Raw genomic sequence first — 72,089 nt, forward strand, 5'->3', positions numbered from 1 at the left:
TATGATTGTTGGCCATTTGCATATCTTCTTTTGAGAATTATCTATCCATGTCTTTAGCCCGCTTTTTGATGAGATTTTTTTTGTTTCTTTTTCCTTACGGATTTGTTTGAGTTCATTGTAGATTCTGGATATTAGTCCTTTGTCAGATGTATAGATCGTGAAGATTTTCTCCCACTCTGGGGGTTGTCTGTTTACTCTCTGACTGTTCATTTTGCCATGAAGAAGCTCTTTAGTTTAATTAGACCCCAGCTATTAATCTTTGTTTTTATTGCATTTGCTTTTGGGTTCCTGGTCATGAAGTCTTTGCCTAAGCCAATATCTAGAAGGGTTTTTCCAATGTTATCTTCTAGAATTTTTAGTTTCAGGTCTTAGATTTAAGTCCTTAATCCATCCTGAGTTGATTTTTGCTTAAGGTGAGAGATGAGGATCCAGTTTCATTCTCCTACGTGTGGCTAGCCAATTATCCCAACACTATTTGTTGAAAAGGGTGTCCTTTCCCCACTTCATGTTTTTGTTTGCTTTGTTGAAGATCAGTTGGCTGTAAGTATTTGGGTTTATTTCTGGATTCTCTATTCTGTTCTATTGGTCTATGTGCTTATTTTTATACCAGTAACATGCTGTTTTGGTGACTATGGCCTTATAGTATAGTTTGAAATCAGGTAATGTGATGCCTCCAGATTTGTTCTTTTTGCTTAGCTTTGCTTTGGCTATACAGGTTCTTTTTTGGTTTCACATGAATTTTTAAATTGTTTTTTCTAATTCTGTGAAGAATGATGGTGGTATTCTGATGGGAATTGCAATAAATTTGTAGATTGCTTTTGGCAATATGGTTATTTTCACAATATTGATTCTGCCCGTCCATAAGTATGGGATGTGTTTTGTTTGTATTATCTATGATTTCTTTCAACAATGTTTTGTAGTTTTCCTTGTAGAGGTCTTTCACCTCCTTAGTTAAGTATATTGCCAAGTATTTTATCTTTTTTTTTTTTGCAGCTATTTTAAAAGAGGTTGAGTTCTTGATTTGATTCTCTGCTTGGCCACTGTTGGTGTATACAAGAGCTACTGATTTGTTTACATTAATTTTGTATCCTTACACTTTGCTGAATTCTTTAATCAGTTCTAGGAGCTTTCTGGAGGAGACTTTAAGGTTTTCTAGATAAGCAATCATATCATCAGCAAACAGTGACAGTTTGACTTCCTCTTTACCAATGTGGATGCTCTTTATTTCTTCCTCTTGTCTGATTGGTCTGGCTAGGACTTCCAGTACTATGTTGGAGTGGTGACAGTGGGCATCCTTGTCTTGTTCCAGTTCTCAGAGGGAATGCTTTCAAGTTTTCCCCATTCAGTATTATGTTGGCTGTGTGTTTGTCACAGATGGCTTTTATTACCTTGAGGTATTTCCCTTGTATGCGAATTTTGCTGAGAGTTTTAATCATAAAAGGATGCTGGATTTTGTTGAATGCTTTTTCTGCATCTATTGAGATGATCATGTGATTTTTGTTTTTAATTCTGTTTATGCAGTGTATCATATTGATTGACTTGTGAATGTTAAGCCAGCTCTTGCAGCAGGCTCTCTTAAAGGGAGAAAAACTTTATACCACATCCACCATGAGGGTTTACACAGATTTCCATTCCACCCCTGCACTTTCATATCTGTCCATAGAGCAGACTTATAAGTGTAACCACACACACAAACAGGTTGAGTACTCTTGGTATAAAATAGTACACATACAAACATATTTGTTTTGTTTTTTCAAGCCAGGGTCTCACTCTGTCACCCAGACTGGAATGTAGTGGCATGATCTCAGCTTACCACAGCCGCCGCCTCCCAGGCTCAAGGGATTCTCCCACCTCAGCCTCCCGAGAAGCTGGGATTACAAGCATGCACCACAACCACCTGGCTAACTTTTGTATTTTTAGTAGAGATGAGGTTTCACCATGTTGGCCAGGCTGGTCTTGAACTCCTGACCTCAAATGATCCGCCAGCCTCATCCTCCCAAAGTGCTGAGATTACAGGCATGAGCCACTAGTTCATGTATTTTAAATGAATAAGTCTAACTATCAAATCACTACAGATTTTGCATTTTCTTATATGTAGCAGTTTAATTTTTAAATATCAGCATTTGTAAAATACAGGTCAGGTGCAGTGGTTCATGCCTGTAATCCCAGCACTTTGGCAGGATGAGATGGGTGGATCACTTGAACTTAAGAGTTCAAGACCAGCCTGGCCAACATGGTGAAACCCTATCTCTACTAAAAATACAAAAATTATCCAGGCGTAGTGGTGGGCACCTGTAATTCCAGCTACTTGGGAGGCTGAAGAAGGAGAATTGTCTGACCCCGGGAGTCAGAGGTTGCAGTGAGTCAAGATCATGTCATTGCACTCCAGCCTAGAGACAGAGCAAGAATCTGTAAAATAAAAAAAATAGTAATAATAAAAATAAAAAAAATTGTAAGATACTTAAAATTACGTTGTAAAAAAATCACTGTCAAGTTAAAAATATAGGAAGAAAGACATTGTTTTTCACAAATTTAAGGTACAAATGAGCAAAACTTGTAAAAAATTATTAAACTAAATGTTGTCTAAGATCATTTCTGAAACCATGATTCCATGCAATATTATGCTCAACGATATTGCTACTATTCAGCTATAATTGTTTTAGCTAAAGAAATATTATGCTATAATGATAAGCTATTAGCAGAAAGCAAACTACCGTAAGGATATATCCATATATTTCTGAAAGGTAATACATTATATGTAGCAATTTTCCTGGTATAGCGTTGAAAGATCCTTTATGTTAAGAATTAAGAAAAACCCAAAGCTCGATTTGAGCACTCACGAGTAGCTTTCAGAAATTTTACAGACAACAAAAGGGATTTGAGAGCATTTCATTGTCTGAAATGTTATTAAGCAAAATTATACTTCCCTGTTCTTTGCCTTCTCTCTTTTTCCTAACACATCCCCCAGGAGGATCTGTAAATAAACATTCCAAACAAAAATTGTCATTCCATTGGAAACAGTAAATTCTTTTTCTTTTTTTTCATTCCCAGGGTTTGGGGTTAAAAAATATAATATATTTTTCTATTCCAAACTCTTAGATTGATTGGAAACTGTATACTATCAACTGTAATGAAAAATCTTTCCCCTTCTTCAACAAATGCCATGGTTTTTATTTTATTGCTTAATAAACTATGTTGTAATATGATATTTAAATGTTTGCTTATGAATATAAAATATTTATAAGTAACACATTTATGCAAAGCAGTTTCACAAATTATATGAGATGAATGCCTGTGTGTTTAATATAAATTATAATTTAGTTTCTTTGTGGTCTTAAGTGGCTAATACAGACTTAATAATTCAGACTGTTCAATTGTATATGTTGTATTTTTCCTCAAGTTTTATTACATATTTGTCAGTTAGAATTTCCTCATCTAATTTTCTGTTAATAAGGGGGTTTAAATTATACTGAAAGCTCACTAGCAAGGGAATTCAATGGGATGTTAGCAATATCCAATCATACATGTCCAGAGTTCTCTTCAATCATAAAACACATGAGATCTATAATTTCAGCACTGATGCATGACTGTAGAAATTCTAAGATTAAAAAGGCCCCAGGTACTATTGAGTTCATTATAGAAAGCTGACAGTGCTTCTTTCAGCAGATAAAAGAAATATAATTATGGCCCTGTCCAATAGACAGTTTATGTCTACTTTGAATGTTATAGGTGTGATGTTTGCTTTCAGATTTTTTTATAACCTGTCTTCTTACTAATTCTCTATAGCAACATAGTTCTCCAAATTAATCTTGTATTTCAGGCAACAGTATTTTCAAAAATCAATCACCTTAGCAAAATGTCTCTTTTTTTATTTCTTTATCACATAATAAATACGAACTACTCCCTTCAAAGTCTACTTAAGACTGATAGTAGAATTTCAAAGACTTACTCACTTTTGATTTTTATCAAAGTTGTAACTATGGTGCTCACTGGCTTTTGTATAAAATGCTGAGAAGAACAGAATTGAAAACTGTGAGAAATGCTGACTTTTATTTCTAGCGTTTATAGGGATTATTAAGAAAAATAATAATATAAGTTTTAATTGAATGCTTTCTTTTCTTTGAAGGAAGCAATGTCATTGAATCAAGAACTGAATGCCTGACAAGAAAACTCTAATCTGATAAGAATACCTTTCCCAAAGAAATTAGACTGTTTCAAAAAATGATACATACTTTTTAAATTCATTATGCCTCCCCTGGGCTATAAATACAATTAATGAAAGTATTCACCAGAGAAAATAAGTATTGAAAGTACTCACCTCCAAATTATTGAAAGCAATAGTGTATTGCCCTCATTAGAAAACATCTAAGTATGTGTTATTTTTTCCGTATTTTCACATTTTGCCATAATTAGATTAAACAGAACATATTAGTAATATCTGCATAGTAATTTAGATTTGCTTTCATTGACAGTAATAAAATAAAAGGAACTAAGTAAACACATCATCTTCAGGGTATAGACAAGAATGCTATATCCACAAAGTCAAACATCTACCCATGGAGTAGATTGTTTTACTATGAGTCATAGAACTGACTTTTTTGTGGAATTAAAGTAGATTCTTCAATTTTCAAACAAGTACATTATTAACCTAAAGAAGTCATGTATCCTCTTCAAAACCAAATGTTACACAAAATAATATGCAACTTTTAATACTTTTCATATGAAATATTAGGCAAGACATTACATAATTATGTTTTTACTTGGACCCATTTAACCTATAAGTTTTTAGAATTTCCACTATGGATTAATAACTAACCTAGAAGAAAGCACTGTGAAAATGTTAATTGTCCACCTCATCAAATAAAATGAGTCAATTTTGGCAGATACTAAGTAAGGTATTCCATCCATGAAAAGACTGATTTCAGGAGAGGCAAAGCTACTGGGGTATTCAAAAGAACATGATAGTAGGCAATGAGACACCTGGGAGTCATCATAGGTATGCCATCAACTCAACATTTTACCTCTCTAGGCCTCTGTTTCCTCCATCATCAAAAGGATGAGTTTAATAAACGAGCTTTAATAACATGCCATTCAAGCCACACAGTAGAACTCTTCAAATAGGTAGGTGCATAGTAGTCACTATCCTTGTTCTTTAGCAGATACTATACTAATAATTCAACATTCATCTATCTTCTTATTCTCAACCTCTCTGTGCCAACTCCTGTCTCTCTCCAAAAAATGTAGAGGACAGGAATATGGAAACCATCTGATAACTGGGAGAGTGATTTATATAAAGACTCTTAGGAAATACTTGGGTATTGGGTAGTGGGGACTCCCAACATATTAGAAAATCAAATATTTCAATTGCCTATCCCAGTTTTTTTCATAATAAATCTCTCATAGGGTAGGTAGCTTTTACTTCTAAGAAACACCTAACTTACATCTTCTGGTGACTGTATTAGCTGGTCTTGCACTGGAGAGGGAGACACTGACGTATAGCATGACAATACTCGTGTCTAGCACTTCTCTCTGCTTAAGCTGATTACTCCATCACAAACAAGAATTAAAGAAATAGGCAAAAATAATTCATAATTTGTCATGTAGGATCAATACAGAAAAAAATTTCGAGGCTACTGTGGGGAGGGTGTATCTATGTGTATGAGTAAGTGAGTTGCTTTATACAGTTAAATTTAAAAAGAAATAAAGAGGTCATATTATCTAGTGGCTAAAGTGGATTCTCTGAAACCAGAAGACCTGGCCTTGAATACTAGATCTGCCACTAACTGTGTAACATTGGCCAAGTAGTTTAGCTTCTTCATTCCTTAGCAAAGCTGCAATTTCATTTTTTACTGTGCCCAACAAATTATGTAGCCAGTCCTGAATGTTAGCTGTAATTTATATAACTCTATTACAGTAGAGTAATAAATTACAGCTAATATTTAGTCACCCCTACTGTACTTTTGCAATCACCCCTACTGTACTATTTATCCTTGAAGGTAGAAAATAAGTTTTGTTTATTCTACACCATAACAAAATAATTATTCCTTGGTGAGTCAACAGAATATAGCATGTTTTCTGAATTCCAATAACTTATAGAGCAAATCCCCATGATAAATCGAATTGAGATATGTCTTAATTGTGATTGGCACCCATCATGCACCTAATACCCATTCTCCAGTGGGGGAAGACTCAAGTTCTAATCTTCTGTGGGGAGGTAGAAACATAAAAGGAAAGATTACCCCAAAGAAATAACAGGTGATGTGTCTCAGGATATGGCAAGAGGATGTGGAAAAGCAGAAAGTAGTTTCTCTTTTCCAGTCTTTTCCTGCACCAAGGAATTGGAAGACTTCTAGAATCACTACTACTGTACTGGACGTCCCAGTCAATATCAGGACTCATAATCCTTCTCACTAATATTTCAAATAAGTCAGATAACTTCCACCAGGTAACACCAAAATACAACAGAGATTGGACTTTTCTCACGTCCATATTAATTTGAGGTCTTCCAGAACTTGAGATCATCAAGCTCATTCACTTCATTAATTTCAAAGTATGCCCATTCATTTAAATAATCTCACAACAATCTATTTTTGGACCCAGGTTATTGTATTTGGTAGGGATTTTGTGGCTGAAAAAAAAATAACTTTTAATTGAATGGCTTCTTTAAGTGTGTTTCACAGAACATGAATCCTGTGAAATATATTTTTTTCTTAAATAGTTAGTACATACTATTTTCCCTTACTTCATGAGTCTCACTACCAAACAACATAGTAAATATTGAAAATTCTTACAGAAAAGGAAGTTATTTAGCTGTGTTTAACCCCATATATTTTCAAGTTACACTTATTAGCATTCTCATACTGGTTTCTGCAGAAAATATCTAAGAGAAAGTTAAAATACTTTCAAAAGAGATGAGAACTCAAAGACAGGAACATCTGTGTGGCCTAGAAGAGTAAGAAAAATATTCAAGTTTAACATCTTGTATCTCTGTTATCACTTCAAATCCTTCACACAACAAGAAGTAATTTGCCATATTCTCTGAAACATCCATTTCAGCAACACATTCTTAAAATAGCTATTTTACTGACTATTTTATGAGAATATTGGAGCGAAAACATTTTCATCATATGTAACACAGTAAAAACTTAATAAAATTCCCTAATAGATATTTCTATTTCTCATTCTTTCCTACTAAATTCTTCTTCAACCTTGCCACTTAATTTCTTTTCCTTTTCCTACACAGAGCTTCCAAGAAACATCCACAACTGTGTTTCCTAAACTTACTTACCCTCTTCTACAAAATAATCGTTTACTAATTACACAGAAAGTAAATAGTAACCATCTATGTTTCTTCAAGCTTTGACTCCCTATGCGGACAGCTTATCAAAGCTCTTGCTTAGAAAGTCTCTTTGCTGCAAAAATCTATTACTAAGAAAATAAGATTCCCTTCATATTAAAAATATATATATATTTAAAGAAGAATTATCTGATATCTTAACCTAAGGATAAAAGGCAGAGCCTAAGCCATTTTTTATGGCGGTGTTGGGGAATAATTAAAAGGGGCAAGAGGCTGGGCGCTGTGGTTCACGCCTGTAATCCCAACACTTTGGGAGGCCCAGGCAGGCGGATCACGAGGTCGGGAGATCGACACCATCCTTGCTAACATGGTGAAACCTTGTCTCTACTAAAAATACAAAAAAAATTTAGCCAGGCATGGTGGAGGGCGCCTGTAGTCCCAGCTACTCAGGAGGCTGAGGCAGGAGAATGGTGTGAACCTGGGAGGTGGAGCTTGCAGTGAGCGGAGACCGTGCCACTGCACTCCAGCCTGGGAGACAGAGCAAGACCCTGTCTCAAAAAAAAAAAAAGGCGGGAGGCAAGAGTACTAATGACTATTTAATGTATGTACCTATGTAACAAACACTAAGGAAGCGTATGTCAGGCATTTTTCTAAATGCTTTACAAACATTAACTCATTTAAAATATAGGCTTGCAAATAGCAACTGCAATCCCAAAAGGCAGTAATCGGACCTCCTCATGTCTGCCTCTTTCTATCATGCAGTGTTTAAATTAGGATCCTCACCAGAGTGCTGCTGGGAAAGTCACTTACATTTCAGGCGACATCTTCCTAAACTCTGCCTTATTGGTCAACACTCCTCTGTAGCTCTTTAGTTACCCAAAAAACGTCTCATAGCTTAGCACTGGAGTGCCCAGAAGCTCCGTCCTTGGACTGAGTTTTTTCTCAGTTTATAATTACCCTCTTGGTAATTTCATTCCTTCACTTGGTTTCAAATATATCCATATGCTGATGACTTCCAACTTATGCCTCAAAAACAAACCGCTCCTCTGAGCCCCAATTTCTTTCAACTCAGTTTCCTTCTTGACATTGCCAATTAGATGAATAATAGACATTTCTAATTTAATGGTTCCAAAACTGAACTCTTAATCATTCTCCTAAACCCATGCCTTCCACAGACTTTCCCATCTCAGCAATGACAACTCCATCCTGTCGTTTACTGTATTAGTTTGTTTTCACCCTGCTGATACAGACATACCCAAGACTGGGAAATTTACAAAAAAAAAAAGAGGTTCATTGTACTTACAGTTCCATGTGGCTGGGGAGGCCTCACAATCATGCCTGTCTCACATGATGGCAGACAAGAGAAGAAACCTTGTGTGGGGGAACTCCCCTTTCTAAAATCATCAGATCTCATGAGACGTATTACTCTCATGAGAATAGCATAGGAAAAACACGCTCCCATGATTCAATTGCCTCCCACTGAGTCTCTCCCACAACATGTGGGAATTGTGGGAACTACAATTCAAGATGAGATTTGGGTGGGGACACAGCCAAACCATAACATTCCATCCCTGGCCCCTCCAAATATCATGTCCTCACATTTCAAAACAAAGCATGCCTTCCCAATAGTCCCCCAAAGTCTTAACTCACTTCAGCATTAACTTGAAAGTCACAGTCAAAGTCTCTCATCCAAGATAAGGCAAGTCCCTTCTGCCTATGAGCCTGTAAAATTAAAAGCAAGTTAGTTACTTCCTAGATAAAATGGGGTACAGGCATTGGGGAAATATGGCCGTTCCAAATGGGAGAAATTGGCCACAACAAAGGGGCTACAAGCCCCATGCAAATCTGAAATCCAGTGCGGCAGTCAAATCTTAAATTTCCCAAATGATCTCCTTTGGCTCCAGGTCTCACATCCAGGTCACACTGATGCAAAAGGTGGATTCCCATGGTATTAAGCAGCTCTGCCCCTGTGGCTTTGCACAGTACAGCCTCCCTCCCAGCTGCTTTCAAGGGCTGGCATTGAGTATCTGCAGCTTTTCCAGGTGCACAATGCAAGCTGTCAGCAGCTGTACCATCCTGGGTTCTGGGGTATGGTGGCCCTCTTCTCACAGCTCCACTAGGCAGTGCCCCAGTAGGGACTCTGTGTGGAGACTCCAGCCCCACATTTCCCTTCTGTGCTGCCCAAGCAGAGGTTCTCCATGAGGGCCCCACCCCTGCAGCAAACTTCTGCCTGGACCTCCAGGAGTTTCCCTACATCTTCTGAAATCTAGGCAGAGATTCCCAAACCCCCATTCTTGACTTCTGTGCACTCGCAGGCTCAACACCATGTGGAAGCTGCCAAGGCTTGAGGCTTGCATCCTCTGAAGCCAGGGTCCACCCTCTACTTTGGCCCCTTTCAGCCATGGCTGGAGTGGCTGGGACACCGGGCACCAAGTCTCTAGGCAGCACACAACATGGGGACCCTGGGCCCAGCCTGCCAACCACTTTTTCCCTCTAGGCCTCTGGGCCTGTGATGGGAGGGGCTGCAGTGAAGACCTCTGACATTTCCTGGAGACATTATCTCCATAGTCTTGGTGATTAACATTGGACTCCTCGTTACTTGTGCAAATTTCTGCAGTTGGCTTGAATTTCTCCTCAGAAAATGGGATTTTCTTTTCTATCACATTGTCAGGCTGCAAATTTTTCAAACTTTTATGCTCTGCTTACCTTATAAAACTAATACCTTTAAGAACACCCAAGTCACTTCTTGAACACTTTGCTGCTTAGATATTTCTTCTGCCAGATACCCTAAATCATCTCTCTCAGTTCAAGGTACCACAAATGTCTAGGGCAGGAGCAAAATGTCACCAGTCTTTTTGCTAAAACATAACAAGAGTCACCTTTGCTCCAGTTCCCAACAAGTTCCTCATCTCCATCTGAGATGACCTAAGCCTGGGCCTTATTGTTCATGTCACTATCAGCATTTTTGTTAAAGCTATTCAATAAGTCTCTAGGAAGTTACAAACTTTCCAACTTTTTTCTGTCTTCTTTTGAGCCCTCCAAACTATTCTGACCTCTGCCTCTTACCCAGTTCCAAAGTCGCTTCTAAATTTTCAGGTATCTTTCCAGGTGAACAATGCACCTGGAAAAGCTGCAGATACTACTGGTGCCAATTTACTGTATTCATCCATTTTCACACTGCTGATAAAGACATATGGAAGACTGGAAAATTTACAAAAAAAAAAAAAAAAAAAAAAAGAGGTTTATTGGGCTTACAGTTCCATGTGGCTGGGGAGGCCTCACAATCATGGTGGAAGATGAAAGGCAGTTCTCACATGACGGCAGACAAGAGAAGAAAGCTTGTGTGGTTAAACTCCCCTTTTTAAAACCATTAGATCTTGTAAGACATATTCCCTATTGTGAGAATAGCATGGAAAAGACCCACCCCCATGATTCAATTTCCTCCCACTGGGTCTCTCCCACAACACATGGGAGTTGTGGGAGTTAAAATTCAAGATGAGATTTTGGTAGTGGCACAGCCAAACCATATCAGTTGCTCAGGCCAAAAATCTTGGAGTCATCCTTGACTCCTCTCTTTTTTAACACTCCTCACTTCATCCACCCTCTAATCAATTATCTTGGTCCATGCTACCACCATCTCTCACCTGGATTATTGCAATAGCTTCCCAAGTGCTCTTCTGCCCTTCATCCTTGTTTCCCTTCAATTTATTATCAAAGTAGCATCCAAAGGGATCTTTTAAAAATATAAGTCACATGTCATTTCTCACTCAAAACAAAAACCAAAGCTCCTATTATCTGAACTTGTCTTCTATTACTCTTACTTTTGCTCATGCTGCATTGGCCTCCTCTAGTTCCTCAGACCCACAAGGCATACTTCTGCCTCAGGACTGCAGCACTGGCTGTTTTCTCTGCCTAAAATACTCCTCCTTCAGATATTTGCAAGCTCAATTTCTGTCCTTCATTTGTCTCTTCTCAAATATCAGCTTCTCAATGAGACGTGACAGCTCTGACATCCCCATCTCTCTTACTCACCCCATAATACAGTTTAACCCATGATTTAATTTACTAATTCATTGTTTTTATTGTCCATCATTCTCTACCAAAATGCAAACTCTTTAAGAGCAAGGCTTTTTGGTTACTGAGTATCTTTTGAATTTGTATCAATAAAATCAAAAATGTCGGTTGTTACATTTCCTATTGATATGGCTTGGTTGTGTTCCCACTAAAATATCAACTTGAATTGTATCTCCCAGAATTCCCACGTGTTGTGGCAGAGATCCAGGGGAGGTAATTGAATCGTAGGGGCCCATCTTTCCCATGCTATTCTCATGATAGTGGATAAGTCTCATGAGGTTTGATGGGCTTATCAGGGCTTTCTACTTTTGCTTCTTCCTAATTTTTCTCTTGCCACTGCCATGTAAGAAGTGCCTTTCACCTCCCACCATAATTCTGAGGCCTTCCCAGCCTTGTGGAACTGTAAGTCAAATTAAACCTCTTTTTGTACTAAGTTTCAGGTATGTCTTTATCAGCAGCATGAAAATGAACTAATACAGTAAATTGGCACCAGTAGAGTGGAGCATAGCTAAAAAGATACCTAAAAATGTGGAAGTGACTTTGTAACAGGGTAACAGCCAGAGGTTGGACTAGTTTGGAGGGCTTAAAAGAAGACAGGAAAATGTGAGACAGTTTGGAACTTTCTGGAGACTTGAATGGCTTTGCCCAAAATGCTGATAGTGATATGGACAATAAGGTCCAGGCTGAGGTGGCCGTAAATGGATATGATGAACTTTTTGGGAAATGGAGTAAAGGTGACTCTTGTTATGTTTTACCAAAAGACTGGTGGCATTTTGCCCCTGCCCTAGATATTTGTGGAACTTTGGACTTGAGAAAGATGATTTAGGGTATCTGGCAGAAGAAATTTCTAAAATGCAAAGCATTCAAGAGGTAACTTGGGTGCTGGTAAAGGCTTTCAGTTTTATAAGGGAAGCAGAGTATAAAGTCTGGAAAATTTGCAGCCTGATAATGCTATAGAAAAGAAAAACCCATTTTCTGAGGAGAAATTGAAGCCAGCTGCAGAAATTGGCGTAAGTAGCAAGAAGCCTAATGTTAATCCCCAAGACCCTAGGTAAAATGTCCTTAGGCCATGTGAGAGACCTTCCTGGCAGCCCCTCTCATCACAGATCTAGAGGCTCAGGAGGAAAAAATGGTTTTGTGGTCCAGGCCCAGGGTCCCATGCTATTTGCAGCCTAGGGACTTGATGCTCTGTGTCCCAGCCACTCCAGCCATGGCTGAAATATGCCAATATACAGCTCAGGCCATGGCTTCAGAGGGTGGAACCCCCAATCCTTGGCAGCTTCCACATGGTGTTGAGCTTGAAGATGCACAGAAGTCAATAATTGAGGTTTGGGAACCTCTGCCTAGATTTCAAAAGATGTAGGGAAACACCTGGATGCCCGGGTAAGTTTTTTTGCAGGGGTGGTGCCCTCATAGGAAACCTCTACTAGGGCAGTGCAGAAGGGAAATACAGGGTCAGAGCCCCCACACAGAGTCCCTACTGGGGCACTGCCTAGTGGATCACTGAGAAGAGGACCACTGTCCTCCAGACTCCAGAATAGTAGCTGGGAGGGAGGCTGTACCCTGCAAAGCCACAGGGACAGAGCTGCCCAAGACCACAGAAACCCACCTTTTGCATCAGCATGACCTAGATGTGAGACCTGGATTCAAATGAGATTATTTTGGAGCTTTAATATTTGACTGTCCTGCTGGATTTTGGACTTGCATAGGCCCTGTAACCCCTTGGTTTTGGCCTACTTCTCCCATTTGGAATGGCTGTATTTACCCAATACCTGTACCCCCATTGTATCTAGGAAGTAACTAGCTTGCTGTTGCTTTTACAGGCTCATAGGCAGAAGGGACTTGCCTTGTATCAGATGAGAATTTGGACTGTGGACTTTTGGGTTAATGCTGAAATAAGACTTTGGGGGACTGTTGGGAAGGCATGATTGGTTTTGAAATGTGAGGACATGATATTTGGAGGGGCCAGAGGTGGAATGATATGATTTGGCTGTGTCCCTACCAAAATCTCAGTTTGAATTCTATCTCTGAGAATTCCCACGTGTTATTGGAGGGACCCAGGGGGAGGTAATTGAATCATGTGGCCCGGTCTTTCCTGTGCTATTCTCGTGATAGTGAATAAGTCTCATGAGATCTGATGGGTTTTTCAGGGGTTTCTGCTTTTGCTTCTTCCTCACTTTTCTCTTGCTGCCACCATGTAAGAAGTGCCTTTCACCTCCCATAATAATTCTGAGGCTTTCCCAGCCATGTGGAACTGTAAGTCCAACTAAACCTCTTTTTGTTCCCAGTTTTGGTATGTCTTTATCAGCAGTGTGAAAATGAATTAATACACCTATGCTTTCAATACCACCTTCAATGGAATAGTGACAGAGAGAAGAGAGGGACACCTTGTCCAACACTTTGAACCAGATATAGGATAGTCATTTACACGGCAACCTGCTTTTTATGAGAGAAACAAAAATTCTCAAAGAAATTATCTCTTCAAAATCAGTTTATAAACTGCATTTCTTTTTGTTTCTTTTAAACAGATTAATTATTCAAACACAGAGAAAAAAATATCTTTCATGTTTCCTCCACAATCCAGAGGTCAAACTTCAATTGCTTTTATTACTTGTACAAATGTTTAATTTCATAGCACCAAATTTGTCATTATGTACACAATTTACAATAATAATGACAGCTTAAGTCATGTGAGATTTCAGTCTGTACTTAAAAACTCTTATGCTTAAAGGGCATAATACTTGTCTCTTAAATTTTAGGACTAACAAGTTCATTTCTGAATCAATGTACTAGAGTCATTGAGTAATACTATCCTTCTCAGAGTCTAAAATTTGAAAGTCAACCAGTAGTAATGATAATGGATGATAAAACTAAACCCACAATTTTCTCTATGATAGATCCACTGAGTGTGTGCAGTTGAGCCCAATCATGCAAGCATTCAGTACATTACAGGTGACAAAGTACTCGAATTAAAACTACTTCAATCAAAATGATAAAATAGTTTTGTATATTCAAAAGTCAGTTTCTCTGAAGGACCATTAAGGTTAATGGAAACAATATTTTAACATTAAAGAATAATATCTATGAGTTTTGGAAATATACTTTTGATAAGCTGTACCTCAAGAGCCTTATGAAATAAAATGAGAAAATAAATAATATAAGGTATAATTATATAAATGATGTAAGTAAGTGGAATGCCACTACACGGTGAATATACGTAAGTCATTAATTCACCAAACCAACTATGAGAGAAAGCAATTAAGGAAATCAAATAATGAAAAGTATATTTTCAGATTAGATTTGAAAAGCAAAATAACAAGTTGACAAGATGTTCTTAGACCTTCCTGGAGTCAACACAGAAATCCTTGTGCATCTACAGGTGGACACATGAATGGCAGAGTCTTTATATGCTCAGAAAATAAATGTAGGAATATTCAGATCTCTGTAACTTAAGACAAAATAGGATATCTCACCTAAAGACTTTAGTAAACCTCAAATTTGTTTCAATCTTATCTTTTTCGTTTTCCTCAACTGCTTTTTTCTTAGCTTGTTCTTTCAGTTTCCCTATGATGTGTAACATTTCTAATATTTCAATCTCTTGCTCACTAAACTGCTTTTTTCTTCTTCCTTCCTACTTTTATTATTTTCCTATCTTAAATTCTTCTTCAAGTTGTCAAAGTATAGTATCAAGTGACAAAAATGTTAAAGTACTACATTTTAATATTGGTTTTAAAATATTTATTTGTTAACAAAATCACATGAAATGATATCAGTTTTGCATTATTAGTCAATTTAATTATTAATAATTGTGTCTTTGCTAAGATAACCCTAGATACAGATAAAATAACTCTGCATATCTTGTATTTTCTGTCAGAAAAACAACATACCTTAAGAATCATATTGTTCAAAATCCCAAGGTTTCAGATAATAAGTACTATTGGCGTTATTGGTAAATAACCCAAATAAATTCCCAGTTGATATGCCTTCCTTCTGATTACATTTTGGAGAGCAGTTAATTCTTCAAAGAAGGAAACTTAAAGAGACATTGTGTGTGTAATGGAAATGTGATGTAGATGAGTTTCTGCTTACAAAATAATCAATAACTACAATGTAAAATCAACACTCAATCCTTGTAAGACCACGGTATGAAAATTTCTACTTTCCTTCAAAAAGGGTTTGTAAATGATTTTAAAAGAAGGAACAGCAGCCTCGACTCTTAGAAAATTTAACTAGATAAATTTGCACATTACAAGTCTTAAAACTAGAAACCATATTATTAACTGTGAAACTATGTAATTAGTTTCTTTGTGAGCTTTCAATTTTTTGCTAGATAAAATTAAAACTGCCACCAAAAAATGAGGCCATTATGAACATGACAGGTCATTTGTTGAAAAAAGGGTTATGTAGAAATAGCATCTGATAATTTGTTGGACATATTAGCATATAGATGGCTATGAAATGTGTGAAATTATCAGAAGAATTCTAATAAAAAATTTTTGCAATGTAGGTCGACTATGGTTCTATTTCAAATGTAGTTAGGTTCTTAGCCCTAATGGCAAGCAGAGGCTACACTAAATGTATTTAACCTAAAGACAAGTTGATAAGAAATTTATAATTCCACTGTTTTTAAAAAATTACAAAAATAAAAGGTATATACACATAACATCTACAGCAACAAAGAATGCCAAAACATTATTTTCACATAGAAAGAGTTAAATACACATGCTTTCAAGAACAATAGCAGCTTCTCTTAAACTTTCTTAACTTACCTAGTGTTTTCTATCACTAAAAAAGCTGTATGTAAATCATTAAGTTTAGACTACTGAATCTATATCGTTCTTTGTAAACCATACTCAAAGCATATTTCTTTTTAAGTTAACATGAACATAATAGAACACACAGAAAGAAAAATATAACTGTGAGTTTATATGCAAAGTACTGCACAACTCTCAAATGTATACATCCTTCCTTTTTTCTTTAAAATGTCTCTCTACACTGATACTTCTGGCAGAAACCTGACAATAGTGGCTACACTAATCGTAGTATACTATTTAGATGGACAACAGTTAATTCATTTGAGCAAAAGTTTTAGAGATCTGTGTTAGACCTTTAAATCAAACTCCAGATATATACAATAGTATCCCTTATCCACAATTTTGCTTTCTGCAGTTTCAGTTACCCATGGTCAATAGTGGTCTGCAAATATTAAATTGAAAACTTCAGAAATAAACAATTCATAAGTTTTAAATTGCACACCATTCTGAGTAGTGTGAAGAAATCTCGAGCCATCCCGTTCCACTCTCACCTGACTGAGACGTGAATTATCCCATTGTCCACCATCTCCACACTGTATACCCTCCCTGTCTGTTAGTCACTCAGTAGCTGTCTTGGTTATCTGATCAATTGTAAGGTACCTCAGAGCTTGTGTTTAATATGTACCCCTTATTTTACTTCATAATGGCCTCAAAGTGCGAGACTAATGATGCTTTTATATGGTTATAACTGTTCTATTTTATTATTAGTCATTGTTTTTAGTCTCTTGCTGTGCCTAATTTATAAATTAAAGTTTATCATAGGTATGTATGTACAGGAAAAAATATAGTATATATAGGGTTCTGTACTATCTGTGGTTCTGTGGTTTCAGGCACCCACTGGGGATCTTGGAACGTAGCTGCCACAGATAATGGGAGACTAAACACAAAGTTAACAAGGAAATGGTAACACTTCCAGTACAGGAAAAAAAAACTTATTCAGAGATTTTTAAGTGACTCATTCAAGACACTTGCCCAGAAGGCACTAATATAGAATTTGTAGACTTCAAAAATACAGTATGGGCAGGCGATGCGCTGAGGGACTAGGCAGAGCCGTGGAACCGCCGCCAGGTCGCTTTCGGTCCACGCCGCCCGTCGCGCTGCCCGCCCGCTCAGCGTCGGCTGCCGCCATGGGAGTGCACGTGGAAACCATCTCCCCAGGAGACTGGCGCACCTTCCCGAAGCGCAGCCAGACCTGCGTGGTGCACTACACCGGGATGCTTGAAGATGGAAAGAAATTTAATTCCTCCCAGCACAGAAACAAGCCCTTTAAGTTTATGCTAGGCAAGCAGGAGGTGATCCGAGGCTGGGAGGAAGGGGTTGCCCAGATGAGTGTGGGTCGGAGAGCCAAACTGACTGTGTCTCCAGATTATGCCTGTGGTGTCACTGGGCACCCAGGCATCATCCCACCACACGCCACTCTCATCTTCGATGTGGAGCTTCTAAAACTGGAATGACAGGAATGGCCTCCTCCCTTAGCTCCCTGTTCTTGGATCTGCCATGGAGGGATCTGGTGCCTCCAGACGTGTGCACATGAATCCATATGGAGCTTTTCCTGATGTTCCACTCCACTTTGTATAGACATCTGCCCCGACTGAATGTGTTCTGTCACTCAGCTTTGCTTCCGACACCTCCGTTTCCTCTTCCCCTTTCTCCTGGTATGTGTGTTTACCTAAACTATATGCCATAAACGTCAAGTTATTCATTTTACTTTTTCTTTTTGGGGTGAAGATTCAGTTTCAGTCTTTTGGATATAGGTTTCCAATTAAGTACATGGTCAAGTGTTAACAGCACAAGTGATAGGTTAACGTTGGTATAGGAATTGGTGTTGAGGGGCTTGCAAGAATATTTTATTTTAATTTTTTGGATGAAATTTTTATCTATTATATATTAAACATTCTTGCTGCTGCGCTGCAAAGCCATAGCAGATTTGAGGCACTGTTGAGGACTGAATTATTCTCCAAGTTGAGAGATGTCCTTGGGTTAAATTAAAAGCCCTACCTAAAACTGAGGTGGGGATGGGGAGAGGCTTTGCCTCCACCATTCCCACCCCACCCTCCCCTTAAATCCTCTGCCTTTGAAAGCAGGTCATGTTCATTGCGATGCTGGACACTACAGGTATCTGTCCCTGGGCCAGCAGGGACCTCTGAAGCCTTCTTTGTGGCCTGACTTATTTTTTTTTTTTCATCCTGTGGTTTTTCTAATGGACTTTCAGGAATTTTGTAATCTCATAACTTTCCAAGCTCCACCACTCCCTAAATCTTAAGAACTTTAATTGACAGTTTCAATTGAAGGTGCTGTTTGTAGACTTAACACCCAGTGAAAGCCCAGCCATCATGACAAATCCTTGAATGTTCTCTTAAGAAAATGATGCTGGTCATCGCAGCTTCAGCATCTCCTGTTTTTTGATGCTTGGCTCCCTCTGCTGATCTCAGAGTTTCCTGGCTTTTCCTCCCTCAGCCCCTTCTCACCCCTTTGCTGTCCTGTGTAGTGATTTGGTGAGAGAAATCATTGCTGCCCCCTTCCCCCAGCACCATATATGAGTCTCAAGTTTTATTATTGCAATAAAAGTGCTTTATGCCGGCTTTTCTCAAAAATCAATCAATCAATCAATCAATCAATCAAATAAAAATACAGTATGCACCTGTTCACCAAAAATTTATGGAAATAAAAAAATTAAATAAATAACTAAATATAAATAAAAATATGGTATGGAACCAGCCTAATTACTCATAGAACTGCTTTTTATGGTTTCTTTTGAATAAACATAAAAATTGAGACTCCCATCTTAAAACTTCAGAAAGTTACATTTGTCTTATCCAGGTTCCTTTCTCAGGAAACCACCCGTCAGGCCTCCCAGACAATATCGAGGAAAGGAAACTTACCAGATCACCACATCTGGACAATAAGATGAAAGACTCCTCACCTGTCATGATCGCATAAGTGACCACCTGCTTCCTGTTGACCAAATCCTCTTCTTTACCCCTCCCTAATTCCTGTTTTCCCACACATAGTTACATTTCTTCCCTGCTATACAAACCCTTAGTTTTAGTTGGTTGAGGTGACTAATTTAAGGCTCATCTCCCATTCTCTTCAACTGTAGCACCCAAATAATGCCTTCTTCCCTGGAAATTCTCATTGTCTCAGTGATTGGCTTTCAGGGTAGTGAGCTGCAGGACCTAGACCAAAACCCTGGCATTTTTATAACAGTATGAATTTTCAGTTGTACAATTCTTATAATGAAGAGTAGTAATGTAACTTATAGGTGACTTGGATTAAAACTATTGACCAGACTTTTTAGTTTCAATTACTTAACACTCTAAATCCTAGTATATTTAAATGTAAATTAAATGCTTGCAGCTAAAAACGCATCTTAATTCATATTATAGCAGCTTCGGGTTATGCTTTATTGATCTCCATCCTTTAGTATTTGTATGCAACTATAAGATAAATTTTAAAATTGTGAAATAATTAAGGGCAAATGAGACAAACTGTTTGTTCCTGCCCCCAAAAAATCTATTCTTCTCTTTTTTCTTTTCTTTCTTTTTTTTTTTTTTTTTTTTTTTTTTTGAGATGGAGTTTCACTCTTATTGCCCAGGCTGGAGTGCAATGGCATGATCTCAGCTCACCGCAACCTCCACCTCCTGGGTTCAAGCAATTCTCCTGCCTCAGCCTCTCAAGTAGCTGGGATTACAGGCATGTGCCACCACACCTGGATAATTTTGTATTTTTAATAGAGATGGGGTTTCTCCATCTTGGTCAGGCTGTTCTCAAACGCCCGACCCCAGGTGATCCACCAGCCTCGGCCTCCCAAAGTTCTGGGATTACAGGAGTGCGACACCGTGCCTGGCCCTCTTTTTTTCTTTTGTAATAACATTTCAACAATGCACATAGCCACCCAGATTATATTACCTGGCTTCTCTCAGAGGTATGGCTAGCCATATATCCTATTTCTTACCAGTGAACTGTGCGAGAGAGAAATGCACGCTTCCCGCATCTTGCACTCGCCTTAAAGAAAGATCACTTTCCCTTCCCTTCTCCTCTCCTTTTCTTTCCAGTTGTAAATGGTGCAGTAACATTGAAACCCTCATTATGCAAGAGCAACCAAGTCAGCCTGAAACCTTGGCTTACCTCAAGAAGTAGAGCCCACATGCCCACTGACTGCTAAAAGGAATAATGTGCTTTCTGGTTTGAGCCTTTTCATTTTGGGACCTCTTTGTTATCATAGTTTAGCCTATCTCTAATCTATGTCATCCAATTATATATAGTATTTTTAAAATTATTGTAAAAATTTAAGTTCTGAGTATTAAAAAATATGTTGTTCTCCACTCTTTGTTACTGAAGCAGAAGTTAAAAGAGAAAAACAAGTTTTCCTGTACTTGGCTGACTCATTCCAAGGCCAGCAATAGGCAGGGCCCTGGCCGAGATGTGATAACACTATCTAGGAAGCCAGAGTCCACAGGAATGAGCCCCAGAGACCTCCCAACACCCCCCTCAGAGCAAGGACAAGAAAACAAATTCCTTTGCTATCTCTTCATCCTCTTACTGTTTCTCAATTTCCCAACTTTTGTAAGTTCCTATTTTTCTTTCAATGCAGCTACAAGGTCACAAGCTTAACCCTGTCACTGTTTGATTAACTGTGTTTGTTCTGCTTCTGTAAGCCCACTTGCCTGCACCATGAGTTTCATGCCATTAGACTCCCGCCACCCCAATCAAACTAGCCAGCCCCTTTCAGGAGTATGTATAAAAGTCAAGCCCTGTCTTTGTTCAGGGCTCAGCTTTTGGATGTGAGTCTGCTGGGCCAGTGGCCACTTAAATAAAATCCTCCTGTTTCACCCATTGGTCTCTCTGGTCCTTCTGATTCCTGCAACATTACAAATTCACTTGTAAGGCTACGCATTTATATTTCACTATTATTCACCATGATTGTACAATTTTCATAACAAGACTATTTCAGATTTCAAAATTATGAGCCTCATTTCAAGAAAAAATTTAACTGATTATGTTTAAAAGCAAAAGATTCTTCCTGAATCTGTGGCCAAAAAAGTTCTATTTTCTCATTTCTAATCTTCAGTTAGAATATAGAGTAGCATGATAAATAGATAAATAATCTTGTATGAATTATGCCTAAAGAGGAAAAGAAAGAAAAGGCAAGGAACAATTGCCCTTTCAATTTAAAAAGTGTTAGGAAGTGTTGCTGAGCTGATGAAGCACTTTGGTTCAAAGCCCTTGAGCCTTAGTTGATGCTCTACATGAACTGCATCATCTCAAGAAGAGTAAAAATATATATCTGGTATCAAAGGTAAAGAACTCAGGTAGCTCCCCTGAGAGACTACTGCTTTGCCATGTGAATGCAGCTAAAATCATCTTAATAATCCCCCTCCCACATCCATCACCCTCCAGCCCCCAGCACTTTGCTCTATGTGACTGTTGGAAGACCCTAAGCTAACTCTTACAAGTCAAATTTTTAAAAAATATATAATAATTGACTATTATATCTTTAAAAAGAAAAGACACAAATATGTGTACTTGTTAAAATAAACTGTATAGATATGTAAATAAAAAATGGTAAGAAACATAGAATGAACTCATTTTTACATGACATTCTCTATGGAGGTTATACCATGATCTTTCAGTAGCCACAATTTATAATATTAAATTACAGGGACATACTTGAGCATTTGCCCCTAACAAACTTAACAATTGTATACTGAGACGTAAATTCAAGTTAGTCACTTGTGTAATTTTGGGAAAATTAGAAATCCCTTCAGATCCTCAATATAGGGAGAATGGAGGGGATTGCTTTAAAGTTGAAATTTGTAAAGTAGTTAGTGTAAGTCTTAGTATATAGTATACACAGCACATCTTGGTGATTATTTTCGTTGCACAAATTGGAACATGGTTCTTACATTGTCTTGAACTTTGTTCTTTTTCCTCCCAACAATATACCATGAAGATACTTCCAAATCAGCACAAATGTATTTGCTTCATCTTTTTGTGTGAATCCATAATATTATATATACATATATTACCAATATTTATGTAGTGTTGACATTTATGTAGTTTCCAATATTTTTGTTATTATTGACAATGCTGCAGAAATATGTGTGTGAATGTGTGTATGTGCATATGTGTATGTATATCTTGACATATGGTTTCAAATATATCAATTGGGGTAAATTTCTAACCATGCAGCAGCTGGGTCAAAAATCATGTGACTTTTTTTATTGCACAGTTATTGCAAAGTAGCCCTTCAAAAAGTTAGCAGAAGTATGCCTAACATACCAGATCTTCTTGCCAAATGTGGATATTACTAAGCTCATTTTAAAAAAAATGGATTTTATTGCTTTAATTTGCAAATATTTAATTACAAGTGAGCCTTACTTAGCATCTTTTTATGTTAGTAAAATAGTTGCATTTTTTAATGAAATAGCTATGCATGTCTTCTTTTTTATTGAAAGATAAGAGCTTCTTATATATTAAAGAATATGGACCTTTGCCAGTTGCCTTTAGACATCATTCTTATTTTTCTTTGCAGATTTTTTTTAAATTTTGTGTAAGCACTTTTAACAACCTTTTTTTAATGTGTGTAGGTTTTGTCTTTCTCCATTTTTCTATTTTTTGATTACAAGATTATTTTATAAAATTATTTATTTTACTTTTCAATATATTGTTTTGATATTTGCTATTTTGGGAATGTCCATTAATTATCTGGATGTTTGGATTCTATTCACCCTATCTAGAAACTTCAGAAATATGACTCCCATATTATATAATTGATATATGTATCTAAATGTACAAGTATATATGAACAAATGTACATATCTATGTGTCTTCGTCTGTTTGAGCTGCTATAACAAAAGTACCATACACAGGAGGCTTAAACCACAAACATTTATTTCTTACAGTTCTGAAGGCTGTAAAGTCCAAGAACAAGGCACTGATAGGTTTGCTGTCTGGTAAGCGCCTAGCTCATAGACAGTTGTCTTTTCCCTGTGTCCTCACAGTCCTCACACAGCAGCAAAAGGGCAAGAGACCTCTCTTGGGTCTTTTATTTATTTATTTATTTATTTATTTATTTATTTATTTATTTAGACAGGGTCTCAGTTTGTCACTTTGTCACCCAGGCTAGAGTGCAGTGGCACAACCTTGGCTCACTGTAGCCTTGACTTCCTGGGTTTCTCCTGCCTCGACCCCTCAAGTAGCTGGGACTACAAGCCAAGTACCACCACACCCAACTAATTTTTGTATTTTTTGTAGAGACACAGTATTGCCATGTTGCCCAGGCTGGTATCAAACTCCTGAGCTTAAGCAGTATGCCCACCTCAGCCACCCAAAGTGCTAGTATTACAGGCTTGAACCACAGAACTCAGCCTTGAGGTCTTTTTAATAAGGGAACTAATCCCATTTATTAGGGCTTTACCATCATAATCTAAGCATCTCCCAAAAGCCCTCCTTCTAAACCCTCCATCATATTTAGGGTTAGAATTTCCATATAGAAATTTGGGGGTGGGAGACAAATATTTAGTTTATAGCACTGTGTATTCAGTTATAAGAAAAAGATTTTACTAATTGGCCAAATGTTATTCAGGTTATCTTCTGGGTCTAATTCGGATCTTTTAATATCTTAGAGCTACAATTTACTGCATATAAATAATTTGAATTACAGATACTATTAACCAAATGAAAATTTAATTCCTTACATTTTTCTTACATAACTCCTGACCACTGACCTTAGTGATCTAAAATATCACACATGGAAGTTGATCAAATAAAATAGGATTCAGTGATGCTTAAACCTTTCTACAGACCTTTATTCCTTATCCTTAAGTAAATGATTATTAGTGCAAATGCAGGCAATATAACTTAGTCATGACAAGAGACAGATGCTCAAGCCCACAGAAATTAAAATCAAAAACTTCAAATAGCTAAAATTTTATAGCCAGCCTTATTATTTATATTTCCCCAAAGTAACAATAAAACTGCTATGTTTCAGAAATCTTCAGAAAGATATAGTTTATTCATACAAATGCATATCATATCTATTACTATAATACCAATAAAATATCAAATATCATTAATTTACAGCAAAAATCATAAGCCAAGATTTTATATCCTTTGTACTACGTAGTACAGAAATGTAAAAAAAATCTTATATGCAGATTTGTACATGAAAGCAAATTTATATAACTATGGCAAATGTAACTAATTTTTAATCAGTATTAAGGGTCTGCTGTTCAGAGAAGCCTATAAATAATGAGAACTTTCAGCACATCCTTAAACTGAATATAATTGCTCAACGTGTTCTCTAGAGAATTTACCTGAGTTTGGAAACTCCGGAAACAACCATATTCATGTTATATTTATGCTGTTTCAAAAAGATTTTCTGTCCAGTAACGTAAAATGAACAGACTGCTAAACTCTCATTTGTTTTCCATATCCTCTCCCTGCTTTCTCTTCTACTTTCCCTGGTGAACAGATATTCATTTTTCAGATTCATATAACAATTTGAGCCCCAGCTATTTTGTAAGTTACAAAGACCCAGAGGCTTGAGTTGTGGTTGTGAATTTCTCACTGTAGTTGTGTCTCAAGCAGATGCTAGCCTAGCAGCTATCCACAGCCATTAAGAACATAAAGAAAAATATAGCAGCCAATGGCTATAGGGAAATAAAAACCTCATGATCAGCCAGCTGTTATACTTTGAATGCTGCTGAAATATGAGTACAGAAAGGACAATAAGAGGATTTCAAAACATTCACATACGTGTGTGGTGGAAAGATTTTTTATTTGAATCAATCGGGGAAGGGCTTGAAAGACTTGCCCCTAAGTTACAAAAAACTGATATTTCAATTTCCTTGTGAATTGGTTGAGATATGCCAAATTGGCCAAATCTTCAAATTACACTCTAAATTGCTGCATTTGTGGAAAGCTAGCCAAAATATTAGATGGAATAATGTTAAATATATTGTGTGTCATGTGTGATTCATTTTCCTACAATTGTATCTTTATTGTTTCAATTAGTGCTTTTTTACCAATTGATTCACACTTTTCTGATAATTGAATTGCTGAAGAAAAGGGATGTGTCATTGTCCGGCTTTTTTAAACTGTAAGAAATAATGTAATGTTTCTAAATTTGAAATATATCAGCCTTCCTAGATTAAAAGCTCCAAATATTTATGTTCACATTTTGACAATCCTCTGGTTTTGGTAATGTCTACAATGACATCAAAATTCAATTTCATTCAAAACTTAGCCAACTATTTTATAGAATTTTTGAGATTGTTTTTGTCATCTTATGCAAACTGCTTGAGGAATATGACATATATCAACCTCCAATAATTTGTAAAATGTTATAAAATAATGACATCTTTTGTTTTTTAATCCATACAGATAAGTCACTTATTTCAAGATCTCTCATTTAAAAATATGTTGAGACTGCCTGTGTAATTCATCAGGTCAACACTGGTTAACAAAATAAGTAGCAATTTGGTTAAATAACTGGCCAAAGAACACCTAGTTTGACTGAATAACTAAAATCTGGCTGCACGTCATAGTGGTGAAACGAATTGAGAATTAAAGGACAAGATCTAAAGTCCTGGATAATTTGCAGCAATACAGTACAGCGATTTTCCACATTTTAAGAATCACTCGCTTTCTTAAGTGGTTTGCTGGGTTTTTTTAGCTGACTTTGTAATAAAATTATTTTCTTATGCAATTCATTTTCTATAATATTATATTTAATTTTTTAATTCTTTTATTTTTTGAGACAGAGTCTTGCTCTATCACCCAGACCAGAGTACAGTGGTACGATCTCGGCTCCTCCACCTCCTGGGTTCAAGCAATTCTCCTGCCTCGGCCTCCCTAGTAGCTGGGACTACAGGTGCCCAACCACCACACTCAGCTAATTTTTAGAGGCAGGGTTCACCATGGTGGCCAGGCTTGTCTTGAACTCCTGAGCACCAGTGATCCGCCCAACTCGGCCTTCCAAAGTACTAGGATCACAGACTCGAGCCACCGCGCCTGGCTAATTTTTTAATTCTTCATGATGATGCATCATGTTGGTTAACTGACTGCATCATTTTCCACCAGCCACTTAATTTCGCTGAGCCACACTTGTCTCATTTGCTACTTGGAAGTTGAAGTTGAACGTAATTTTCTCTCAAATGGCTTTTAGTTCTAACATTGTGGCATTCTCTTCCTTTTTTGGATTTATATTTATGAAATTTTGGTCTATGATCTAGCTATATTTATGAAAATTTTTGTTTTCCCATTTTTATCATATTTGGTTTTTAAGATTATTTCACAAAGCAAATTCCGAAATTTTTCATGTTTTTCTATGAACTGCAATAATTTAAATGCTGTATAAAACAGTATAGAATTATACTATGCAATTTTCATCAAAGCTTTACTTTTACTTCTTTGAACTTCACAGTCAATCTAGTTTGAAAACAACAACAAAAAGTAACAATAGCCACAATATTGGCCCAGGACCCTCACAAACCTGAAAGCAATAAGTACCAAATTCTTCTACTTAGAAAATGTTTCCTCAGAATGCAATTACATATATATTTATACTTCCTTGGAAAGACTAACCATCACTTTAAATTTGTCCAGTGGGAACTAAAATAAGAACATAATTGTGCTATAAGGAAAACACACTCCAAAAACAGGAAGCTTAAATAAAATCTTAAAAATAGATCCTAAACTAAATCCATGTCTCAAAATACTAAAGATCCACATGAATCACTAAAATTACTAAAGAAATCAGCTTAGAAATGCTGTAGCCCCAATTATTTTGCATGCCAACTATTCTGCTGAAAATTCAGCTTTTGGATTAAATCAAGCATTGAATGGATAATTTATCCCAAATCATGAATTATATTAGGCCTAAAAATGACAGAAAACAAAGAGTAAACTTACTTGCGGAATTTATTTCTGTATTGTCATGGACAATAAAAAAACACTCGTAAAATAAAAGCAGATATTTTTTCTGAATTATTTGGTAGAATTTGAAGTATTTTTTTAAAAAATAAAAGCACTTATAAATGTTTTATTTCATTGATTGAAGGGAAATTTTATGAGATGTGAAAGGAAAGTTAAATATGAATTTTGTCTGCTTTTGCCACTGGCCCTGTACTGTGTCCTGTCATATGATTAGCAGCAGATAACAATACTCTGTATGAACCATATCACAGCTCATTCTGGCTTTATTGAATTACCTTTCCACCACAGTCAAGTTGGATCTCACTTCAAGGGTTGCTTCAATTTCAAGATTTCTGCATACACATTTCTATATGACTATAAAGTAAAAAATCCTCTATCCTCAAAGATATTTTTTAGTAGCTGAGAAACACTGCCACTAAAAACATTCTGTAAAGAACATCTTGGACTAATTTATAATCACTAGCACAGATTGAGCACTTAATTTGTCATATGCCAGACCTATACTATGCATTTTAACAAACATTATTTCAATTGTCCCTTTAAGGTAAGTTGGTAGTATCTCCATTTTACAGGTGAGGAAAATGAAGCTTACAGTGGCTAATTAGTATGCTCAAGGTCACACAAGTAATAATTATAGCCCAGATGTGACGCTATACAGAATTTTGTTAAATTCTTAAAGCTCACTCCCTCTATTATTTATACTGTGTAGCTCACCTTTAAAATCACCAATATTCAGTTGTACAGCTATGCTACCCTATTAACTACATTTTCCTTATATTTGCTTCCAGTTAGTTGAATTGGCACTTACTAAAGAAACTAATTTGATCTTACTGTTTGTAATTTCTCTTCCATTTACTGTCATTATCTTAACATCTCAAATCCTATTGACAGTGAATCTTCTAAACCCAGTTTTCTTATCTACCCAGGGAAACTACAAAAAGAACAAGACCTACATATGCTATAGAACAAATAACCTTATTCCAGGCTAAGTGTGAGTTACAAGGTGAGGATAAAAGTATAATTTCATGGAGGAAACAGGGCATTCTCATCACCTGTGAATTGGTATTACTGAGCGTAGTCTCACCATGAGGTAGCTTTACAGTGATGGGCATGTGTTTTTGGAAACTGATTACATGAGTTTGAATCCCAGCTTCAACATTTGTGCCTCAACTTCCTCATCCATAAAATAGTATAATACCAAACATGAGATTGTTTAGAGGATAAAATGACTTCACAATATAAAAATACCTAGAATAGTACCCAGAACTGAATAAGCACTATATAATACTATTATTGAAAAAAGAGTTCTGAAATACCTGCCACATATATATTCAAATAATTTCAAAAGAACATTTAAGAACACACATTAGTGTGTTTAAATGATCTGGTATTCTAAATTGTGAAAGTTGCTGCCCACCCCCTTCCTCATCCCCATTGGCACAGAAAATAATAGAGCTCACCAAATATGAGGACAACTGTTTATAACTCAACATCTACCATGTGGGTGAGTATTTTGGGGGTTGTATGATTAGTTTTACTGAGTTGACTGGTGAAATATTTCACAGATCCAGCCTCTGTGTATCTACTAAGAACTTCTGGCTGAGTACAGACTCAAACACCAAAACATCATAGCCTATCCTGGTGCAAACTTTCCTGTGCTACAGCTGCTCCCAGGCTGAATTTTTAATTTTTAATTTTTTAGTTTTTAGGAACTGAGAATCTGATTGTGCTGGATTTAATCCCTAGTCTGCCACTTAATCTCTGTATGGTCTTTCACATGTTACTTAACCTCTCTTTTTATAGGATGTTGATAATGGTCCACCCTTAAACCAAAGTAAAACAAAACTGCCTTGTGAAGAACCTGTCCTTTGATGGAGTCTCTAAAAGTGAGTTCCTGTATTTACTATTCCTTTTGTCACCATCACCTCTAATTATCTTCATTCATGTTCCCAAGTCCTTTCAGGATCCTCCATTCTCTCTCAATCTAAAGAAATGAGCTTAAACTATCTGAAAGCACGTGGGGATTAAATAAAACACTGGAAAAACAGAAGGCAAGAATTATCAAATAATTCTTCCAGTTTCATTTCTCCAGTGCTTTCTCACAGATTCTAAAAGTTACTCACATTTTTTTTAACTTGCTAATTAACTGGCCTTCTTTGTTGTAGCTGGTGTCAACTAAATAGAAGGGGAAAATGAGAGATTCTTTACGCAGCTCAGAGAAGAGTTTATGGTCAAGTCCCTCTCCGAAGGGTACGATGTGGCAGGAAGGTATAGGGGAATTATGAAAATAATTTCAAAAGGATGAAAATTTAATATTGGACTATTATAAGTGTCAAGAAAAAAAGTAAATGACTTCCATAAGGCAAAAAAAAATTATTGGATGTTCTTTCAGTAGAATGCTGAAGGTTGTCTTAATTTTATAAGGATCTGCATCTTTCATTGTCTTTGACTAGAATATTCTATAGCTCTGTAGAGATGGAAGTTAACCTACAGAAAAGTAATGGTGACACAGATATTCTTTGTCACAGTAATGCAATTGGCTCCTGTTTATGGTAATGCAAATGAATTTGCTGAGTAGATATGTAAATCTCCATTAGTTAAATTCTCATTTGAAGTGGTTATAACATCTTACTAATTTACTCATTAATTGATGAGTTAAATAAAATACTTTATATTTTTATGAGACATAATTTTATCATTTTGAAAACTATCTTTTAGTATAGATACAAAATTAAGAGAGAGGATGAAATGACTAAATCTGCTGCAGTGAGAGAAAAGGTCAAGAAAGACTTCATGGAGAAAGTTAGCACAAAGTTAAAGAAAATAATTGAAAATTTCCTAGCAGACAAGTAGAATAGAATTCTAGGTAGGGGAAATCAGAGATAAAGACTCGTAAATGTAGAATAGCAGTTTTTTACTCAACACTAAGAAATGAAGTAAAAGATAGTTAAAATACAGTTCTGAGTGTCAGGAACTTTATAGATGAGTAGATGACAAACAAATAAGACAGGTGTTATTCAGTATAATAAGCTAAAAAATGACAAAGGTGCTGTGACCACATAGACAAAGGGCATCAAATTTCTAAAGAGAAGCTAAGACGTATTTTGGAGGACTTACTGTTTGTGATGAATCATGACAAATAAATAGAAATTACCTAGATGAAGAAGGAAAGATGGACATTTGAAGCAGGGGAGAAAACATGTGGAAACATAAAATTCTAACTTTACAAAGTGCTAGTTCTTCACAAGTTTTCGACTAGAAGAAAAACGTTAAAAAATAAATGCTGTGCTACTTAATTTATGCCCATAATATCCTAGACGTGAATCATGTGCAATCCATTTCTCAGAAGTATATCTCAGTATGAAACAAATACCATGTACTTATTCCAAATGGTTTATTTACCTACGCCCAGACCCAAGATTCAGTCAACTTAGTGTCTGCCTCAGCATCCATAAATTTCCCTCTTTCTGTATTCACTTTCCTCTGCACTTCTTGCTTCCTCAATTATCCTGTCCCTCAGGACCTTCTTGACCTTTTCTTCTCTGCACTTCTTCCAGTTTTCCAGTTCCTCACTGAAGGCATTTTGTGAAGTCCCTAGTGTATGTCTCTGAGGGAAGTTAGGGTCTTCAGATTGAGGTTTCTATAAGACAAACAAAATTTTTTGGCTATATCAATTGCCTCTCCTAGAGTAGTTCAGGGTATTATTATGTTAATAAATTATCTGTCTTTAAAAATGCCTTTCTTTTCTGTTGGGAATAAAATCAAGAAGGAAAGATGGGAATAAAAAGAAAATAATTTTATCTTCTTCCACCACACTCTCTAGTGATTCATGAAAACTATATTTATTCAGCCTGAAGTACTGTACTGTTATTTGCTCTGTATTAGTGAATTCATGTGTGTGTGTGTGTGTGTGTGTGTGTGAAAATACTCTTTCTTTTATGGAACACTGGTTGTAGTTACTAGCAACGTATTTTAATGCCTTTTTGGCAAAAGCCTCCATTTTTTAATTTTAAATGAGAGTCAGCACTCTCATTTTTGTTTAATTCTCATAGTGAAATCCATAAATTAAAGAACTAGACTAGATAATATTCAGATCTTCCAACAAGATCAAATGGTCAAATCATTCAGAGCCAAGACTATGATCCAAACTATTAGATTTTTGGTCCAGTGTTCTTTCTATCATTACACGCTAGAGGAATTCAAGGAATCTACAATACATCACCTACAACTGAAAAGTCAGTAATGCAAACCATGTCAGTTCTAGCTCTCAGAAATAATGGTTTAAGATAAATTTTGATATTGTATTAATTGGTGTTAAAATTTTTAAGTCCAACATTTATATTGAACATAACTTTTTATTCTCTGGACTGGAAAAACTAAATAATTTAGGTGATTATGCAATTTTACTTCAAGAACCCAAAGATAATATGTATGAATTATTCGTTTGCATTGAATCCTAATAAAATAAATAGAGTAGGTTGCTTGTAAGGAAACTTTTACTTTCATTTAAAAAAAAAAAGCTTTCAAAACCTGAACCACTTTTTTTTTTAATTTTATTATTATTATACTTTAAGTTTTAGGGTACATGTGCATAATAACGTGCGGGTTTGTTACATATGTATACGTGTGCCATGTTGGTGTGCTGCACCCATTACCTCGTCATTTAGCATTAGGTATATCTTCTAATGCTACCCCTCCCCCCTCCCCCATCCCACATGGTTTATGAGAGCAAAAACATTATACCCGCCCTTCACGGGTGAAATACTATGTATTTGTAATGACTCACAGAGCTACACTCAAGCAATTTGAAATGACAAAAGTATGAAGAAACCAGTGCATTTAAATGAAAAATGAAGATAAATCCAAATAGCATGAATTGTATAATTTTAAAGAAAACTTATGAACATACATGTGTTGACATGTTGAAACTGAATATTTTATTTGAATAATTGAAACATCATCTTGGTAAACACATGGACTGTTTTTTTTTTTTTTGGTTTTGGGTTTTCATTTTAAGCATTGTAACCTCCCAACAGAAGATGGTTAAAAAGTGCTGTACCAAGCTCTGTCTAACCAGGAATCCGAGAGTCTCTCTTAAGCACTATGAACTCAATGAATAAATTAAATGATGCCTCTGTTTTACCTGGAATGAAGGTCATTTCTTGCTCTCTCATAATGCTACTCTTAAATTTTTCATTGGCAATTAAATTTCACTTAGCACACTAACAAAAAAAAATAAGATATTATATAAAATGTTTTCCAGAAGATACTGTGAAGTGAAAAAAGTACAAAACAGCATATGCTATCTACCTTTTAAGAAGGAAAGGAAAATATAAAAATACAAATATATGTGCCCATCTCTACAAAAAGAAAACACTGAAAGGATAAATCAGAAAACTATGTTGTTTCCTACAAGGGGCAGGTGGGAAGCGGGCAGAAGGGTTATAGTTGAGACTGAAACATTTTTGTAAATGCCTTTCAGAGCCTTAACTTTTAGAAATACATTAATCATCTGTATGTTAAAAAAAATCAACAAGAATAAGAAATAGGTGAGGGGACTAAAACTGAAAGCAAATAAAATGAAACTAAAACAAATAAATGAATCCAAGTGTATTTCAAATGAATAAAATCTCAGAGAAAGGTGGGTTTGGGTGAAGGGACTCTAATGCAATTATCACTAAGGGGCGAGCAAGATGTTTATATGATCTGAAAATGTCTGTCTGCACGTTGCTTATTAGTTACAAAAGAAAGAACTACATAATTGAGAAATCACACAAGGCACTAAGTAGATAATCAGAATGAATATCACAAATGAACATCAAAAATGGACACAGTTGTGGTGCCTTAGGAAGCATACAACCTCACTTTTGCTATATTTCAAAAGGGAATGCATAGTCTGAGTCTATTCATGAGGAAACATTAGTCAAACCTAAATTGTGAAATATTCTATTTTAAAATAAAGGGTGGATGGAGAGACCTGTACTCTTAAAAAATATCATTGTTATAAAAGTCAAGGTGCTTGTGACCCGTCTTCCGGAAGGAAGCGTTAACTATGGCGACCGCCACGGAGCAGTGGGTTCTGGTGGGGATGGTACAGGCACTTTACGAGGCTCCTGCTTACCATCTTATTTTGGAAGGGATTCTGATACTCTGGATAATCAGACTTCTTTTCTCTAAGACTTACAAATTACAAGAATGATCTGATCTTACAGTCAAGGAAAAAGAAGAACTGATTGAAGAGTGACAACCACAACCTCTTGTTCCTCCTGTCCCAAAAGACTATCCTGCTCTCAACTACAACATCGTTTCAGGATGGTGTCTTGCTCTGTCACCAGGCTGGAGTGCAGTGGTGCGATCTCGGTTCACTGCAACCTCCACCTCCCAGGTTCAAGCCATTCTCCTGCCTCAGCCTCCTGAGTAGCTGGGACTACAGGCACAAGCCACCATGCCTGCCTAATTTTTGTATTTTCAGTAGACGGAGTTTCACCATGTTGGCCAGAATGATCTCGATCTCCTTTTTTTTTATTAAAAAGTAAACTTTAATGTTGAAAATGCAAACTTGGGGAGGGCAGAAAGATCACACACAAGGCTGTCACTTCACACTTGGAAGGTTGCAAAGCAGGCAGGCAGAGACGCTCCTCACTTCCCAGATGGTGAGGGGGCCGGGCAGAGGCGCTCCTCACTTCCCAGATGGGACGGTGGCCAGGCAGAGGCACTCCTCATTTCCCAGACAGTGAGGAGGCCAGGCAGAGGCACTCCTCACTTCACAGACAGAACGGCGGCAAGGCAGAGGCGCTCCTTACTTCCCAGACAGGGTGGCGGCTGGGCAGAGGTGCTCCTCACTTCCCATACTGTGAGGCAGCTGGGCAGAGGTGTTCATCACTTCCCAGATGGGGTGGAGGCCGGGCAGAGGTGGTGCTCCTCCTCAATTCCCAGATGGTGGGCAGCTGGGCAGAGGCGTTCCTCACTTTCCAGACAGGGCAGTGGCCAGGCAGAAGCACTCCTCACTTCCCAGAGTGTAAGGGGGCTGGGCAGAGGCAGTCCTCGCTTCGCAGACAGGACGGCAGCTGGGCAGAGGTGCTCCTCACTTCTCAGACAGGGCGGCAGCCTGGCAGAGGCACTCCTCACTGCCCAGATGGGGCAGGGCCCGGGCAGAGGCGCTCCTCACTTCCCAGACTGTGAGGCAGCTGGGCAGAGGCGCTCGTCACTTCCCAGACAGGGCAGGGGACGGGCAGAGGCGCTCCTCACTGCCCAGAGGTGCGGTGGCCAGGCAGAGGTGCTCCTCACTTCCCAGACGGTGGAGCAGCTGGGCAGAGGCACTCCTCACTTCCAAGATGGTGGGGTGGCTGGGCAGAGGCACTCCTCACTTCCCTGACGGTGGAGCAGCCAGGCAGAGGCACTCCTCACTTCCCAGATGGTGCAGGCAGAGATGCTCCTCAGGTCTCAATCTCTTGACCTCCTGATCCACCCGCCTGGGCCTCCCGAAGTGCTGGATTACAGGTGTGAGCCACCACACCTGCCCTGCTGTCTCTTCTTTCTCCTCCTAAGCAGCTGTCTTAGTCTCCTGAATTTTGATGTTCTACTTAACACCCTCCTGTTCTTATGCATGTTGCCCTGCTGGAGGAGTCCTTCTCTTTGGGAAGCCTGACCCACCAACAGTGCCTCAGGAGATAGACATGGAAGCTTAGCCGGTGGGCGCCCCTCATCTCTATCCCACCTCAATTGCAGGGGAGGGGTCAGTTGCAGCTGCAGCGGTGGCCCTGACAGTTTTCTTTTGCGGGACCTGTGGCTGACAGCTCTGGGTGGAGAAGACCTACTTGATCCAAGAGCTGCAGGATCCTTGGGCTGCATGTCCTCCCCCACCATCAGCAAGCCTGGAGAGCTGGGCAGGTGGTCTTTACCCAGCACCTTCAAGGCCGCCTTCTCTGGCCACAGGGAGAAGCCCGGAACTGGGGCAGGGACCACTGTTGGAAGTGGGTCAGGCTTCCCAAAGGGAAGGATGCCTCTAGCAGGGCTATGTGAACTGGAGACTCCATGGCCCTTGGAGTAGAAACTCACTGCATACACCTGGGCCTTGTCAGTCTGGTTCTTTTCTGCCAAACTCTTGAGGTGGACATTTCCCTCCAAGGGCCTGGGATTGTACCAGGAGGAAGTGAGGTTTCCCTGAGTCTCCAGGGGCCCAGAGGTGAAGGCTGCTTCCCCATTGCTACAGGGGCCCCTTTTATTGTCCTCCTGCCCCTGGGTCTCTACTTGGTCTTTCACCTTCGTTGCTTCTTTGGGCTCTTCTGCCCTCATCTCCATCTTCGGGAGCCTGGCTGGGATCACCTGCTCATCTAATGAAGGAAGTTGAAGGTTAAACTTGCCTCTGAGATAAGGGATCCTCACGGGGCTGAGGTGTCCAAACATCATGGAGTTACGAGCAGACAGCACGGGTTTCTTCCTTGAAGGGGAGCTCCAGACCACAGGAGGCAGGACCCTCTGTGGGGTGCCCGTGTTCCGAGGGATAAGACTCAGCCTCATAGGGGCGCCGTCCCACCTGACTGGAAAAGAAGGCCCAAGATGTCGCTGACGGTTGAGGAGTGGGAAACGGCCCATGATTCCCGGGGCAGGCACAGGTGCAGGAGCCGCGGGGTGAGCCCGGCCAGCTGGGAAGTCCTCATGGACAAGACGAACAGGTTGCCGATGGCATGGCCAGGATCTGCAGTGAAACCAGGAACAAAATATGCTTAGTGAGTTGCCCATTTTGAGCGAGTTGTGCACAGACGAAACTAAGGGTCAGAAGTGGAGAGGATACTCCTAAAAGTCACCCACTTCTCTGTGGCCGGGTGCACACTGGGCATCTGGGAGTTTTATGACATCACCATGGGGCTGGTGACAGAGCCAGGGTGTGGAGGAGTGCTTAGGAGCCCAGCGAGGGTGCCTACAAGAGGAGTCAAAGGGCAAAGGGTGAGACCTTTCCACTGATCCAGCTGGACTCTAGCCTCAGGGACGTCCTGCTCCTGGGGGCAGGTGTGTGGCCCTGGATGGGCCCCCCTATGGGGCTGTTGGAGGTGTGGGGCTGATCCACCAGAGCCCTTCTGCCTGGCGCCTGGCCCAGGTCCTGGCTAGCACCCAGTGGCCCTGTCTTGGCCGGCCCTGTCCCCTGGGTTACAGGGCCAGAACCTGGAAGCAGAGTGCAGGACCAGCCAGATCCTGCCAGGCTCCCCCGGGGCCTCTCCAGTGCCTCTGTGCTGCCTGGAGTCAGGCCCGCCTTCTCCATGGCTGCTGTGGCCTCAAGGTTTACAAAGAGAGGACGCGGTGCCCTGACCTGACTGGATGCGCCTCTTACCACATGCCTCCCTGGCAGACAGGGTCTCCACTTTTTACAAATTTGCCTGAGACCATTCCTCAGGTCATTCAGGTGGTCATGGCCCAGCCAGGCTTTGAACCCAGGCTGTGCGATTCCACAGCTGGCGCTCTGGCCTGTGTGCCTCATGATCATGGATACAGCATCTATTCTTATTTTTTCCTGTAGTCCTGGGGTACTTAGCACCGTGGCATATCTGTAATAAGCACATGCACACCTTGAAGGAGGTCTTCACTTCAACATACAAGTTGACCATGGCATGCTCTGGGCTCCAGTCCTCTACAAAGATGTAGGGCAGGAACTACCCGTTGTCAGCACAGCACCATCCCACATTGCTCTTCTAATGGAGCCTTTCACCCCAGATGTTCTTTCTCGTCTGATGGGAAGGATCCAAGTATGTAAAGATTATGTTCTAGATCAGCTTTGGTCTGTCCTAAAAGAAATTTGCCAGTGGATTATTCCATATGGATAAAAGTCAGTTTCTCTGGTCTTCCTGGAATGTGTCTAGAAAGCAAATACATTATTTACAAGTTCATAGTAGATCAATGTATTGGATTAAAATATGACAAACATAATTTGGTCATTGTGAGCATGCCAGCTCAGTCAACTATTCACCACACATGATGCCCTAAATATAACTCTAGGTTTTCTTATGCCCAAGAGAGGGACATACTCTTGGGTGTCTGGACTAGGGAAATATGTATGAAAAACCATTTGGCCACTCTACATCTTGTTATTGGAGAATTGAAACCATCTATATTCAAAGATATTATTAAAAGGCAAGAAGTTAACTTCTGTCAAAAAAAAAGTCAAAAGGCTGAGAAAAATACTTCTTTTTTATTATTATGCTTTAAGTTCTGGGATACATGTGCAGAACGTGCAGGTTTGTTACATAGGTATACATGTGCCATGGTGGTTTTCTGCATCCATCAACCTGTCATCTACATTAAACATTTCTCCTAATGCTATCCCTCCCCTAGTCCCCCACCCCCAACAGGCCTCAGTGTGTAATGTTCCTCTCCCTGTGTCCATGTGTTCTCATTGTTCAACTCCCACTTATGAGTGAGAATATGCAGTGTTTGGTTTTCTGTTCCTGTTTGGGTTTGCTGAGAATGATGGTTTCCAGCTTCATCCATGTCCCTGCAAAGGACATGAACTCATCCTTTTTACGGCTGCATGGTATTCCATAGTGTATATGTGCCACATTTTCTTTATCCAGTCTGTCATTGATGGGCATTTGGGTTGGTTCCAAGTCTTTGCTATTGTGAATAGTGCTGCAAGAAACATACGTGTGCATGTGTCTTTATAGTAGAATAATTTATAATTCTTTGGGTATATACCCAGTAATGGGATTGCTGGGTCAAATGGTATTTCTGGTTCTAGATCCTTGAGGAATTGCCACACTGTCTTCCACAATGGTTGAACCAATCTATACTCCCACCAACAGTATAAAAGCATTCCTATTTCTCCACATCCTCTCCAGCATCTAGTTTCCTGACTTTTTAATGATCACCATTCTAACTGGCGTGAGATGGTATCTCTTTGTGGTTTTGATTTGCATTTCTCTAATGACCAGTGATGATGAGCTTTTTTTCACGTTTGTTGGCCACATACATGTCTTCTTTTGAGAAGTGTCTGTTTATATCCTTTGCCCACTTTTTGATGGAGTTGTTTGTCTTTTTCTCATAAATTTGTTTAAGTTCCTTGGAGATTCTGGATATTAGCCCTCTGTCAGATAGATAGATTGCAAAAATTTTCTCCCATTCTGTAGATTGCCTGTTCACCCTGATGATAGTTTCTTTTGCTGCACAGAAGCTCTTTAGTTTAATTAAATCCCATTTGTCAATTTTGGCTTTTGTTGCCATTGCTTTTGGTGTTTTAGTCATGAAGTCTTTGCCCATGCCTATGTCCTGAATGGTAATGCCTAGGTTTTCTTCTAGGGTTTATATGGTTTTAGGTCTTATATTTAAGTCTTTAATCCATCTTGAATTAATTTTTGTATAAGGTGTAAGGAAGGGGTCCAATTTCAGTTTTCTGCATATGGCTAGCCAGTTTTCCCAACACCATTTATTAAATAGGGAATCCTTTTCCCATTGCTTTTTTTTGTCAGGGTTGTCAAAGATCAGATGGCTGTAGATGTGTGGCATTATTTCTGAGGCCTCTGTTCTGTTCCATTGGTCTATATATAACTGTTTTGGTACCAGTATCATGTTGTTTTAGTTACTGTAGCCTTGTAGTAAGGTTTGAAGTCAGGTAGCGTGTTCTTTTTGCTTAGGATTGTCTTAGGATTGTCTTGGTTATAGGGGCTCTTTTTTGGTTCCATATAAAATTTAAAGCAGTTTTTCTAATTCTGTGAAGAATGTAAATGGTAGATTGATGGGGATAGCATTGAATCTATAAATTACTTTAGGCAATATGGCCATTTCACGATATCGATTTTTCCTATCCATGAGCATGGAATGTTTTCCCATTTGTTTGTGCCCTCTTTGATTTCCTTGAACAGTGGTTTATAGTTCTCCTTGAAGAGGTACTTCACATCACTTATAAGTTTTATTCCTAGGTATTTTATTCTCTTTGTAGCCATTATGAATGGGAGTTCACTCATGATTTGGCTCTCTGTTTGTCTATTATTGGTGTGTAGGAAGACTTGTGATTTTTTGCACATTGATTTTCTATCCTGAGACTTTGCTGAAGTTGCTTATCAACTTAAGGAGATTTTGAGCTGAGAAGATGGGGTTTTCTAAATGTACAATCATGTGAAGGGCAAACAGAGATAATTTGACTTCCTCTCTTCCTACTTGAATATCTATTTCTTTCTCTTGCCTGATTGCCCTGGCCAGAACTTCCAATACTATGTTGAATAAGAGTGGTGAGAGATGGCATCCTTGTCTTGTGCTGGTTTTCAAAGGCAATGCTTCCAGCTTTTGCCCATTCAATAGGATATTGGCTGCGAGTTTGTCATAAATAGCTCTTATTATTTTGAGATACGTTCCATCAATACCTAGTTTATCGAGAGTTTTTAGCATGAGGGGGTGTTGAATTTTATCAAAGGCCATTTCTGCATCTATTGAGATAATCATGTGGTTTTTGCCATTGGTTCTGTTTATGTAACAGATTATGTTTATTGATGTCTGTATGTTGAACCAGCCTTGCACCCCAGGGATAAAGCCGACTTGATCATGGTGAATAAGCTTTTTTATGTGCTGCTGGATTCAGTTTGCCAGTATTTTATTGATGATTTTTGCATCAATGTTCATCAGGGATATTGGCCTGAAATTTTCTTTTTTTGTTGTGTCTCTGCTGGGTTTTGGTATCAGGATGATCTTGGCCTCTAAAATGGATTAGGGAGGAGTCCCTCTTTTTCTATTGTTTGGAATAGTTTCAGAAGTAATAGTACCAGCTCCTTTTTTTACCTCTGGTAGAATTTGGCTGTGAATCCATCTGGTCCTGGGCTTTTTGTTGGTAGGCTATTAATTACTGCCTCAATTTCAGAACTTGTTATTGGTCTAGTAAGGGATTTGACTTTTTCCTGGTTTACTCTTGGGAGGGTGTATGTGTCCAGGAATTTATCAATTTCTTCTAGATTTTCTAGTTTATTTGTGTAGAGGTGTTTATAGTATTCTCTGATGGTAGTCTGTATTTCTGTGGGATCAGTGGTGATATCCCCTTTATCATTTTTTATTGTGTCTGTTTGATTCTTCTCTCTTTTCTTCTTTATTAGTCTGGCTAGTGGTTTATCTATTTTGTTAACCTTTTCAAAAAACCAGCTCCTGGATTCATTGATTTTTTTGAAGGGCTTTTTTGTGTCTCTATCTCCTTCGGTTCTGCTCTGATCTTAGTTATTTCTTATCTTCTGCTAGCTTTTGAATGTGTTTACTCTTGATTCTCTAGTTCTTTTAATTGTGATGTTAGGGTGTCGATTAGATCTTTTCTACTTTCTCCTTTGGACATTTAGTGCTATAAATTTCCCTCTAAACACTGCTTTAGCTGTTTCCCAGAGATTCTGGTACATTGTGTCTTTGTTCTTATTGGTTTCAAAAAACTTATTTATTTCTGCCTTAATTTTGTTATTTACCCAGTAGTCATTCAGGAGCAGGTTGTTCAGTTTCTATGTAGTTGTGTGATTTTGAGTGAGTTTCTTAATTCTGAGTTCTAATTTGATGGCACTGTGGTCTGAAAGACTGCTTCTTATGATTCTTGTTCTTTTGCATTTGCTGAGGAGTGTTTTACTTCCAATCATGTGGTCAATTTTAGAATAATTGCGATGTGGTGCTGAGAAGAATGTATATTCTGTTGATTTGGGGTGGGGGGTTCTGTAGGTGACTATTACATCTGCTTGGTCCAGAGCTGATTTCAAGTCCTGAATATCCTTGTTAATTTTCTTTCTCATTGATCTGTCTAATATTGACAGTGGGATGTTAAAGTCTCCCACTATTATTGTGTGGGAGTCAAGTCTCTTTGTAGGTCTCTAAGAACTTGCTTTATAAATCTGGGTGCTCTTGCATTGGGTGCATATATATTTAGGGTAGTTAGCTCTTCTTCTTGCATTGATCCCTTTACCATTATGTAATGCCCTTTTTGTCTTTTTTGATGTTTGTTGGTTTAAAGTCTTTTTATCAGAGACTAGGATTGCAACCCTTAATTTTTTTTATTTTTATTTTTTTTTTTTGCTTTCCATTTGTTTGGTAAATATTCCTCTATCCCTTTTCTTTGAGCCTATGTGTGTCTTTGCACTTGAGATGGGTCTCCTAATTACAGTACACCGATGGGTCTTGACTCTTTATCCAATTTGCCAGCCTGTGTCTTTTAATTGGAGAATTTAGCCCATTTACATTTAAGGTTAATATTGTTATGTGTGAATTTGATCCTGTCATTATGACGCTAGCTGGCTATTTTGCTCATTAGTTGATGCAGTTGCTTCATAGCGTTGATGGTCTTTACAATTTGATATGTTTTTGCAGTGGCTAGTACTGGTTTTTCCTTTCCATGCTTAGTGCTTCCTTCAGGAGCTCTTGTAAGGCAGGCCTGGTGGTGACAAAATCTCTCAGCACTTGCTTGTCTGTAGAGGATTTTATTTCTCCTTTGCTTTTGAAAAATACTTCTTAAAGGAGACTAAAGAGGCATGGCAACTAACTTCAATATCTGATCTAAATTAAAATCTTGCAGGGGAAAAGCACTATAAATGGCACTATTGTGTCAATTGACTAAATTAGAATATGAATAATAGATTAGAAAATATATTGTATCAATGTTAAATTTATTGAAGATAATAACTGTAATTTGGTTATGGAAAAGAATATCCTTATTTTAGGGAATGAAAATTAGAGTATCTAGGAGAAAAAGGTCATGATGTACAGAACTTATTCTGAACAGATCCAGAAAAAATCAAATGTATGCATATATATTTATGGGGTGAGTATGTATACTTATATACACACAGGAACAGAGGCTATTTACGGGTCCAACAGCATGTACTCCCTGTCACTAAGACTGCTGTAATTAGTGCCACTGCTGACGGTCTGGCAGGCCAGCATCAGACATCATTGCTTAGCCTTAGTATGCCATTATCATCAAGAAGGCCAGTCAGCCACTTGATGGCAGGCTGATGTCAAAGCAAAAATCGTCCTTGACAATGTTAAACAGGTAAGGAAGAGTTTATTCAAGGCAATCACAGCAGGAGAGAGAGAACAGAAAACAGTCTGAACTCAACTTCCCTAAAACAAAGGGCAGGAGGGTTTTTAAGTGCTGGGGTGAGCTAGTGGAAAAGTACTGGAGGATGTCAGAAAGGATGTTGGTTAGTGAGGTGTGTGGAGCATATTGAGTCATTTCTGAGTTTTCTCTGTGATTAGGCCATCTGTATTTGCTGACTGGTGCCCATCAAAGTTACGTTCTTATTTTTCCATAGAGACTGGGAAATAGGTGCTATCATTTATGATTAGCTCTCAAAGGGATGGCACCCAGGTCTTTGAGAAGGACATTCCTGGTTGCAAAACTAACAGAAATCTTTTTAAAAGATTTACATCTCAAAGGGGCAGAGAAATTACAATTACCAGTTCTCTAAGGTAAAGGCTCTAAGAATAGAGTTCAAAAACCAAGAGTCAGGAGAAGCCTGTGTAAAGTTACTCAAGCAGAGGGGAATGTTAAGATCTTTTGGTCACTAATTACATTAGACTCCTTCCTTCCTGGAGGACCCAGTCTTTTATGTCCTTTATGAAAATTGTACATATTACAGATGTGGGTTTACCTTTATCAGCACTGCTAATCAAAGACTTAGAGAATGCTAAATCCATTGGCATGGGAAACTGCACAAAATTGCCTCAGACCTAGAGACCCATTTAGAGCAAAGAAAGTATGAAAAAATGGCACAGGATTATGATATCCACTTGTCTTAACATATACTTCATCATCCAGAAGAAGCCAGTGAAATAAAACAGTGGTAGAGCATATAAAAGGCTTAGTTACAGCTCTAGATTAGGGACAGCACCCTGCAGGATTGGGCACCCCTGTTGGGTGGTGTTCAGCCACCCAACTGTTAATATATAAGGCAGTGTTCCCAAATGCGAAATTGCATCAGTCTATGAAACAATGGGCAGGAAAAGAATTGACTCCTCTAAATATAATTCCTAATGACACAGTTGAAGAAGTTGTATTTCTCAATCTTTTGCTCTTAGGCTTTGCCATATTAGAGGCCTTGATGCCTGTTGGGGTTTCACGGGAAAGTGGGAAGGTAAGGGAGAGTGTCTTCATTCATTCTGTGCTGCTATAACAGAATAATTGAGACTAGGTAATGTATAATGAACATAAATTTATTGATCCATTTTTCTGGAAGCTGGGAAGCCCAAGACTGAGGGAATTCCTAGCATCTGGCTTTGGCCTTCTTGCTGTGTCATCCCATGGCAAAAGGCAAAAGAGCATACAAGAGAGACAGTAGGAAGGGGTACAAATTTATCTTTTTACCAGGAACCCACTCCCAGGATAAGGGCAATAATTCATTACCTAATCACTTCTTAAAAGTCCCACCTCCCAACACTGTTGCACTGGGGATTAAGTTTCTAACATATGAATTTTGGGGTACACATTCAAATACAGCAGAAAGAGAGTAAGACTGTGGATTGGAGATGGAGGGAGAGAAACACTTCTCCCAGGTTACTCAAAAATATTTCCACTTGAATCTATATGCAACTACCTTTCAGTAACCCTGATTCCTCATGCCAGTAGAACATCAGGCAACAAAAAGAGCACTCCACTGGTAGGAGTGATTAGCTCTAATTTCTATGAGATACTATGTAGGCTACAAAATGATGGAGTCAGAAAGAAGTAAATTTCAAACATTGTAAATTCACTGAATCATTCCTTGGTGCATCCACGCAGAACAATAATGATGGACAAATGCTGGTTATAATCACTACCCAAAAAGGCCAAAGGAAGTAAGGGCTCAGAACTCTCAGGAATAAGAACCCACTAGCTCAAAGAGAGCTTTGAATACCAGAACATCTGTTTGGCAGCTTAAGTGCTGGCCAAAAATGAGGAAAATTTGGTATGGGGAGAGAGAAAGGAAATAATGAATAGCAGTTATAGCCTTGAAACCAGCTGAAGCAGACTTGTATTTAGCCCTTGCAGTGATTGCAGCTGGCCACCACCTTGAAAGGGACTCTATAATATGGACTTAAATAGAAGGCATGGCAGAAATACATGAAACAAAACTGGATTGTCTTGAACAACTCTGATAGTGTCACTTCAGATCCTCCAGCTCTACCTCTTACTCCAGCTCTGCATACAGTTCCATGCAGGCTTCAGATGGCTTCTTGCAGATGCAACTGTACAATACTTGCCTTTGACTTCCTGTCCTAAGGTTTCTCTTTTGAACATAAATCCAGGGTGCAGGAGAGTTTAGACCTGTGGGGCCACCCTTGACCACTAAGAGACAAGAACAGATAATTAAATGCTTTCCTCTTTCATCCCTTGGGAGAACAGTTTTGTGACACCCTTCATTAGGCTTTTTCAAAAGGTCCCAATGAGATCCAGTCCAGTTACCCACAATGGTGGCCAACTTGATAATATGTCTTATATTGCCTTTCTCTCTTTCCTGTTTTACCTCCTAACTTTCTTATTCCTCCTTCTTTGTTGTTATTGACAACACTTTCCAAACAAGCTACCTGTTGGGATACTCTTGTCTATAATTTTACTAAATCCTCAGTAACCTAGATAAATTGTTTAACTTCTATGAGCCTCATTTTCATCATATTTACTAGTGGCATACTTATTACATTACTTATAACCAAAAATATCTGAGGATTAATGGAAGGAATATATGTGAAGCACGTACTACAAGATCTGGTCCAAGCAGTCATTCAACAAATGGCAGTCATTATTATTACTGTCTCATTTCTCCCATAGAGTCCTTTAAATTATCTTTCCTCTAAATTACTTAGAGTCTACTATATGTGACAACAGAAACAAAGTCAGAAACAAAAGCGTCCATTTGGTGTTTATTTCTAAGTTACTTTGCCCTGGGTCATTCTGACATGACTCAAAATAGTACAAATAGTACAAACTTACAGCTTTGGCAACCATTCCTCTCAACAGGTAATATTTAATTCCAATAACCATTTGAAGAAAGATGTGAATCAAGAAGGTTGTTGATAATTGACGGAGTAAAGTTCATGTAGTGGTGGCAGAAGATAGAATCCACAGTTATATGAAGGAATTTGCCTTAGATGTGAAGAACATCTACTTCTCTCAGACAGAAAAGAAAGAAAGAAGGAAAGATGGGAGATAAGAAGACAGTTTACTTTGTAGTTGGAAGTTGAGTGGATTCAGTTGCTATCAGTTTAAGAAGAAAGCAGGGTCATCTGTTGGGGCAGGGAGTGAGAATTTGGTAAAGGAATTTAGGACAGAAAGACTTGGAAAACGTTAATGTTAGAAAAAGAGATGATTTGTGTGAAATGGAAAGATGGTCAAGGAAGGCTGACAGCTAAGCTGAGATGTGGGTGGTCTATGCAGATATTAAGTAACCTAGGATAAAGGCAGGATTATGAGGATATAACAAATTGGATCTGAATGAAATCCTCCATGAGGGAACACTGAAAACTGAAAGTTACAAATTTACTCCTTAAGAATTAAGGTTTGAATTTACTTTGATGCAGAATTCTTAAATCTGGGGAAACTATATCAGTGGGCTTCAAGGAACAAAGCTCTTTCACAGAACACTATAAAATGTGGTTTAGAGAAAAGTTTCAGCTCTACAGATTGTTTCCTTTAGAAAAATACGTGTGTTTTGCTACGAATTTAGACTGCCTTTTTCGGTACTACTACGTATTCTTAAATATTCTGAATTCACTGTTGTTTGTGCAGGTTCTCATTAGAAATTAGGAACAAACACCTTCAAAACCCCCTTATCTGTAGGCCCGGTCTTTACCAGGAGTCAAGCTAGACGAAAGACTTGGAAAGATAACTGAATTGAACTTTTGGCAGCCAATGAAGACGAGACTGGTTAAAGGTGTTCATTAAGGCTGAGCCTAAAAAATCTAGAATTTTTACTATTTTGATCATTATTTCCTAGTTAAATTTAATTTTTTAAAATTTTTCTCTTGGGAATTTAAAAGCAAGGCCACTCCATTATGGCTAAGGGTGAATTTTTTCCAGCATGAATAAGTGGACTTTGTAAGTCATTTTAGTAAGAATAATTTTGAAGAAGACTTGATTGAGTTTAGAAAGAAGGCTTGATTTCTACTTTTAGCCAAGATGGAATAACAAAACTGGATTTATTCTTCATCCTTAACTGAAAAAAAAAAAAACAGACAAAATATGTGAAACAATTATTTTCAAGACAATGGATATGAGGCAACAAAGGACAGAGACCCCTAAGCGAGAGAAAAAAGAGAGAAGGGAAATTATATGAGCTCTATGATTGCCCCCAGGTTACTTCTTAGGGACTTACTAAGCTTCATCAAATAAAGAATTCAAGTGGAGACTGGTGGTATCTCTAAATTTAGTTGGTCTGGGAGTATTGAGAGGTTAAGGCAGCTAGTATTTTTAAGAGAGATTACCAGAGAGGACACAGCTGCACAGAGCAGTTCTAAATACCTTTTTAAAGGGCCCCTCCTCCAGTCTTCAGCTGAGTATTAATCAGAATACGCATATGAGCAAAGAACTCAAGGCCAGGAGGAGAACCATGCTAAAAATGTAGAGAAACCAATACCCAGAACGCATACATGGCACAGAATAGTCCTTCTCAAGAACCATAGTGGAAAACTTCATAAATCATGGGACATTGGCTAGGATTTTCTAAAGCAATTTGGCCTCCGTGGGAAAACTTTAGCTCTAGAATAAACAGTGCTCTGATCTGATCTAACAAATATTAAAAGAATACCCAAAAGATATAATCTCTTACCAAGTAACTTCATGAAATGGAAGAACACATCTCAAGAATATTTTCAGAAATATAAAAATATGCAATAACCTACAAGGTAAAATTCACAATACTAGGCATCCAATAACAAAATTACCAAGCATTCAAAGAAGCTGGAAAATAAACCCCAAAATCAGGAGACAAATACATAATTGAAATTGATCCAGAATTGACATAGATGATAGAAATAGTAAACAACATTAAACAATTATTATAACTATATTTCATATGTTCAAAAACCTGTTGGAGAGATTGGCCATGTCAGGAAGAGCCATGGAGATATAAGAGACTCAAACTTCTAGATACGGAAGCTACTATGTCTCATATGAAAAATATACTAACAGTATATATTATATATATCTAGTATATATATAATCAAATTAGGCATAACCAAAGAAAAGAACCAGTGAACTTAAAGACCTAAAAATAGACCTGTCCAAAGTGAAACACAGAAAGAAAGAAGACTGAAAGAAAAAAAAAAAGAACAGATCATCAGTGAACTGTGAAACAACTTCAAGTGGCTAAAATACATGTAATTGGAGTTGCTGAAAAGGAAAGGGGAAGGAACGTCGTTGAAAAAATAATGGCCAATTTTTTTTAATTTATGGAAATTCCACAGACCCAACAATCTCATTGATCCCCAAGAACAAGAAACATAAATAAAACTACATTAAGGGACATAATAATAAAATTGCTTAAAATCACTGAAAATAGAATTTCTTAAAAGCAGCCAGAGAAGGCCAGGAGCAGTGGCTCACGCCTGTAATCCTAGCACTTTGGGAGGCCAAGGTGGGCAGATCACGAGGTCAGGAGTTCAAGGCCTGCCTGACCAACATGGTGAAACCCCATCATTACCAAAAATACAAAAATTAGCCGGGCATAGTGGTGCGCACCTGTAATCCCAGCTCCTCAGAAGGCTAAGGCAGGAGAATCGCTTGAACCCAGGAGGCAGAGGTTGCAGTGAGCCGAGATCTCACCACTGCACTCCAGCCTGGGTGACAGAGTGAGATTCTGTCTCAAAAAAAAAAAAAAAAAAAAAAAAAGTAGCCAGGGAAAGAAACATATATTATGTAGAGAGACCACAGATAAGCAGACTTAGCATGTCAAACCATACAAGCCAAAAAGATAATGGAGCTAGACCTTTAACATAATGAATGAAGGAAAAAATCTGAAAACAGAATTGTGTTCACAGTAAAAAATATCTTTCAAGAATAAAGATGAGTTAAAGATTTTTTCCCAACATACCAAAGCAGAAAAAATTCATCACCAATAGAGAGGACTTTTACTACCTGATTTTCAGATTTATTTTAAAGCTATAGTAATCAAGAAAGTTTGGTATTAGTGTAAAAACAGACAAATAGATCAACTATATAGAACAGAGTCCAGAGATACATTAGAACATATATGGCCAATTCATTTTCAACAGATCACAAGCAATTCAGTGGAGATGCACCACGGGAATGTAGCTAAGCAGGTCATCCATCTTTTACAAGACCCTCAGAATGGTTATGTAAATTGTACCTATTTTCTGTGTATACTACCCTTTCAACATTCTTAAACCTTTAATAAAGTCTTGTTTAAAAGTTGCAGGTTGGTTATATGTCATACTGCAGGAAAAATTAGTAGGAATGTCTGGTGCTTGGGCCTAATTCGCCATTATCAGAGTATCAGGTACCCCCTCAGATGTGTGTCGGCAGCTATCTTTAGCAGAGGACATCTGTGTCCAAAGGAGAGGCTATCTCTCTAGAGCTAACAGTAGCAGCGGCATCCTAGTAGGCTGTCAGGGAAGCTAGAATGATGAGTTTTTATTTCCATCATTATTTCCAGTGGGAGATTATTTCCAATATGGAAGTGAGAAAGCCTAGGAAACTCACAGTAATAGACAGTGGGACAACATGACAGGATAATTTTTCCCATCAGGCTGGTGGAACCCCTTGCCACTATAATTTAGTGTATTAAAAGAAATACACCATTGTTTTGCAGTCACAACATGAAAAGCAAAGAAACATGGGTAAGCAATAGAAAAGGAATATCAACAAGGTGCTAAATTCCTAAGTTAATATGGGCATGCTGAGTTCAAAAGATGACAGTGATGATTCATAGAGATACACACAGATGGCATGAGACTTGAAGGAGCCATCACAAATCTCCTGCCATATTTTCACTAAGGCAAAGTGGAAACAATTAAATAAGCACAACACTTCCTTGTCCTGTCCAACCTGCAACATGGAGAATAAGTAGCTCCCATTCAAAGGAGCCACAAAGAATTAGTCTCTTCAAGAAAATGCCACTTTCCAGTTAAAGCAAATAAATGACAGATAAAAGAATATATGTTTATAGTGGGACTGGAATCACATAAGGTAGATTCTCTCTATTTCAACAACAAAAAAATATGTATTGATAATTACTGTGCCTGGCTTGGTGGGAATTGTTGGAAGAGAAAACAGAAGTAAGTAAATGGCCAATGGTAGCAAAAGAACCAGTATTCTGAGAATAAGAGTGACACTATGAATTAAAGAAATATATGGATATATTCCTTATATTTTGTGTGATGTTTGAGAATTGAGAGGAAATGGTAAAACTAATCCACTGGGCGGCTCCCTGAAGGTACAGGCTGTGGCAACTGGTACTGTCAGAGACCTAAGATTATGGGACAGAGATTACTAGCTCTCCACCCAGATCTATTTTCTCCTTCTTCTCCTTTTTTTTTTTTTCTTTTTTTTTTTTTTTTTTTTTTTTTTTGACAGAATCTCGCTCTGTCGACAGGCTGGAGAAAAAGTTTTTTGGTTTTCTTATTTGATTCTTTTTTCTTAACTAGATATTCTGCATCACTATTAAAAAAGCAAGAAGTCATAAATAAAATTCAAGTCCTGTGTTGAATGAGCGCGTGAAGGAGTAAAAGGGAATGTGATATTAATCACCTGAAGGGGAACAGAGCTTTTGCTGCTAATGGCGGCATTTGCAAGACAGATTTTGGTGAAACTTAAAGATTCTATTAAAAGAATTTTTCTTCTTTTATAGACACCTAAAAAGCCTCCAAAAGTTGAGTTTGCCAAATTTAAGAACATTTCAAGCTCACTTTATATCCTTTTGGCAAAAGCTAATACAATAGGAATCCAGCATAGTTTACCTGGGGACACTGAAGTTCTTGAAGAGCCCATTTCACAAGGTATATTTATATTCAGTTAAACTTCTATGGCTGAGTGATCCTATAAAACTGCATCTCTCACTCTCCCAAAAGGATTGACAGATTTAGTGAACAGAAAGATGCTCAGCTATATTTGCATTTCCTATAAACAAGGAATAATTTTTTGTATAATTATGTTCCCAATATCTAGAAACCATGCTCACTAAGTATGGGCAATATTCTGGCAGGGAGTCTGGAAGGTTGTCATAAATTAATATTTTTTCCCAATGCTTGATATGTCATGCTTGTACACATTTTATAGTTATCATGAAAGATGTGGCTGGGCACTGTGGCTCATGCCTGTAATCCCAACACTTTGGGAGGCTGAGATGGGTGGATCGCTTGAGCCCAGGAATCGAGACCAGCCTGGACAACATGGCAAAACCCCATCTCAACAAAAAAATTAAAAAAAAAAAATAGCCCAGCGTGATGATGCGCACCTGTAGTCCCAGCTATTCAGGAGGCTGAGGTAGGAGGATGACTTGAAAACAAGCAGCAGAGGTTGCAGTGAGCAGAGATTGTGCCACTGCACTCCATCTTGAGCAACAAAACCAGACCTAGTCTTAAAAAAAAAAAAAACCACATCCCCAGTTCCCATACCATTTGGGATAGAGACAAACAGGCAGCTGAGTTTGTCCCTTACACACTACTTAAAGGGAAAGACTGACCCTGCTGATTCGTGTCTAATTCCTCGGGAGAAAGGGGATGCATGAAGTTACTTGGAGATGGACTGTCACGCAAAAGTCCTCTCTGTATCCTTAAAAGGACGATGTACTCTATTTGGGGATCAGGATGTTAGAGTAATGCTCACAGTATATGTGGTAGAGGCAGAAAAAAAATGTTTTTTTCTCCTTCCATAGTGAGGCACTGCAACAATAATAGCATGGTTCAATTTTGGTAAAAACTGCAAGTAACAGCAAACATTGTATTGCTCTTACAATGAGCTTGGCACTGTCCTAAACATCAGCAGCACATATTTACTTAGTGAATCTTCACAATCCTCAAATGGGGGAAGTAGATGAGGAAACTAGTCATGAGGGTAAATATTGATCCAACTCACACACTATTTAGTGGCAAGTTCAGGTTTAGGACCTATACTATCAGGTTCCTAACTATTGCATCATGCTACCTCTCATACTGAAATTCGTTTTGGAACTCATCCAATATGGACAGAAACATTTGGGGCCAGAGGTGCAGTAGATGGTGACTTGGAGTATTTAGCTTTTCCCTGGAATATTCTAGGAATCCAGAAATACTTGTGATTACTTTAAGTTCAGGAAATCTGGCAATCCTAAATATTTGCTGTTATTTATGATGTTAAGCATTAGATATACTTTATGTATTTTTTTCTCATTTAACTTATTTTATATATAGAGAGAGATTATTTTATTTTAAGTTCCAGGATACACATGCAGGACACCTGCAAGTTTGTTACATAAGTAAACGTGTGCCGTGGTGGTTTGCTGTACCTATCAACCCATCACCTAGGTATTAAGCCCAGCAGTATTAACTATTTATCCTGATGCTCTCCCTCTGCCTACATCCCCCTACAGGCCCCAGTGTGTATTGTTCCCCTCCCTGTGTCCATATGTTCTCACTGTTCAGCTCCCACTTATAAGTGTGAACATGCAGTGTTTGGTTTTCTGTTCTTGTCTTGTTATTGTATGCATATAATTCTCATGACCCATCAGAATTTATTATTTATCCCTTCTTTAAAAAATAAAACTAATATTAAGTGGTCACAAACTAAGTAAAAGAACTAACAGTGAAACCCCCCAGACTCATATCCCACTGCCTCTAGGAAATTGCTCTAGAAATATGTTATAGTTACATTTACTTGCACTTTGCTTTTAGAAGGCTTGGTGGTGAGAATGAGCTGTGGCTTTTTGAGAATTTATACTCAATGACTACCATGCTGTGAATCCCTATTTTCAGAGGTTTTCTTTAAATAATTGAAAAGTCCTTTCCTTCTCCAATTAAAACAGGTGTGCAATTTGAAAATAGGACTATTTCCTCTATCTGTCCTATCTTATTTTAGCCATACCTGACATTTTATTGGCATGTATAAAGCAGTTTAATTTAATGAGATGAGCATAATTTGAAGATAATATACATGGGTTATCCTTATTCCTCTAAAACAGCAAGTGTACTCTTTAAGCTTCTATCTTTGCAGACTGATTTCCCCAAATTATGCTTGAAAAAAAAATTTTAATTGAATTCCAATCCACATACATATGCATGTACATACACACATACACAAAATTACATATGCAAAACCTGGAAGCTCATTCTGCTCTAACACTAAAAATGTTTTCTTATGAAATCTCAATTAAAAATCCTGTCTAAAATCTTGTAATTTAAAGAGCTACATCAACGCAGGGGAAAGGAGCTGAAGACTAGAAATTTCAGTCTTACATTGAAAAGTTATTTTTTTCTACAAGAATTCAATAATATTGGGGAAATTTTTTCCAAAAGAAATACATGAACATATTATCTTAAACATTTCAAACAATATAGATAAAAATAAAAAATAGGCCAGGTGCGGTGGCTCACGCCTGTAATCCCAGAACTTTGGAGGGCCGAGGCGGGCAGATAATGAGGTCAGGAGAGGGAGACCATCCTGGCTAACACGGTAAAACCCCGTCTCTACTAAAAATACAAAAAAATCAGCCAGGCGTGGTGGCGGGCGCCTGTAGTCCAAGCTACTCGGGAGGCTGAGGCAGGAGAATGGCCGTGAACCCGGGAGGCAGAGCTTGCAGTGAGCTGAGATTGCGCCACTGCACTCCAGCCTGGGCGACAGAGCGAGAGACTCCGTCTCAACAACAACAACAAAAAGCATAGTCCAAGCCCCCTTTTTTCCTTTCCGTACGCTTCTTGTTGCTAGCTATAGCTCCATAAACCATCTGATGTGTATCCTTCTAGATATTTTCTGTGCATGTACATGCACATATACATTTTTCTTATGACACAACACTTCCACTCCTATTTATAAAAGAGAAATTAAATCAGCACACATCTATACAAAGAATTAACTACAAATTTTCATAGCTGTTTTATAAGTAATAGCCAAAAACTTTATATAACCTAAATGTCCGTTAGTAAGTGGATAAATAAATTGTAGGCTATCCAGACTACAAAACACTCCCGAGCAATAACAAGGAATCCAATATTGGTATACACAGCAATCTGTTAAATATCAAAATAATTATGCTGAATGAAAGAAGGCAAATAAAAAGAGTGCACACTGTGTGATTCCATTAATATAAAATTCTAGAAAGTGTAAATTAACCTATAGCAACAGAAAGCAGATCAATGATTGCTTAAGGAGAGGTACAGGATGAGGAAGAGCAGGAAGGGAGGGAAAAGAGATGAAAAAGAAAAGTTCCTGGGTGATGAAATTGTTCATCTTGGTTGTGGTGGTAGTTTCATGGTTCTACTCATATATGAAAACATCAAATTGTACTTTCAAAAATGTGTAATTTATTGTATGTCAATTTTACCTACACACACATACACACTTCCATTATGTGGTGAATAGACCAAGAGGTCCCGTATCAATTGGAATTACAAATATTTGATGCTATCCTGTCAACAAGAATAAAAACAGTAAAAAGTAATTGTCTCTAGGCATTGGGACAGGGGATGGGAAGACTTTATGCTTTATATTAGAATCGTCTGCTTCATTTGATTTTGTTGGAGGAGGCGCCATGTGGAGGTATGTATCTTACTTCAAAAGTCATTTCTGAAGATAGTGTTAAATGCCTACACATTTTACAGAAATGAAATTTAACAAAAATATTTATAGTAAAAGTTTACCAGGTGTGAGGTATCATAAATGACTTTTTTCATTTTTCTACTTTTTAAAATTTTCTTAGAAACTTTAACCATTTGTTAAAACTTATTTTTAAATACGATTTTCAACCTTCTTAGCAGTGGCATTCCTTTCAAATAAAACTTTACATGATTTTCAATTTCTAAAATGTATAAAAGTTACCTACCTCAGGCTCTCATTATTTTTGCTTTTTGTCTCAGGTCTCAGTATCTTGCAGCCCATCCTCGATCTTGATGCCACAATGACGTTTCTAAATTTATCCCCCTATGTACAAATGTGCCATTTTTAGTACAATAGTATCCAGCCTTATCAGACTCAATGACGTATTTTGTAAATATTTCATAACTCCCCTTTACCATTCCAAATGAAATTAATATATAACATGTTTGTATATATGCCATATATTTGTATACATTACATATATGGCATATATGTGTGTATATAGCATATATTTCATGTCTATATATATGTATACATCATACACATACGAAATATATACACAAATATATAAATAAGTATAATTATGTCACCTAATATTTTGGTGAAACTATTAAAATATTGGCATCCAAAACAATGAGCAAGTTAAAATGGAAAATTTTTTTCCTAAATGTACTCAGAGTAGGTGAACAGAAGGTCAAGCATGGCTTCAGACACAAAACTTCATAATTTTTCTTAGCCTTTCAAACTTTTTTTCTTTTATCCATTTAACGACTAAAGCATAATTTTTGGACTAAAAAGCCTAATGTCTTGGATTCTAGAAAAATAAAGAGATTGGGGCCCGGCATGGTGGCTCACGCCTGTAATCCCAGCACTATGGGAGGCCGAGGCAGGTGGATCACCAGGTCAGGAGATCGTGACCATCCTGGCTAACGCGGTGAAACCCCGTTTCTACTAAAAATACAAAAAAATTAGCTGGGCGTGGTGGCAGGCGCCTGTAGTCCCAGCTACTTGGGAGACTGAGGCGTGAGAATGGCGTGAACCCGGGAGGCGGAGCTCGCAGTGAGCCGAGATCGCGCCACTGCATTCCAGCCTGGGCGAAAGAGCAAGACTCCGTCTGGAAAAATAATAATAATAAAATAAAATAAAATAATAAAGAGATTACTGAGGCCTGCAGGCAGCTTTCATGATCTAGGTAGGATTTTAACAGAGCCTTGAGAAAGGAATACGGTAGGATTTGAATAACAGAAAAGGCTTGTGGCTAGGTTAACTTTTATTTCACTTTCTGAATTAAAACCCAGTAAACTATTAGAATGAGGATGAAATGGGATTATTTTAGTTTTGCTATTTGCAAATTAATAGCTAAACTAATACTAAAAAGCCTACACAATCAGGCTCAGACCCATTTTTCCAACCTAACTTTTCAATGATCCGCAAAATCCCTGCTCTCCAAATAGACCGATTGATTTCTACAAATGCCTTGCACGTGTTTTGGAAAGAGGATTAAAAATCTCAATATAATTCAAATAGTGGCACAATATAAATATAGTTCTTATCTGCATTAAACTATCCATAGTATAAAGCAGTGCAAAATCTGATTGTTTTTCTGAGAAATTTTTTAGGAGACATTTCATGAAGAGAGTAACAGTGAGATTAATATGACAGAAATATAGTAATGTAGGTGAGAAAAGAGGACAGTGACCTTTGATGCTCAAAGTTAATCAGTGTACTGTTAGTCCAATCAATTGTTACACAATTTTTAGCTAAGAGTTTTACTATCTTTATTCCATGCACCATGAACGCTTTCCTGCAGTAGATTTTATTTGCTCACAATTATTTGCTCTCTTGCCAATTTAGCCATGCCTAGTTTAGTTCCCCAGCCTACAGATTTGAGGCTTGTCATGCGACAGCCTTTGGCCAGTAAGACGTGAGTGGACATAATATTTAACATGTCTGCGCAGAAGCTTCCCATGCTATTGCAGTATTTGGCTTGGTCTTTCTTTCATGTATGCCTTCTGACAGGAAAAAGAACTGTCTCCAATAGAAGCTATTCCTTCCTTCTGAGTCATAAAATGAAAATATTTTGGAAGAAACACAAACCTGACCTACAACCTAGACCTGATTCCAGCTCAGTACAACCCATAGTTAGCCCAAGCCCACATGTAATGTGAATAATAACAAAAAAAAGTATTATTTTAAGCCACAGGAGTATTGAAATTATGTTACTGCAGCAGAAACTGACAGTTAAAATTACATTTTGTATTTTTTTGTATTTTCTTATTAAAAAAAAGAGAATGACCAGATGTTTCTAAACATAATAACAACAAAATAGTTATTTTCACCTTTTTTAATACTGAAAAAATATTCAAGTAGCATTTGTTTGCACTTAATATTAAAAAGATCAGTTGAAATTTGCAGTTTCTTTCTATTGCTTTTATATCATAGCATAATTTCTGTGTTGGTATTGAATGTACATATATATATTATACATACATTATATATATATAAAACTATACATATGCACTAACATGGAAGACTGTGGTGTGTTATATTAATTTGTGGGGTTCTAAATATTTATTAATTTTTTCTTCAACTGCAAATATCTGATGCATGATCTCCTATATGAACTTTTTATGCTTTTGGTTCATTAGCCAAAGAATGTTAGTTTAGCTTCCCTGATTAAGTATGACCTATTGCTTAGCCAAGCAATTTAAAGTGAGAATAAGTCTCAAAACTGTGAAACACTGATTTTTATTAATAAACTTTTTATAAATGCAATCAAATGAATCTCAAAATACTAACTCGTTTTAAAGACCCAACTATTGGAGAAAAGTCCCTTATTTCTTTTAATACAACATTCACACTATTGTAGCACTAAAGATACAAACCATGCTACTATGGTTTGAATGTGTCCCCAAAAGTTCATGTGTTGGAAACTTGTTCTCTATGCAGTGTTGTTGAGAGGTGGGGCCTAATAAGCGATGTTTGTCATGGAGGCAATGCCCTCAGGAATGAATTAATGCAATGAATTAATCTCAAAAATGAGTTTATTATCAAGGGAGTAGGTTCCTTATAAAATAATGAGTTCTGCCCTTTCTTACTCTCTCATCCTCTTTTGCCCTTCCACCATGAGATGATACAGCAGAAAGGTCGTCACGAGATGCCAGCCTCTCAATGTTGGACTTCCCGGCCTCCAGAACAATAAGTCAATAAATTAACCACTCTCAGGTATTCTGTTACAGCTGCACAAACCTGACCAAGACACATGCCTTGGATATTTTAAAATACATGTAGAAAATATAATAAAATGATGATATAGACCTGCTTAATGAGCAAGTATTTTATCAGCTGTTATTTAAAGTTAAATAGTTTACTTGTCAAGAATAGCAAAATGTCTAAGATTATTCACTACTCGAAAGCCAGTAAGTTAGTATGCCAGTTTCATGGATGCTATGTTAGAGATAAAGAATTTTATTGCCCTCAGCTCTTCTGAGCCCAAGCATCCTTGCATCAGTGTTTATTGCCGCCAGGTCCAAGAGTGGGGATGAAATGGGCCCAGACTGATAACTGCATGTATGTGAGTTGCAGTACAAAAGAGGAACCCTAAGTTCAGGAAATCCGAATATTTTATAATGTTCAGTAAGCATGCCTGCCCTTTGCTCTGAAGGGAGACACTATGCCTATCTTCCAAGCCTGCTTGCTAGACCAATATCCTTGAAAAGAGAGTGTGAAACAAAGAAAAATTAGTGCCTTTCAACACAAATTGTGCCAAATCATGAAAGACCCATAGAGCATTATCTCCCAACACACTTCCAAATAGATCCTAAGAGGTCTAAGTGAGCTCAAATTAATATTAAATAAATCAGTAAAACCAGTAATTTAAAATCCAGATTTAAAATTCCTAAGAAAATACAAATGAATCTAAAATCTAAAATATCATATTTAGACATTATTTTAAATTTTAAAATAATATCATATTAAATATAATAATCTATATATAAAATATAAATATCTTGAGGGAGGAACTTTCTAAGATTAAAAATAATAAAGGAAATTTCAACAGAAAAGATTGATGGATTGAATTGCATAAAATTTGAATATCAAAATAGCAAAGCCCGTTAAAATAGAAATAAAAGACATATAAGAGACTGGGAAAACATTTAATATTATTTAAACAATAATTACAATAGATACATGATTAGTGTTCTTACTATGTAAGATGATTTTAAATGACAAAAAAAAAATCCTGCTCTCTCCTAACACTAATAATGAACAGATAAGTCACAAAAGTTCAAACTATTAAAATAATTAATTTTCAAAAGAAATCAAAGAAACACAATGTTATTAATCAACAAAATTTCAACAAAAATTCTCATGACATAATGTTAAGTGAAAAAAGATGAAAAATGTAAAGTGTAATTATTTTTTTTAAAAAACCTGAAATAATGTCAGAAAGAAGTACCCAACAATATTACTAGTGATTGTTAATATGGCTTCATATTATAGTAATATTACACTTTGTTGTATTTATACTTTCAAAATTTTTTACACTGAGCAAAAATTATTATTGTAAAGTTTTAAAAATTCAAAATAAATCAGGTTGAAATTTCTGCACTATGCACAGTATGGTAACATACCACCATATGTTGAAATTTGAGAACCCCCATCATGCCTTCTAGCCCTGCCCAGTTTTTCTTACATTTCATGATACTTAAAATCTTCCTGACGGTGGCCCGGCTCAGTGGCTCACGCCTGTAATCCCAGCACTTTGGGAGGCCGAGGTGGGCGGATCACGAGGTCAGGAGATGGAGACCATCCTGGCTAACACGGTGAAACCCCGTCTCTACTAAAAATACAAAAAAAAATTATCCCGCGGTGGTGGCGGAAGCCTGTAGTCCCAGCTACTCAGGAGGCTGAGGCAGGAGAATCGCCTTGAACCCGGGAGGCAGAGCTCGCAGTGAGCCGAGATCACGCCACTGCACTCCAGCCTGTGCAACAGAGCAAAACTCCACCTAAAAAAAAAAAAAAATTCTTCCCATCAGTGTTTTCTTCCTTTGGATTTCTTCAAAATATATAAATACCTATTCAAAAATATAAATACCTCTGATTACAGTCAACAAATTAAACTAAGCATAATAATGAAGTAACAGTTTATCAGATTTTTTCACTTTACCATAGAGCAGAAGTAGGAATCAGATGGAGGAGGTGACACTAGTGATGAAAGACCTCAGAAAGGGGTAGTGATGGGCAACAATCAACAATGAGGTTTGTTTCTTCCCAATTTTAACTACAACTGTCTCTGACATCTCATTCAAACACATTAGCTCCAGGATAATCTCATAAATTGCTGAACTGTTGGTTATGCCTCTAATCATGTATTCAAAAAGATATTATGGGCCAGGGGCGGTGGCTCACGCCTGTAATCCCAACACTTTGGGAGGCCGAGACGGGTGGATCACAAGGTCAGGAGATCCAGACCATCCTGGCTAACACGGTGAAACCTCGTCTCTACTACAAATACAAAATAGCCCGGGGTTGTGGCGGGCGCCTGTAGTCCCAGCTACTCGGGAGGCTGAGGCAGGAGAATGGCGTGAACCCGGGAGGCGGAGCTTACAGTGAGGCGAGATCGCACCACTGCACTCCAGCCTAGGCGACAGAGTGAGACTCCGTCTCAAAACAAAAAAATAAATAAAATAAAAAAATTTTAAAAAAAACTTATGAGACACTCTTTGGCTTTAGTTTTGCATCTATAATGAATTACATAAAAATAAAAGTGAATCTTATTTCTTACTCTGGATTTTTGTACCAACAAATATATTGACTACATAAACCTGTTTGTTATCAACTTTTTAAAATGTGGATTTGTTTTCATCACATAGACATGCTTTATTTGTTTTCTACTGCAGCTGTTAATTACCACAAATTTGGTGGCTTAAAACAAAATTTATTACTTTAGAGGTCTGGGGATGGGAAGTCCAAAATCAGTCTCCTTGAGCCAAAATCAAGGTGTCCTCAGGTTCCAACAAAATCCTCCTGGAGGCTCTTAGCGAGAACCTGCTTTGCCTCTAACATATCCTGGAGGATGCCACCATTCCTTGACTCGTGGCCATATCACTCCAGCCTCTGCTCTTGCCACATCAGCTTCTCTAACTTTGACCCTCTTTGGCCTACCCTGGGACCTTCTTTCTGTTACCTACTTATCTAGCCTCCTTCTTAAAAGGACATTTATAATTATGATACATTACATCCACCCAGATAATTCAGCATGCTCTCACTATCTCAAGATCCCTAACCAAATTACATTTCAAAGTCCCTTTTGTCATGTAAGGAACATAGTCACAGGTTCCAGGGATTAGGACATGGGCATCCTTGGGAGACCATTATTCTGTCTACCTCAATGTACAGCAGTGTATTAAAAAAATCACTTACTAGTATTTTAAATCTTTCAAACAAATTATGGAGATATAATAAGATGATAGCTATATTGAAAACTAAGAAAAATGAACTATTTTTACTGTATCAAATGCATCATCAATATGTTTGAATGGCACATAATAAATTTCAGAAAGTATTGTCACTTTATGGACCAAAGATTTGTCAATAAATTGCATGAAATGATTTTAAAGGTAAAGGAATTCAAACATTTGTTTTATGAGCATTTGCCAAATTTGTGAGAATTTTTTTCCTTCTGAGATAATTTGAAGACTAAATGTGTGTGGATGTAGTAATTTATTGAGCAAAGAATGTCATTTAATTAAATTGTAACTAGTATAGTTGTGACTGTGCCCTCAGGACTCTTTGAAAGTAAGAAAAGGATGTCTTAAATTGTTTCTTCTGATTAGAAGTAAGGGAATTTCTGGAAGAAAGTAGTGGCAAGTTGGAAAAGAAGAAAATTAGGCATTCTGTGCAAGTTCTAAGGTTCTGGTAGTGCCAAGCAGCACGAGTAACAGAGAGACCTGGATAAGGGTCTGAGGAAAAGGGAAAAGCAGTGCAACTAACTAAACCCCAAATAGGACAATAACCAGACTGAAATCAGTGAAAGCATCTCAGTCACTAGAGGGTGAAGTTCTCGCTCAACACTTCTACCAGGCATAAGTCAGAAAAAGCCCTCTTAGTGGAAAAGTGGTATAATGTTTAAGAAAACTGAATTACTTTAAATTCTCCCAAAATTTGTCATGTTTCCAGAGCACTTAAGAAGAAAAGATAGGACATTTCATACTGACTTTTTTCTAAGTTGGAATTTGTTCACTTTCTAAGATCTAACTCTTTGGAAAATAAAAATTCAAATACATTATTAATAATCTTCAGTCAACCTAGACAACTGGCAATAGGCCGATGGAAATTTCCTTGTTTGTTTTATTTTGTCGACCATTTTAGCATGCTGTAGATGCTATTGTGATCGAAGAAAATCATGAGTAATCATCAAAAATATGAATTTTAATTCATAAGCATTGCCAGAGGTATACTGGGTGTCCACTGTGTTCCACACACTAAACATGAGTAAAACAAAAGGCAGGTCATATCATTTTTGCTCAACCCCTGCAACGGTACCCAGTTTGACCCAAAGGAAAACCAAAAATATTGACAAGACCCTACTAGGCCCTAAATGTCTACCACTGCTTACTCCCATCCTTACTTCTCTGACTGTAATCTCCAACTCCTTTCTCTGCCCACTCACCCACCTATAGCCTCCCCTGAAATCCTCCAGACAAATCCTTCTACCTAAGGATATTGGCCTACCCCAGAAGCCTTTTCTCCTTGATACCTGCTTAACTAACTCCCTCACCTCTTTCAAACATTGCTTAAATCACCTTCACAGTCTGCTCTGAATACTCAATTCAATACCGTAGTATGGCCCCTGGGTCACACCCTGTGATTTCCATCCTCTCTCCCTGATCTTTTTCTTCTTTCCAGGGCACTTGTGGCCTTCTAACATTCTATGCAATTGATTGATTGGTTGGCTGATTGATTGATTGATTTTTAAATTGTTTCTTCCTAACTATAACATAAGTTCTATGATAGCAAGAGTTTTTTATCTATTCTGTTTACTGACATACCCCAAAATATCATAGAACTCTGCCTGGGACAGAGCAGGCATTCATTAGCTGCATGTTGAATAAATGAATACAAACAGGATAGAAATTTTTAAGCATACTCATTGATCCTTGCAATAAAACTGTAAATTTGATATCATTACTAACTTATTTTTACTGATGGTTAAATTAAAAACTTGAGAAGTTAAATGATTTACTCGTATCATAAAGTTAGTACATGACCAAGCTGACACTCAAGCTCAAAACTGTAAACATTTTTACATAACACACAGCGATATCAGTTATATTTCTTTAATTAAATAATTATTGCTCAAGTGCTTATGCTATATACAGCATCACACTGAAGGAATAGTAAAGAGGAATAAAATACGGAACTTGTTCTCAAGGAGCTCACTTACTGCCTGATAGGTTTTTAAACGAGAACACTCAATGAGTGAACTAGGATCGGTCTGGTCACGCAGCTAAACATGCAGAGTTTGTGTTTGTTTGTTTGTTTTTGAGACAGAGTTTCTCTCTTGTTGCCCAGGCTGGAGTACAATGGCGCAATCTCGGCTCACTGCAATGTCCGCCTCGCAGGTTCAAGTGATTCTCCTGCCTCAGCCTCCCGAGTAGCTGGGATTACAGGCATGTGCCACCACGCTCGGCTAACTTTGTACTTTTAGCAGAGAGGAGGTTTCTCCATGTTGGTCAGGCTGGTCCTTTGCCCTGACCAACCTATCTCAGCTCCTTCTGTGGTTTCTAGTTCTAAGTTTTTAGCATAAAATAACACCTTCTCTAATATCTTACATTTTATTTTCTGAGACAATGAAAGACTATCTCCATCCTGTTTTGTTTTAAAATATTCTACAGCTTGTAATTAGAGTGTAGTTCGGTAGTTAGAAATGCTTTCATTGCCCTTATCCTATTTGTTCTGCAGGTTTCTCGTTTTCCTTAGATTTATAGACTGGACATGAGGAAAATAAAAAATAATCAGAATACTTCAGGCAAAGATTTCAGGCGTTCACCAAAGCCTTACTGTACTAGATCTTAGCAGGATCTTGTACTAGAAACTTAGCAAGTGCAAATATACTAAGACAAGACATTAAACAATAAGTGCACTAGATGAAATACCTGAAGAGAAATATCAAGTTTCCTCCGACTGCATCTCCCTCTGGGTCTCTTAATAATGGACCTCATCAAAACCAAGATTAGAAATTTTCTATTTCAGCATATGGCAAGGGGGCTGAACTAATAAGACTTTGAAGAAGACATTGTAACATTGACATGGAAATTGTCTATGTTAGATGTGAGAAAATGTTCACTGATTTGAGTCTGACTTAGGATGTTACATCGATTATTCACAAGATCCTGGTTGAGTTTGTGATATTCACAAAATCTCCTCCTAATGTGCAAGCTAGACCAGAAATTCCAAGAAAACAAACACACACACACACACACACACACACACACTTTAAATGGAATGTGTGCATGAAAGGACTAAAGGATAGAATGGTGACGAAAACATTGTAGCTAGCTTTAGAAGGACAGAAGATCTGGACAGATAGAGATGTGGATAAAGCATAGTTCAAGTGAAAGGAATACCAAGAGCAAAAGCAGGTACAGAGGTGAGAAATGCCAATTGAAAACAGGACTTTAAATAGTTGCATTTTGCTGGGCTATGGTGTCTTCAAGGAAAATGCACACTGAATTAAATGTGAAGGAATATAAATATTGTGCTGTAGGCAGCTGTGAGTCATGGTTGTTCTTGTTCAGGATGTGACAGTATCTGAACTATACTTCAAAAAGATTAATCTGTATTTAAGAAGGATTAATATCCATATTATTTGTGGATATATCAACAGTGAGAAAAAATATGTGTATAAGATGTCACTGCACAAACACAAGAAAACTTATAAGGAGGCATGCACTTATTTTGGCATCCAAGATCCAAAATAGGAAACATAGGACAAGACTCGGGCATTGGTTACCTAAGTTACTTCCCTATCAAAAATGACCAGGTGTACGCTGCCCTGGGAGGCCTCAACTGTTACTAGGCTCTTAGATTACTCGTTATTCTGACTGAAAAATTCTTTGGAGAGCACATGCACTGTAAAGACCTAAATCCTCCAGCCTGGAAGAATCTGTCCTTTTGTTTATGATGTGAGTCTAATCTCAGAGCTATATTCTTTTGCACAAATAATGGAAGGCATAGTAATCTCCCACCCAACAAATGCTACTTGGCTATTGTGAAAAATGCCTAGCAGTCTTAGCATATCCTAATGCATAATTGCTCTGGTCCATCCCACCCTGGTTGTCATTCAGAAATACTGTGAGAGTCATTAGAGAATGAACCACACATTGAAGCTAATTAGTCTACAATGCTAATAAAATACAAACTACTTTTAATAAGCTATTCGCCATCAACATTGTATTAGGCCATTCTTGCAGTGCTGTAAAAAATACTTTCCTGGCCAACATGGTGAAACCCCATCTCTACTAAAAACATAAAAATTCGCTGGGCGTGGTGGCGGGCGCTTGTGGTCCCAGCTACTCAGGAGGCTGAGGTGGGAGAATCGCTTGAACCTGGGAGGCGGAGGTTGCAGTGAACTGAGATCACGCCATTGCACTCCAGCCTGGGCGACAGAGCGAGAGGCCATCTCAAAAAAAAAAAAAAAGAAGAAATACCTAAGACTGAGTAATTTATAAAGACAAGAGTTTTAATTGGCTCATGGTTCTTCAGGCTTTACAGGAAGCATGGTGCTAACATCTGCTTGGCTTCTGGTAAAGCCTCAGGGAGCCTTCAATCACGGCAGAAGGGGAAGGTGGAGAAGACACATCACATGGCAAAAGCAGGAGCAGATGAGAAAGAGTGGGGGAGGAGGTGCCATACACTTTAAGCCACCAGATCTCATGTGAACTCAGAGAGCTCACTTATTGCCAAGTGATTTATCACTCAAACCATTCATGAGAGATCTGCCCTATGATTCAAACACCTCCTGCCAGGCCCCACCTCCAAAACTGGAGATTATAATTCAACATGAGATTTGGCAGGAACTTACATTGAAACTATATCAAACATTATAATGTTACACAACACTATAAATGACCTTTATTACTGAAGTCAACTTGGAGTCTTCTTTTCTCCTCTTATCTTTAAAACCAGTTAATTTCTTATGTTTGTTTCGCAGTGTGGCTTAAAGCTTGAAGCCCTCACACCATAACCTTAAGTTATTTTATGAAATTCACTGCTTCTGTTCTTTATCCCCCTGGAGTTACTCACCTAGAGAACATACGCCCGTGGTTCTCACATCCCTATTACCACTGAGGCCTTGGTGGTCTTCTTTCCCTTATGAATTCTTCTGCTGTGCATTCCTTTTATTTATTTATTTATTTAATTTTTCTTCCGAGGCGGAGTTTCGCTCTTGTTGCCCAGGCTGGAGTGCAATGGCATGATCTTGGCTCACCACAACCTTCGCCTCCCAGGTCCAAGCGATTCTCCTGCCTCAGCCTCCAGAGTAGCTGAGATTACAGGCATGTGCCACCACGCCCTGCTAATTTTTTGTATTTTTAGTAGACACAGGGTTTCTCCATGTTGGTCAGGCTGGTCTCAAACTCCCGATCTCAGGTGATCTGCTTGCCTCAGCCTCCCAAAGTGCTGGGATTACAGGAGTGAGCCACCGTGCCCGGCCTCTTCTGTGCATTTCTAGGCCTGTGGTAGTAACTGATGATGCTTTAAAAAATAGGTCACTAGTGTATATTTTGTAAAAAGGGATAGTTGTAGTATGACTTGCAAGTCTTGGAGTTATTGTGTGTTGGGAGTCATACTAAGAAAGGAGGAAATTCTGTTATACAGTCATGTGCCATATAAAGGCAATTCTGGCAATGGTCCCATAAGATTATAATATCTTATTTTTACTGTACTTTTTTTTTGTTTAGATACACAAATACTTACCAGCACATTAAAATTGGCAACAGTATTCAGTATGGTAACAAAGTGTATGGCTTTGCCACATAGCTATATTGGTATATACACCCAACCATATATTCACAAGATCCTGGTTGAATACCAACTATATTGGTATATACCCCCTAGGTGTGTAGTAGGCTATATGACCTAGGTTTATGTAAATACTTACACAATGATAAAATCACCTAACAGATAATTTCTCCAACTGTATTCCCATCATTAAGTGATACGTCTGCAGTAGCATACCTTCCTTGCTCTTTCTCTCTTTCTCTATCCCTCTCTTTCTTCTATCTGAAACTGGGCAATGAAGATAGTAGATGAGATTATTTTCTATTGACAGATCAGGAGATATTTTAAGTCTTTTTGCTGTTTATAATCATAGAAATACAGCCAGTCTGCTGTTCACATGGACTGTTCAGAGACCTAAATATATTAAAATTGATGTGTCATGTCAAATAAATACCATAGTTAATACATATCAGAGTCAAATTTCACTTATTTTCCTATAATTTGAGAGATGTATAGGGTTTTGGAAAACAGAAAGTAAAATACAGTATAATTAAGCCAAAATTGATATTTTGGGCTATTTTTGCATATCTAAGATGGAAAAATAATAATTCTGTGGATGATTGTAATACTGGTGATAATCGCAAAGGTTTTTAGATAATTAGATAGAAGACGCTAATGATTTTTAAAGAAAATATTTCAAAATAAAATTGCATTTTTAAGACCAACTACATTTTTAAAACAATGTAATAAAAAGACTAAAATTAAAAACAATCTTGAAATTTTTGTTTTTCTTTATTGGAGGACAATTAAGGTTTACGATAATTCCAGGGTTGGTATACTTCTGCCTAATTTTCCTTCTTTCCTTATAATCCTCTCTATATGTATTATCAGTCAATGTATAATACATATATACACATTTATACATATATATTTTTATAATATGTATATTATGAAAATAATGGCTGCCTCTTACTATCAGCCACATGAAGATTGTACTAGGAACATTCCATATGTTATCTCACAACAACCCCAGAGAAGAGATGGTGCTATATCCATTTCATAGCTAGAAACACAGATCTCTCAAGTTTACATACTGGTAACTGGCATCTCTGGGATGCAAATCCAGCTCTTTCTGCAACATTAGAAATTTACTGGATTGGTTTCCACGTAAGTCAAAAGATAGGTTTATTACTAAATAGTACTGAATTTACACAAAAATTTTCTCTTCCTTTTTTATATTCCTCCTATTCTTCTTCACTCTTGGAAGGTATTTTCCAGCATAACTTCCACTTTCCTGCACACTCTCCTCCCCATTATCAGCTATGAGTAGTACTAACGACTGAAGTTCCTATGAGTGCAACAGACATAAACCAGTAGAAATTAATTTAGGAATTGTCAGAGCAGACAAATAATTCTGTTTCTCAATGTCTGGCTGCTAAAATATCATTGAAAAGGTATTTTCTTAAATGCAAATTTTGGGGGCACCTCCTTCAAGTAATTCTGTTTAGGTGAACTGGGAAGAAGCCTAGGAAATCTCTGTGAAACCTTCTAAGATGATTCTCATTCACAGGCAGGTTTGAGAACCACTGGCTAAATCAGAAGCAGAACTGACAGTCAATACTTCATTAAGGCCAAGCTTAAGAATGACTCGGCTGCATATTAGAATCACCTTTTGACATCTTTGAAATCCTGATGTTCAGGCCCTGGCCCGGATCAATGACATCAGGATGTCTGGAGGTGGGATATTTTTAAAGTATTTTTAAAGCTCCCCAGGTAACTACAATATGCAGCCAATATCGAGAATCTCTAAGAGTGGAAATAACCAATCCAAGTTTTGTTATCAGAAGCGAATCTGTACAGGTCTGCAGCAACCTAAGTTCTTGCCTCCTCAGAAGAATGAATTTGACTGAGGCACATAAGGCAGAAGGAGAGACTGAGGCAAGTTTTAGAGCAGGAGTGAAAGTTGATTAAACAACTTTAAACCAGGAATAAGAGGAAGTAAGTACACTTGGAAGAGGGCCAAGCAGGCGACTTGAGAGAGTAAGTGTACAGTTTAACCATTGACTTAGGGTTTTATACATTAGCATGATTCCAGGGTCTTGTGTTCCTTATCCCCTGATTCTTCCTTTGCAGTGGGCTGTCCACATGCGCAGTGGTCTGCTAGCACTTGGGAGGGAGCATGTGCAGTGTGTTTACTGGAATTGTATACATGCTCACTTGAGGTGTTTTTTCCTTACCAGTCCAGTGTTCCTAAAGGAAGGTCATCCGCTCTTTTGCCTCTTAGTGCACATGCTTGCGCGCACTCACCCAACTCCTGAGATCTTATCAGGAAGCTGCTGATCACCAGTTTCAGGTGTTTCTGTCTATTGGAAGACTGCCTTTCCCTGGTGCTGCTGCAACCAATTATTATTTTAGAGAGACTGTGTAACAACTGCCTGACCATCACCTGATGGTTGCCTGACATTCCTTTGGGTTAGGGGGCTCTCTCCTGCCCTGCTCCTGTGTGACTAGCTACCTACCGTTACAGTCTATTTTGGTTGTTTCTCCTGCAGTTCTCCTCTCTCTTTTCAGTGTTCCACTCTGTGGGCTAGAGTTGCAGAGTTGTCACCCTGAATGTGATGACATGTGAACATCCCTCTCCATCTTGACTATAGCTCCAACAGGGAGCAGGGAACTGGGTTTGCGCTTCTAGGTGGCTTGTCTTCCACTGGATCAAAATATTTAAGTGTTCAAAACTGAACTGTGAAAGAACAATGTATCCTAATTTCATTTATTTATCCAATAGTTATTTAAGCTAAATGTAAACATTACCTCTCACTCACTAAAAGAAATGTAGGTTATACTCTATTTCTAACTTGCTTGCACAAATTCTGACACAAACACACACACAGAGAGAGAGGTACATAATCTCTATTGAAAATTTTTGCTTAAAACTTTGTCGCTTTGTGTATTTCAGAACTGTGATGGGAAGAAAGGCAGGCAGAATTGTTAGGCACTCTAGGCTCCTTAAAACTGCCTGTTTTGTCTGTGTAAGACTGGACACACAGAAGATAAAATTAAAATCTCAAAGATTATTGACGTTTAGCAGTAAAGGTGTCAAAAACAGATACAACATTTTTTACACAGCATTTCTCTGCTACTCCAATTCCCAAAGGGCATTGTTGGTAAAAGCTTTAAGTTGAGTGGGGGATAATTCAGATTCCTCAGAGAAAACAGGAAGCCAGGGTGAGCATCCAGGGTCAGGCAATCAAAGCTAATGAGGTGATAAAGGACTGGAAGGCTATGAGTCATCGACAACTGCTGGCATTTTTTTCTGGAACACGTTTGAGTATACTTTTTATCTAAAATCTACCTCCACTCCTTTTTTTCCCCTAATGTGTTTGAATCTGGTCCAGCATGCTCTTAAATCACCTCAAGCGTTGGGATGCTTTGCTCAGTGTCTGTCATAAGAACGTGAAATAAAATAGCAACACTCTGACTGGTGATTGGGAAGTAGAGAAAATTTTACAATGACCTCCAGTTTATATCTAAGTCCATTTAAATCAGGGGATGGGATGGGCCCAAACTCCAGCAGGGCAAGCTCAGAATTTTATGAGTCAATTGTAAATGAGTTTGAAAACAAGTTTAGAACCTAAAATACAATTTGATTCAAAATTCCTCTAGGGAAAAAAAAAAAAAAAAGATTTTAAAACACAGCAAAATGTGGCCAGGCACGGTGGCTCACGCCTGTAATCCCAGCACTTTGGGAGGCCGAGGCGGGGGGATCACGAGGTCAGGAGATCGAGAGCATCCTGGCTAATACGGTGAAACCCCGTCTCTACTAAAAAATACAAAAAATTAGCTGGGCATGATGGCAGGCCCCTGTAGTCCCAGCTACTCGGGAGGCTGAGGCAGGAGAATGGCGTGAACCCGGGAGGCAGAGCTTGCAGTTAGCCGAGACCGCGCCACTGCACTCCAGCCTGGGCGACAGAGAAAGGCTCCGTCTCAAAAAAATAAATAAATAAATAAATAAATAAATAAATATAATAAAATAAAACACAGCAAAATGCACATAAAAGGGCAAATTCAAGGGTAAAAATATTTTACAAGTTCCAGTAACCACACACACACACACGCACAAAATCCTATTTAAATATGGGATAGCGGGAAGCTGACATTGTACAACAACAACAACAAAAAAGTACCAGGCTGATCCTGATATTGTTTTAACTCTGTCAGTAACTACGAGCCCTGAGGAAGTCATATACAATTTTCAAAACCTTAGGTTCTTCATACTTAAAAGAAAGGTAAGGCATAATTAGTATCTTCCACATCTCCAAAACGTTTAGTTCTGTATGTACTTGGAAACTTCAAACTTCGGATTGTCTAAAAGATCCACATGTTTGTTTTATAAAGAAAATTGCTTTAAAATTGAATTTGGTACTTTCAATTCCCTCCCCCCTTTAAAAAACTAAAACCACCTGAATTCACCCTACTTCAATTTAGTCTATAGAAAATTAAGAATGCTCTACTAAAATGCAGGCATTTTCCATAATGCAGAAAATGTTTCAAGGTAAAACTTCTTTATAGAAATTGTTTCCCCTTGAGATCGCGCCACTGCACTCCAGCCTGGCGATGGACTGAGACTCCATCTAAAAAAAAAAAAATTGTTTCCCTTTAATTCTACATCCCAAAACTGTTTTAATTAAAGAAGACCATGGGGCCAGCTGCGATGGCTCATGCCTGTAATCCCAGCACTTTGGGAGGATGAGGTGGGCAGATCACTTGAGATCAGGAGTTCAAAACCAGCATGGCCATTATGGTGAAACCCTATCTCTACTAAAAATACAAAAATTAGCTGGGTGTGGTGGCAGGCACCTGCAATCTCAGCTACTCGGGAGGCTGAGGCAGGAGAATTGCTTGAACCCAGGAGGCGGAGGTTGCAGTGAGCCAAGATTGCACCACTGCACTCCAGCCTAGGCGACAGAGCAAGACTCCATCTCAAATAAAAAAAAAAAAAGAAAAAAAAGAAGACCAGGAAGTCAAGTAACTATCTCTGGAAAGAAAGAATAGATTTTACTATTCATGGATGGGATTTTTCAATGTTTGACCAGCATACCATCCTCTTCCCTCTTGCAAGTTTTTCTTGCTGAATCCTTTTTTCCACCATCATCTTACCTCCCAACAACAGAAATACTTCTCTTAGTTTTCAGTTTCTTCATGAGTTTGTGGTTCAAAAAACTGTCTTGTCATTTCCAGAAGATTTTACTTCTTCCCTCCAAGTGATTCCAACATTTGACATAATAGAGGTAACTACCTTTTTTCTTGAGAAACTCATTAGCTATTTTGAGGCAAGTTTTGCTAATAGGACTTCATTCTTATCAGAAATGGTCTGCCTTTAGCTTTATTGTCTAATGTGATGGCAACCATCCAGTTTTAAAATGAATAAAGACTTCAGATTTACCATGCAATTCATAGAAGCTAAAAGGTGAAACCTATTGTGAATCTACATTGATTTAAAGTACAGAGAAGCTTACCATGTAATTCTGTTGTAAAACGCTATGGATTTACTGTACGATATAGAAGCTCATACTGTAGCTTTATTGTGAGACTCCTATTCACTGTGCAGTAGCATGAAACCAACTGAGTCACTTTACGGTGAAACTCTGATTTAATATGGATCCCAAAGGATTGTATTATGTCTCTCTATGGTAATAAAACTTGAAATTTTGTTAATTTATTGTGAATTTCTCAGTAGAAGCCCTTCCATAGCGAAATTATTAATAACAAAGTTCATAGTACAAATATGCCCAAATCTGAGAGAGGAAATAACAATGTGATCATCTTTCGTGTTAATTCACTTTAAGATTAACTATATTTTATAAATACTTTGAGATTGCTAGTAACTATTTTCATTTGCCCATATTTTATTTCCTATTTAGAAAAGTCTATTCATCATTATTTGAACTACTAAACTAAATAAGATAGCATAAAATAGATTATTATTTGAGGAGTGATATTTTAAATATTCAGGAAAAAAGTATACTGTGGGAAGATTGTCAAATTTGAAAATTATATAAAAGAAGCCATAAAGTGTATAAAATTTTATGCTATTTATTGGTCTAAATACCATAACTAATTTATAATATTTTTCCTAAATTTATAGATATTTTTCATTGGGAAAGAGTTATTGTTTAAAAGATTATAAATCTGTTACTCATTAGAATAGGCTTACTTTTCTTGAAATTTAATAAAATAAGCT

General features: G+C 37.8%; 2 protein-coding genes and 1 long non-coding RNA gene across 3 annotated transcripts; 1 reads left to right on the plus strand and 2 right to left on the minus strand.

Moving 5' to 3' along the window:
- The first annotated feature begins 17,201 nt into the window (after positions 1-17,201).
- FKBP1C (FKBP prolyl isomerase family member 1C) lies at positions 17,202-18,779 on the plus strand. The gene has a single exon (XM_055390704.1). The coding sequence runs from the start codon at positions 17,202-17,204 to the stop codon at positions 17,637-17,639; it is 438 nt and encodes a 145-aa protein (XP_055246679.1). The 3' UTR covers positions 17,640-18,779.
- Positions 18,780-30,506: 11,727 nt separating this feature from the next.
- LOC129534513 (uncharacterized) lies at positions 30,507-33,560 on the minus strand. The gene is made up of 2 exons (XR_008681127.2): positions 33,248-33,560; positions 30,507-30,766 (listed from the first exon to the last, which is right to left on the minus strand). It is a non-coding gene; the product is annotated as an uncharacterized lncRNA (long non-coding RNA).
- Positions 33,561-34,620: 1,060 nt separating this feature from the next.
- Positions 34,621-35,887, minus strand: LOC109027258 (putative UPF0607 protein ENSP00000383144). The gene has a single exon (XM_019029036.3). It carries the CDS (start codon positions 35,866-35,868, stop codon positions 34,621-34,623), a length of 1,248 nt encoding a protein of 415 aa, XP_018884581.3. The 5' UTR covers positions 35,869-35,887.
- Positions 35,888-72,089: the final 36,202 nt, after the last annotated feature.

This window comes from Gorilla gorilla, chromosome 5 (genome assembly GCF_029281585.2).
Source record: "Gorilla gorilla gorilla isolate KB3781 chromosome 5, NHGRI_mGorGor1-v2.1_pri, whole genome shotgun sequence".
Taxonomy (NCBI): Eukaryota; Metazoa; Chordata; class Mammalia; order Primates; family Hominidae; genus Gorilla; species Gorilla gorilla.

Coding starts and splice junctions, on each gene's coding strand:
- FKBP1C (XM_055390704.1), top strand. CDS start 17,202: ATGGGCAGGCGATGCGCTGAGGGACTAGGCAGAGCCGTGGAACCGCCG.
- LOC109027258 (XM_019029036.3), bottom strand. CDS start 35,868: ATGGGCAACTCACTAAGCATATTTTGTTCCTGGTTTCACTGCAGATCC.